At 33.5% G+C, this 63,757-nt stretch overlaps 5 protein-coding genes, 2 long non-coding RNA genes, 1 other non-coding gene and 1 pseudogene across 12 annotated transcripts in view; 2 read left to right on the forward strand and 7 right to left on the reverse strand.

The window, feature by feature from the left end:
- The window catches only part of LOC108193311 (zinc finger protein BALDIBIS), a 3,785-nt gene extending 3,583 nt beyond the window's left edge, over window positions 1-202 (forward strand). The window contains exon 4 of the mRNA XM_017359915.2: window positions 1-202. This exon is cut by the window's left edge and continues 1,091 nt beyond it. Coding sequence (XP_017215404.2) covers window positions 1-74 — 74 coding nt within the window. The 3' untranslated portion in view covers window positions 75-202.
- A 6,235-nt stretch (window positions 203-6,437) lies between these two features.
- LOC135148054 (uncharacterized) lies at window positions 6,438-8,062 on the forward strand. The gene is made up of 3 exons (XR_010285916.1): window positions 6,438-6,551; window positions 6,709-6,850; window positions 7,942-8,062. It is a non-coding gene; the product is annotated as an uncharacterized LOC135148054 (long non-coding RNA).
- A 20-nt stretch (window positions 8,063-8,082) lies between these two features.
- Window positions 8,083-11,400, reverse strand: LOC108193918 (uncharacterized protein At4g15970). The gene is made up of 5 exons (XM_017360771.2): window positions 11,325-11,400; window positions 10,869-11,081; window positions 10,053-10,418; window positions 8,473-8,957; window positions 8,083-8,346 (listed from the first exon to the last, which is right to left on the reverse strand). Exons 1-5 carry the CDS (start codon window positions 11,328-11,330, stop codon window positions 8,274-8,276), a joined length of 1,143 nt encoding a protein of 380 aa, XP_017216260.1. The 5' UTR covers window positions 11,331-11,400; the 3' UTR covers window positions 8,083-8,273.
- Window positions 11,401-15,429: 4,029 nt separating this feature from the next.
- Window positions 15,430-18,558, reverse strand: LOC108195397 (myb family transcription factor MOF1). The gene is made up of 6 exons (XM_017362354.2): window positions 18,056-18,558; window positions 17,857-17,933; window positions 17,737-17,776; window positions 17,208-17,391; window positions 16,755-17,040; window positions 15,430-15,881 (listed from the first exon to the last, which is right to left on the reverse strand). Exons 1-6 carry the CDS (start codon window positions 18,180-18,182, stop codon window positions 15,594-15,596), a joined length of 1,002 nt encoding a protein of 333 aa, XP_017217843.1. The 5' UTR covers window positions 18,183-18,558; the 3' UTR covers window positions 15,430-15,593.
- Window positions 18,559-26,051: 7,493 nt separating this feature from the next.
- Window positions 26,052-30,141, reverse strand: LOC108195528 (cell division control protein 2 homolog). The gene is made up of 9 exons (XM_017362499.2): window positions 30,027-30,141; window positions 29,224-29,286; window positions 28,960-29,141; window positions 28,018-28,138; window positions 27,394-27,567; window positions 26,874-27,037; window positions 26,699-26,786; window positions 26,550-26,603; window positions 26,052-26,459 (listed from the first exon to the last, which is right to left on the reverse strand). The coding sequence occupies exons 2-9, from the start codon at window positions 29,230-29,232 to the stop codon at window positions 26,370-26,372; spliced, it is 882 nt and encodes a 293-aa protein (XP_017217988.1). The 5' UTR covers window positions 29,233-29,286; window positions 30,027-30,141; the 3' UTR covers window positions 26,052-26,369.
- Window positions 30,142-34,380: 4,239 nt separating this feature from the next.
- On the reverse strand, window positions 34,381-39,605 carry LOC108196791 (vacuolar fusion protein CCZ1 homolog B-like; annotated as a pseudogene).
- Window positions 39,606-39,736: 131 nt separating this feature from the next.
- Window positions 39,737-41,171, reverse strand: LOC108196788 (F-box/kelch-repeat protein At3g06240-like). The gene has a single exon (XM_017364224.1). It carries the CDS (start codon window positions 41,112-41,114, stop codon window positions 39,945-39,947), a length of 1,170 nt encoding a protein of 389 aa, XP_017219713.1. The 5' UTR covers window positions 41,115-41,171; the 3' UTR covers window positions 39,737-39,944.
- A 1,554-nt stretch (window positions 41,172-42,725) lies between these two features.
- LOC108194420 (uncharacterized) lies at window positions 42,726-47,293 on the reverse strand. Its single transcript, XR_010285470.1, has 4 exons — window positions 47,194-47,293; window positions 46,650-46,707; window positions 44,434-44,516; window positions 42,726-43,731 (listed from the first exon to the last, which is right to left on the reverse strand). It is a non-coding gene; the product is annotated as an uncharacterized LOC108194420 (transcript).
- Window positions 47,294-50,567: 3,274 nt separating this feature from the next.
- On the reverse strand, window positions 50,568-53,236 carry LOC108196789 (uncharacterized). 5 transcript variants are annotated; one of them, XR_010285467.1, is made up of 6 exons: window positions 52,730-53,236; window positions 52,324-52,415; window positions 52,048-52,110; window positions 51,311-51,900; window positions 51,007-51,177; window positions 50,568-50,900 (listed from the first exon to the last, which is right to left on the reverse strand). It is a non-coding gene; the product is annotated as an uncharacterized LOC108196789 (long non-coding RNA). The 5 variants fall into 5 exon arrangements; XR_010285466.1 differs by having other exon boundaries at window positions 51,311-51,566; window positions 51,672-52,110; XR_010285468.1 differs by having other exon boundaries at window positions 50,568-50,707; window positions 50,808-50,900; window positions 51,311-52,110.
- Between the last annotated feature and the right edge of the window lie 10,521 nt (window positions 53,237-63,757).

A 63,757-nucleotide genomic window follows, 5' to 3' on the forward strand; every position in this document is an offset into this window, starting at 1 on the left:
ATCCTTTGGAACATCAGAAAATGAATTCTTCGCAAGGAAGTCATAACGTTTTCGGAGGTTCTCAGTTGCAGTGACTATTAAAAGACGTTGTTATAGTCAAAGGTAAGGGTAATTAAGTGTAGCGTCAAAACGTTAAGCTTGATACATTTATTATTTCGTTCAGTATCTTATATTATATCTTCAAGAAACATTTTTCCAACACTGTCCGGGTGTCCAATTTTAAGCTTATAGTTTTTTTTTTCTCGTCGATTAGCTGCACGCAGATCCTAGATGGATACACAAGCAATTGATTGTGTATATGCTTAAGCATATATAACGCCCGTGAATTTAATCTGAGACCAACTGGTTGGAGAGGTTTGCAAGTTGCTTCCTTCTTTGGTATGGAAAATTATATGATGACGGGACCTCTCATATTATGTGTTCTCTTTTTTGACTGTTTGATCATTAGTTAAAATAAAAATTATTAATTCTTTTAAAAATCTGAAAATGAATATTGAAGGGGATTAGATATATTTTCTAATAAAATAAGTTTTTTAAGTTGGAAATTATGTGTACTTTATTGTCAAAATTTGATCAATTTGACTCTTCAATCATCAAAACAAGACATATAATATAACCTGAGGGAGTCCTCTATTACCATTACAACTGGGAAGGTATCGAAAAAACTGTTGTAACATAAAATTTTTAAGAGATCTCTGCTATTGATCATAACCGGTTTTCAGTCTAGGTATACATAAAACGAAACAGGAGAGGAATAACAAAGCTAGAACACTGTCTAGCTAGAAGAACAGATCGAGCTAGCCTATCTAGCTAATTATGAAATCATTATGCAGGTGTTTGGCTGGCTTAAGAAACCCGATTTCTGAGTAATTATCAGCTTAGTCGTACTGTTATTTAAAGAAGTTATTAGTCAGAACTTATAAATGACAATATAAGTAGCTGAAAATCCAAATTTCTTTCAGTACTTCATCAAAGAGTGTCGAAATCCCATCCAAAATCTAGTAGATTTTGACGTCATATATCGCAGCTCCGACAGAGACCTAAACAGTGACATGGCAGCTGAGGTGACAATTTAGCAACCATCTAAGTCGCAGAAAAGTAAAAAGAACAAGCCACAATGGACATGGAAAGATAGATTCTTGACCTTTTTACCCTTTAATAATATAAAACAACAGAGAAGCTTGATTGTCGGTCTAGCACAAAACTAAAGTAGTTCACGTTGAAACAGCCGGACCCTCGGCGACTTCAAGAATGTTTACCTAATACTCTAAACGAGAAAGCTGAGAATCTCATGTCCTATACAATAAGTCCATAAGCATATTCCATGTCTATTATAATATTATACTTTTGTATTAATCAACTAAACACGGAGAGAGAATATAATTATTAATACGTAAAAGCAGTGTTGTAAAAAGCGGGGATCAGACTTAATCGATGACGTCACTGAACAAGGATTAATTGGAGATTAATTGAATTAATCGAAGATTATTCGGATTGATCAATGATTAATCAAAGATTTAATCAGTTCGACGAGTTACGGAACAAAGATTAATCGGTGATTAATCGTGATTAGTCACCGACTTTTAAATAAGAGCGTGAAAGACAAAAAACTAGAGTTGCAGATATCAGGGAGACCTTAAGCGACTGATCAATCTTATTTTGCGGTCAAGTTAGGATATAAAATAATAAAATGATAAGATAACAAGAAAGTGTAGAATGAGATCGAATATACATAAAGTTTTTTATTTTATTCATCGGCTGCAAAGAATTTGTCGCTTCACCTAATACCTAATCCTTGCTACTTTTTTTCTTCTTGGTCATTGCTGGCTAGGAGATGTCATCAGTTCTAAATAAATATATATAAAATGCTGATTTTGTGGATCTGTTATGTTGACATTTATACTACTCCCTTTTGTTTTTTGTTTTTTTTAAATTTCGTTTTCTTATCCTTTATGTCAGAGAAGTTGTTCATATCAAATTAATATATTAGTTATAAATTAAACTTTTTAATATATTAAATTAATTATTTTCACATAGTACTCTTTTTTTAATATATATTTATGTGTTAAAAATTCTTCATTGGAAATATATAGTCATTATACTTTTTATATATATATCTAAAGGTAATTTAAAACTGGAAGAAAAAAACATTATGAGATCTTCCCTTTCATTTTAGGTCAACTTAAAGGGAAAATTTGTGAGAGTTTGTGAGCGATTTTATAAAGTTTTTACAGGAAGAGAATTTGTGATTCAAACTGTGTACACGAACAAGACTCTTTTTTTTTATTCAAGTTACTTCATTTCTAACTTTTAATTTTATTCCACCGTTATTTCTTAATCTACCAAGTAAGCCGATTTTAAATCGGTTAATCAAATATTTAGCCAATTAAACTTTTTTAATCGACTTTTCTTGGCCAATTGTTATTATTGAATAGATGATTAATTTAATGCAACTTTAAGACAACTAGATATATACAATTATTCAATTCACGGCGTGTTGATAAGATTTGTACGTAAATCATGTTTCTTGGTGATTTTGGTTTTTAGTCGGGTAAAACTGAATTTAGTACTCAGCAATAAAAATAGTAAGTATTATAAGTTATTTTTTTTGGAACGTCCCAAAAGAAAAATAAAATCACATAAAATGAGACGGAGGGAGTAATTATCAAGTATATGCGACTAATTCATCTACCGTATAAAAGTAGTTGCTTGTTTGAAACATAATGACAACGAAATATTGATATAGGTCTCACATGCAGATCAGAGGCTATAAATTACTCACACAACATCTCACAATCAATCATTATGCATTATTTCCTCCTTTTGGTGTCATGACTACAAAAATTTACTTCTTTAATTGGTGTCACACTGTACAATTTAGGTTCAGTAATTTGCAGCAAGCCCGAGTCGAGTTTATTCGTAAACAACTCGGAAAAATTGTTGAATTCGGTAAGAATGGTGTTGAAATATAAGATATAAGATCCATAAAGGGGCCCTCTAACACCTTAAGGTTTAGAAGAAATGGTTCCCTACATGATATCAGAGCCAGGTTTGCGGAAGGTCTCGGTTTCGATTGAGCCTCTACCACCCCAAATGTTCTCACAATTTAAAAGAGACACGAAGGCAATTTATACCCCAAAGATGGGCGCCCGTGATCCACTCTTCAATCCAAATAATGAGATTTCGAGTTTTAGAGAGAATGGTTCCCTACAAATGGACTACGGGAGAGACTAAAAAACTCATACAAAATCTGTTACTATAAGTTTGGAATTACAACGGTGAAAGTGAAATCTCGGCACCACTGTGCAATATTCGTGACCATAAGCACGGGGTGAGTAGTACGATACGTTAGCTGAATATACAGAAAGACTGAGAGTGAGGGAGAGATTGAAAAGCTGGACCAGTTATACAGTGGAAGAGATCAGAGGCAAAAGATGAAGAAAAGCTTTGGGGTACTGAAACAATTATTAAGAAACTTTCACGTGACAGCTTTGTCGCGATCCTTGTCTTTTTGTCTTCCTTTTCACCCCTACTTTTAGTATCTTTTTAACTTTCAATGCACGTACATTCAATTCGTTGCATGCACTCCCCAAATTATTTACCGAAATCACATCAATTTCTCACATCCTCGCCATTCTTAGCACACAAACGTCTACTCAAATAGTGAACCGACGTGGAACTGGTCTATGCATGTTTGCAATAAGGTAGGGGAGTCGAAGATGGAATCAGGTCGGAACTGATCACGTTTCGATTGAATTCAGTTCTAATAATATTTCAAATCAGCAAACCTTTTTTTTAAGGTATTGATTTTTAGAACCGTGAAAAATATAGATTCCGTTAATATTTCCGAACTAGTTCATTTGATACGATTTAAATTTGGATTGTATCACTTGATGGCATTCGCTTTCATGTGCGTCAATGTCAGTTTTATGTGACATTGTGGGGGCAATATACCCGTGTGATAATTTTAAATTTTTTCGAATTTTTGGAATTTATAATCTCAATATGATTGACATTGCTTTTATATTCAATCAGCTTTTACAGCTGACGTTAATAATTTAGCTTTCGCAAGTAATTTACGAAGAAATAAGTTATATACACACTTTTCTTTTTGAAATATACACATATAAGTATATAATTTTTATAAATTAATATTGTCGGATGATTAAATTATATTAATTTTGTCGAGATTAAATATGTACCGGTGCTCAAAAATATATTATTCAAATATTAATTTATTGTGAATTATTAATTAATCCTGGATATCCTTCGTGTACAAATACAAATTACACAAAAAGTTGGAGTCATGTACTTGTAGCCTTGTAGGCGAAGCCTTTCTGTGTCTAACCTACATCTACGTTCACTTCCTCAAACTAACCTACTTTGTTGAATAGGCTTGTAGCTAGCCCTTCTGCAAGTGTTACACAGAAATGGCAAAACCTAAACATGTTTCAAATCCTCATGATACATAGAGAGATGATTACAAGTTGATGTAAGAATCAGAAAGAATTTGTGTAAAACAAATTATAGCTTCCACTATTAATATACCTGCATTCATTGAACAACGTACTAACATTGCAGGCTTGCAGGGTCAGAAAAATGCCAAAAACAAGATGGATAGTCCAAAGCTGAGGCGAGGATGTACGTAGTTCCCGTGACATGCAAATAATAAAACTCTAGTTAAGATGCTCTACACATCAGTACATCACAAAGTTAAAAAGGTAAACAGTTAAACTAGAAAGACAAGAGAGTAGAGGACAAATTGAACAAATTAAAACATGTGTACTAGTCTTCGTGTATGCGAGGGACCTAAGTAATTTAGTGATGAACAACCCAGTAGACCGACAAGCTCAGTGAAGAATGCTTTCCCAATTTCCAACGAATGATTTGAAAGATAAGAGTTCGTTCTAAAATCCACTTAAATTGTGTCTGTCTTATCAACTCCACATCATTTTCCGATTATCACATATTAGCAAACACAAGAAATCTGCAACTAAATAAACATGTTAATTGATATATATTACATACCTCTTGGATTAAACTATTAAAGGATTGTCAAACACAAACCAAATATGAGCAAGTCCAATACGTAACCTATCTTATTACCTATTATGAGTCCTCGTGATTTAGGGAGAGAAGTTAAAGAAAGGAGGGAGATGAATTTTTTATTCATAAATATTGAATAGGTAATGACCAGAGATTATGGCTAAGAAATTTGGGGATGTCCTGGTGATTAAGGTAATCACTAGGATAGTGTTGGAGTACCATTTTTTTGATATATTAACTAAATATGAGTTTACGAGCACATTTAGGTAACCTATTGGACTTGCTCTAAGAGCATAAACCTTGAGTGTTAGAATTAAAGTACAACATTAGACCATCTCTAATAACCTCTTAAATTAGCTCTTAAAACCAAAAATAAGGAGGATAAGGAAAAATAGAGCTCCAATAGACTCCTAGTGGCTCATAAAAACACTTGAAGCCCCCTCTCTCCTCTCTTTTGAGAGCCACTGCATGGCTCTTAACTTGTTTTCTATAATATAATATTCACTCTCACCCATGTGACTTTGAACTTTTATCGTAATGGAGTTTAAATAATAATAAAATATAATGTTAAGAGTGAGTATAAAGAGCACTATTGGAGTTCAAACTCCTAGTAATGTACTAACTTCCTAGGAGCTTAATATCCAACTAAGAGACTGTTGGAGATGCTATTAATGACTTGAAAGACTTGAAATCTGGATGAATACATCGCTCATTCACTTCTTCTTCTTCTTCTTCTTCTGGAGGAGAGCGAGGGTCGAACCCAGGAACTCGAACGACAGAGGATAAACTTTTAACTACTAAGCTATCCAACCGTACTCGTTCACTTCCTCTTTTGATCATCATCTTCAGGTTTTTAAACATGGGAATTATATATATATATATATATATATATATATATATATATATATATATATATATATATATATATCATTTAATAATATCTGATTAGGTAAAAGAAATATTTTAAATATGAGAATTATATCATTATATATATATGTAGATATATACTATATCTGTGTGTGTGTGTGTGTCTGCGCGCGCGCGTGTGTATGTGTTAAATGACTTAAACATAACTGAACTCGTAGCTAACTTGCAAGTGACTCACTGAACTGAAAAAGTTTGCAATCGACTAATAAAAATCATTAGAACTTGAATTTGAGTGCAAAAGTAAACTTTATTTGCATGTCTGTTAAGCAAGGTCGACTTTTAGCGGAAACCCGTTAATTTATGTCACTTGTAGTGTCATGTGTCGAAAATGACCTAAATTACTAATGACCATAACTCGATCCATCGACATAACCCAATATTTAAAACCCGGCCGGTCCACCGATATAACCCAACCCGGACCAGCCTAACTACAATCGGGTTAAATCATTAATTAACCTGAATCATATAACACCATCATCCTCTGCAATTCGATGAATAACATCGGCAACATTGTGAAAATGAAGAAAAAGCGCCGTGGCAAGGTTAAGAAAGCTAGGTCATCCAGAAAATCACAGCAAGTAATTGATTCATTTCACTTTCAATTTAATTGATTCACTGTAAAGATTAGGATTCAATTAAATCATTCCTTTTCAAGATTAGGGTTCAATAAATCGTTTCCTTTTCAAGATTAGGGTTCGGATTTAATTAAAGAGTTCTCCTTTCTAATTTCTATAGGATGAAGCTATATACACAATGTAAGTGTATTATATATGGTGGTCGTTTCAAACACATCTTCGTCTTTATCTACACCAGTAATACACACAAGAGCTACACTAATATCAACCTAGAGGAATTAAGTAGTGTTGAAGTTTTGAAGGTATGCATACATACTCATCTACCCATATTTGGTTCATTGTATTACAAGCGTAATCGCGATATTCGACTCTTGACTAGTTGAACTATGATTGAATTAATGGTAGAGCTTAGTAAATCTGATTACATTAGTGAGTTGTGTGTTTGTCATGATACTCCACTTGACTGGGATGATGAAAAATGTTAATTTCTCCACTGAAAATGATAATGCTGGTGATATGGATAACAATAAGGAATCTGGCAGGAATGATAGTGACTGCCATAACCGTAGTGATGAAGAGTTTGTAAAAATTTTGAAAACAAGACGTTTAGAAAAAGATAAATTGGATGAGCAAAGAAAGGAACAAGATTTGGAGAGTTTAGAAACTAATAGTGATTTTGATAGTTCATATGAGGTGGGCAGATGATATTAGTAGTGAAGAGTATGATGATAGTGTTTGTTATGCAGCCCCCTGTTCTTAAAAAGGTAAAGGGTGTTGGTGAATTTTTTTATCTCCTAAAATAGATGGAAAAGATATTAAGTGGAAGGTGGGCTAAATATTTTCTTAAATTGCAGGAAGAAATTCGATCAACATAATCGACAGATTTGATTGATTTTGGCGAATTTGTTACTTCCTCTGTCCTCCTGAATTGCATACACAGAGATAACGACACACACGTTTTTATTCAAAATAAAAAAATCTTTTAAAATACGTTATATAACCGTATTTTATAGAAGTATTAAAATGCGTGCCAATACTGAACGTATAGAACTAAATGGAATGCAGGAAGTACATGTTAACTTTTAATTCGAAGATATTTTTGTACCACCGTCAAGGAAGAACGGAAAATATTTGGGGGAAATTATAGTTCGGTAGAAATCATAGAGTAATCACCAAAGAAATTAAGTTTTATGGTGTAGTTAAAAATAATAATAATAAAAGTTATCATATGTTTTGATTTTCTCAATATGATTATCAGCATTGTTTTCCATTTTCGTTAGCTATCTATTTCACTCTGTTTTATTAAAAATACTTTTTCTTTGATATAAATGCCTTTTGCTACTGCTTTGCTACACAGTCAGCCACCCTCATTATAAATTCAATTTGTCGACAGAGCACGGAAGGAAGTTGATCGGAGACGAGGCAATTTGGGTCTGGAGTCAAATTAAAAAAGAGTCAAACTTTTAAGTGAAAATTTTAAATAGCTAGGATTTAATTAATAAATAAGTTGCAAGACAATTGAAGCTAAAGGAAATTTAGCTAAGAGTTGATGATGATAACTGGGTAAAAGTCCAGCAATAAACAATTTCCCATTGCTGAAGAAATCAACTAAGTGAAATTCTGTACGCACTGCCTAATGTTTCACAAGGCAGGACTCATTTACTTCTGTGGCACTAATCATTTTCTATTTAATATGTATATGATTCCTTGACATTGCTATTTAGTCTACTGCAAAGTTTCCTCTGCTTGGCTTGTATCCTCCTCCAAGGTCTGATTGTGGTGGTGAAGAGCTTCAAGACTGTAATTAAACATGAAAACCGAAACAATGTTTGAGAAAAATAAATTTACAAATAATCATTGAATTATCACGAGCTCAATTTTGGAACTTTTGATAGGGAAGTTGGAAGAGCGAGTAGAATGTTACCTGCAATTCTGGGGAACACTCCAAGATGACGTTGATGATATCTTCAAGGTCGGCGGCAAAGACAAAAACTGTCTCCAGTCCTCGAGCATAATTCGGAGATCGTGAATTTTGCTATCTAATCCAATACAACAATTAGCATGCATTGTACAAACTTTGTTCAGGTCTTCACTAGGTTGACAAAATCCACCAAAAAAGGCAGTATCCAAGAACCTCATTTTTAGTCCAATATCGGTGAGGAAGGGGTGCAATTTGATTCGATTGAAGACATCCTGATCATGTAAGCCAGGATATTTTTCTCTCGAGGAGTACCAAAACTTGTAAAACTCTATAGATCGGTTGTTAGACTTAACAAAATTAAACCCTCCGTTGGGACTGTTGCTCTCTATATCTGTTGAATTGCCAGAAAAGTGATCGCAGGCTATCTGGAAATCCATGTCCTTATAAAAGTGTGGAAATGGATCTCTGAACCACATGATATCAGCATCCTGTAAGATGGTAAAGAAAACAGCCATAGGGTATAGATGAGATCCACTTTACAAAGCTGACTACTTAAGCAAGAATATGATACAACTATGACATCTATAAGGAGCGAGACAGAATCTTATGGCTAGGTTGATGAGGTAAATTGCTACATATTTAAATCACAGATTTAAAATCATGACAACACCATGCAGTAGAATATAGATACCTTCACATATATAGAGATAAGAGTAATAAATATATTGGAGCAAATGAAGAGCAAGCAGATAAAGCTTCAGAAATAAATTACGAGGGCTTATGGTGTATGTGTTGGATGTTGAAAATGATAAGAAAGGTCAAGTCTTTTCAGCCTAATCACATTATAATCCTCAAGTCAGGTTTCGTGGTACTAACATGTATTAAAATATTACAGTTCTGGAGGCTTCTACCCGACTATTGTTCATTCAGACTTCAGAGCATTGTGGCGATCAAAATGTTATTTTTAGGCTTAGCCAAGTAGCCAACCCCAAAGAGCAGTTTATCATATCCTAGAGCCCTTGTTTGTTATGGCTAGCAATGTCTTAAATATATTCTTCAGTTCTGATAATTTATAATTCCTTTGCATTTTTCAATTCAAGCAAGATTATCTCCAGCTTGGAAGTTCTAGGCTTCGAAAGGGCTTTTCTAACTAATCTAACTCCAGATACTGCAGAGTACATCCCAATTCCCAAACACTCATCTCCTATCACTTCAACATATGAGATACAAATCATAAAACACTTTTCAAAAATATCATGAAGCATTTTTCTTATTACTGAATCATATAGTGAGGATTATTGCTACTTTGGTAAGTGGAGCAGAACAAGAGTGCTGTTTGAACATCATTAACATATCAAACGGTGAAGAACTGACTGACATAATCCCCTGTTCCACTCAACACTTGATAATGAGCACTTCAAAGATAAATAAATACCTATATATGTAAAATTTTGGCAAGTGCTTAAATTATCAGAAAACTGGAACATCCACAAAAATATCAGGCTCATATGCGTACTAGTAAACGTGATATGTGTTCTATGCAAGACCGGATGCACAAATACATAAAGATCAATAGACATTACCGTGAAAACGAAATTGTATCCAATCTCAAGTACATGGCGAAGGAAATCAATCCTCCTCCACATCATTTTCAAGTAATCATCACTCAAGAAGGCAGCTTCCTGTGAGAAATCAACCCCTTCCGTAGTAAGTGCAAAGCAATGTGAATGCACATCCTTACAACGAGAAAATGCCTTTTTATCTAGCGCTATAACCACCATATGATTCAATAATCTCCGAGTCCCAATACCAATTCTAAAGCTCTCTAAAAAAAGATCAAGAACAGAATTCGGAGTCGTCCAAGCATCATTAGTCGTAGTTAAAATTACTGTATTATCTGGCATAGCAGCATTCTTTAACACTCTCTCGAGCCTCATTTCATCACTGTCCTACACCAATCACACAAAATCAGTACACCAAAAAAGTATCAACTTCTGATTTAAATATAAAAATATCTTAATCACACAATACCAAACTATAATTAAAATATCCACATAAATTTTGTTCACTAGCCTGTGACATTGCAATTAAATATCCTATACAACCGAAATCATATAGTAATTGATAGTAACATATATAAATTGAAGAGCTTAATTTCGTAATTCAGCTGTCGGTCGTTCGACGCACCGACAAAAAATAAAAATAAAATATATTTTTCACAGTCACGATTCGATATCATCAAAAAAATCCGTTGCACGTGTTATAAGCTAGTACATATAATGCCAAGCAAATACTCTGATCAAATGTGCAAAATCCGAGGAAACGAGCCTAGACTACAGTTCCGACTGAACAGCAAACTTAAATAAGACTAATACAAATATTTGTTATAGAGAGCTCACCGGTGGGGGAGAAGCAACACTAGAGACCGAACCGAACCGCGAAGAAGAATCCACAGAGTAAGCTATCGGAAAATCGGCCACGTCAGCAGCTCTAAAGAGAATATAAGCGGAGAGAGACACGCCGACAAAGAAGACAAACCCAATCACGAACCGCCGGAGAGCAGGAGAGGACAAGTAAAATTCCGGCGCCACCATTTCCGATCGTGTTCGAAACTAAAGCAAAAAATAAAATTTAATGAAATAAAAACGTAGTTAGTTAGTTAGGTGGTAATAAAATGAAGTTGAAGCGGTGAATAAAGAGGGAGATTAGAAGAATTGCGTGAGTAGATTAGGAACGTCATGTGTTTTATGTTTCAGATTATGCGGCTTTGTTTCTTCTTCTCGGTTGTTGTTTTTTGACGTTTGAAATATAAACCATTGTGCGTTTTTTGTTGTCTAAATGGTGAGAGTTATTACCGTCATCTAGAGTCCAAGACTCGAGATCTATCCGGTGATGTGTTCATTTAATCATTTTTGGTCTTAAATTGCAGCATTGAAGTCTGTGCCTGGGCTGTTGCTTATTGGGCCCGTTTGGACAATTATTTGGTCGCTTCTAAGTTTTTATGATACAAAAGTACTTCCTCCATCCCATTTTAAGTGTCCTGTTTTGATTTTCAACGGTCAAATTGACCAACTTTTGATTAAGTATAACGAACAAATTCGTTATTATTTTAAAAAACTAAAAATTACATTTTATAGTATATTGTATGAACTTTATAGTGACATAATTTTTTTTTACTTTTAAAAATTATATTATATGTGTAAATCTCAGTCAAAATTTGGTCAATTTGACCATTCAAAAGTCAAACAGGACACTTAAAATGGGATGGAGGGAGTACTATTTTTCTAGTTTTGAAAAGTTAATGGATGTTATATTTTTTACACTCCCGCCGTTTTGAAATACATATCGCTTGACTTTTTTGCACGCAATTCTAAATGTTTTGACCGCATGCTAAAAATCATTATTTTTTTTAAAAAAAAATTTAATAAAAATATGTGATATGTATATATTTTTATTTTAAAATGAAAATTTCAAAAATAATGATTTTTAACATGCGGTCAAAAGACCTAAAAATACGTGGAAAAAAGTCAAGCGACCTATATTTCAAAACAGAGGGAGTATTTATACTATTAGTAGCGGATACTAATAACAAATAAATTCTAATTGATAATATTTCTCAAAAAATATTTTTAAAATTTATTTTAGGCAAAGATTCTAGTTTAAGAACTATATTTAATTAAGGTCTGGGCATGTTAATAGTAATCTATCAAATATGGAGTAGTAGATAGTGTTGTTTTTTATTTCACGCATGATCTAGTTAGAGTAAAAATATCATGAAGTTTCCAAAATTTAAAGATATCTTTTCAACATCTAATAAATTCTAGAGATTTCCAAAACTATACCAATAACTCAATAAGGTCCAAAGTCTTACGTGGGTTTGTAAGCCCAATAAAATTTGGTTCGGAGCAGTGACCCATTATTAACATTTTAATTTTCACGAAGGAGAACGCTCTTCACCTTCTAAAAATATCTGTTGTTATTCTGTCCCGAACTTATTTCTGATTTCATTTTATATAATTCGATTAATAATTCAGTTTTAGAAATTTCAAAAAAAATAATTCAGTTTTATATGATCACCCTCATACAAATTTTAGTATTGATGCAAAATTAGCATCAACACAAAATTAATAACAATTTTTTTTAGGATTCCAATTTTCAACTATACGACGGAATGACACCGTCGGCCCTATTGAAGACATAAATAAAAATCGGTTACTTAACTAAAAATATTTATTCGTAAATGCCATCAAATAGCTCACGAGTGACCAACACAAGACATAAATCAAACACTGACAGGAGCTTGCAAGATGAGATCAACAATCAAGCGACTGAAAAATGTTACAATATTTAACAGGCAGGTGCATGGCGCGGTTAGGCTCCATTCCGAGAGAAGTTTTGAAAGCACACATGCATTGCATGTCGGCGTTTGAAACCGCTGCACAGCACGCGGTGGAAGGCGGAAGAGGATTTATAGCACGGACAGACAGTTTGCAGGATGATAAATCTTCTGCGGTTGCGCCGCAAAAAGATTCGGTATTGAGGCCGTTTATAGTTATTGGTGCTAAGCTCATGGCTGCAATGAAAACTGAAAGTAATATCGCAAACTTTGTGTATGATTTCATTGTTGATTTGAAAATGCAAAGTTTTTTTTCTTCTTTGTTATGTAATGTGGGATCATATATATAAGAGAGAAGTGAGAACGTTCACAGACGATGAGATTATGGGGCCGTTTGGGTGAGATTAAAATAATTGCTTTTTGCTTAAAGTAAAAAAGTGAAATAAAAGCAAGTTAACACTTATAAGTTATTAAACTGTTTGGAAAAGAAGTAGAAGTCGTGAAACAAAAGCTAGTAATCCTAACTTCTTTTAAGTGCTTCTTGACTTTTTACAGTACAAATAAATGCTTTTAATTTATAAATCCAAAAGCCGGGCTTATAAGCGGGTGCCAAACACCACCTATACAAGCACTTATGAGTGATGAGTTGCATGTGGATAAAGGAATATATTGTGCATTCTAGGTTGGCGAGTTTTGCAATTGGCAATATACATATCGGGTTTGGGCAGGCTCGTGGGCTGGTTGGCCATTTGGCCTGGGTGAAGCAATTTGGTCTATTAGCGGAAAATGCATGCATACTTGGTTTTAATTATTACTGACCAGTAATCATTGATTTATAAATGAGGACCGGTCCAGTATTTTAAGTCAATTTGATGATACAGATTACAGACCCACTTGTTTTTTGAGTCAATAATGTTTGTCTCCTCATACTTCATCGGTTTTGAAACAGACAAGTTTTGATTTTTTGACATATTTCTAGTTTTGTATAATTTAAATTATTATTTTAAATTCTTTTAAAGAAAAATATAATTAATATTTTAATTCAAAGAGCTAATTAGAGTTTCTTATCATTAGCTTTGACCCAAAACACACGAGTATTTATAAATTTTTCTTGACTGTCCAAACTTTATAATCCTTTCATTTTGTAACTCGCTTCTCCTTCAAAATTATGGTTAATGTTCTCTATTTGTATTTTTGTGACCTTGTTTGTCTTAACTTATAATTCAGAAATAAGTCATTTATTTATATAAAAATATGTATTTCTTTCCAAGTTCAACCCAAATACTCAAATAAAATATTTTTCTTATTTTTCAGAAATACTTTTTTCCTGAATTATTGTTTATCTGAAGTGTGTTTGGGTGAACTTAAGATGTATAAATTTTCATATTTGTTTATATATAAATGATTTAAATTTAAAAGATAAGGTGAGACAAATCAGTTGAATTCTTTCTAAATCAGCAGAAATCTTCGAATCCAAATGATCTTCCTAAATAGTGACAAAAAGCATCGATTTCAATGTACTTTTGTATACAAAGCATATATGATATACCTGAAGAAAGAAAAATAGGAAGGGAAAGGAAAGAAAGAGTACAGCATGTACCAGAAATATTTGAAGGAGTAGTCTTTTAGATCAAAAAGGAGTTGAATTGAACACTTGAAACAGTACCTACAAGAGTACATGAAAGTAGGTGAATCATAAAAATGCCGTTGAAAGTAGATTTTACTCAATAATATTTCCCCAGCCCTAGGCTATGAGCTAGTTATAAGAAGATGAAGAAGCAAAGTGAGAAGGGTTGGCTAAACATTAGACCTGTGAAAGGCATGAATCATGACCCAGATCAGGAACAGCATTCATTGCTGCCTGCAGTTTGATGGATATATCAGGAAGCAGCTAATAGTGCATGGTCCACTAGTCCAGCTCCAGCCTATAAGTATATCAAAGGAGTAGCTGCTTAACCATCATTCCCATTTGGTCATAAAGTTCCTTGATTCATCTGAGATCTTCTGGGTTTGCTTAAGACCCAAATTCATGCATAAATGGGCTGCCTACGTACACACACATACCGAGACTCGAGAGGCAGTTAAATTTGATAAAAAGATGGTCTTTCTTTGTGCATTCATGTTTGACTTATCAGTTCAGTTCTTTCCTCACTGGATTTATGAATTTACTGCTAGGTTTGGTTTCCTCTCTATACAATGAACACAGGAGAATCGAATATGTGATTTATCGTATACTGGATAAAAACCTAAGCGCCTCATGTAGTTATATTTGAACCTGTTTGGCAGAGCTACTTGAAACTTAACATGACTTATGACTTTACGTGACTTATGTGATAAGCTGATAGTTTAAAATGTCTGACTGAAAAAAATGATTTATGGGTAACTTATGATTTATGGGTAATTTTTATCAAAAAAAATTCAAAAAAATGCACTTAAAAAAGTAACTCAAACTAACTTCTGACTTTAAGCCGACTTTTTATTACACAAACAAACATTTTTCAGTTTAAAGTCAGAAATGATTTAATTAAGCCCGAGCTTTAAGCCCAGGCAAACAGGCTCATTGTCTGTCTGTGTAGGTTTACATGCAATATAAATATTTCTAGTTATGCTAAGCTAAAAGAGAATGACCACATTAAAAGGCTTGTTTTTCTTGGTTGCAACTTACATAAGGTAGAAATCAAGATGGTAAAAATATTCTGGAGTCAGTAGTACATTAACACTACAATCTGAATTATCTAATAGCGGAAACTGGGGATTTAGAAAAAATTATGCTTCCTTCTTCTAATGTTTAGGTGTCACATAGTGCAATAGATAGATTTAAGCTAAGGTTTGGTTTTCCGGAAGAAGTGCCGTGGCAAGAGCTGAAGTCATGCCTACTATATGAAGAAGAAATAGTTTCACTGATCTCGCTCACTGAAGAAACATTGCTTCTCTGAGTGCAGGGATGTTGCAACGAGAGCGATAATGACAATCCACAGCCTCCACCATCCTCAGCCTCATTTTGGTGCTTATCTTCGGAACTTTCAAGCTTGCAGCTTCTTAATGATGAGCATGTTTTATCTTCCTCTTCAGAAACCTGCAACATAATACATTACTTGAAAGTCTTAATTTAGTTACCAGATGCTTATTGAATTTTTGACTGCACTGGAAATGCCCTATAGGTTTTGGCTTGTACTATCATTTTGAAGCATAAAGTGGTTGGCCTACAAAATAATGTGAGCTTCTTCCATATTCTGCAAGTAAACTGATCCAGTGCATTTAAGGGCAATTTTGGGACCCAAGTAATGGCCTCAGCAATAATATAACTGGACCACAATTGCACAAGTTTTTACCACTCAAGTCATCTAACCTATCTTATTATCTAGTACATACATCTTGTAGAATATTCCAGGTATTGAGAATGATTTATGATTTTTACTTGACTTTTGCAAATGTCACATATGATAGATGGAATATATTTTTGAACTGCATTTTTGCACCACTGAGCTATGTAGCAAGAATTTCACAGTGTTTTCATAGAATGTGCTTTCCACTTAGAGTGGATCTCATATCACATAAGATCTGGTGACAATGATATTTATTACCTCAGTAGAAAATTTCAAAATTTATCTCTTTGGTCAGTAAGTAAAATAGATTTAATCAAAGTTGAAGCTACCAAGTAGTATTAGACTATAAGCATCAGAAGCAACAATAGGAGCTAGAAATTAAGTAGTGCTAGGATGCTACAAGCCCACATTTATAAACTTGATATACTGGTAGCAAAAAATGTGAGTATGGATTTTGGTATACACCATCAAAGAAGGAAAGCATGCTATATGACTAGAGTTGAAACACAAAAGGGTTGTGCTACAAAACCAAAATTATGAACATGCTACATTAAAAGCTGCTAAAAAGCAAGAATAACAGTGAAAGTGATATACCTATACATACAAATTTATAAAATGTGTACCTTAAAGAAATCAGATTCTTCCAGCACTGCATTTGCATGGTTTGCAAAGGGACTGATGTTGTTAAAGAGGTCATGTGGCAGAGAGAAAGCTGTGGCCATTGGAGCTGCTTGGCTTCTGTAAAAACTTAATAAACCTTCCTTGTTTACCTCACTTTTTTCTCCAGCCAGCTGCATATAATCATCAAAATAGTACTGATCTCTTGTGAGTAGTGTCTCACTTATTCTTTGGCTGCAATGTTGCAGGCTCTGATCTGCTGAGTTACAACTCATTGCATCAATTCTTGCTCTGAGAAAAGGGAAAACATAATGTGTAAAGCTAATATACAAAAAGAACTTGACAGGTAAAACAAGACCAGAAGACAAAAGAAAGGAGAAGGTGATAAAAGTAAAGATTGCATCTTTTTGTTCTTGGCATAATTTTTTTGATACTTGAGATGTTTAAAATGAGCTCACCTTTTTGTTTGTGGGGCTTTAGGACTCATGAAAAAGATTTGATCTTTAGAATCTGATTCCTCAGTACTGAGGTTTGTTAGCAGCAATGAAGCATACTGATCAGACCCAGTTGCTTCTTGATCAATATAGCCATCATAATGATCCTCAAGAGATTGTTTTCTTCTTTGATGAATCAAACTTTCATCTGTCATTATTTCACAAAGTAAAAAAAAAATATCAAGATTTTTATTTGGTATGATGAGAAATGCCAAAAGTAGAAGATATAAAAGGATAGTGGTTGATGTTTTGGTGATGTATTATGCTGGGGGAACAACTTGAATTAGGAAAACAATACAAACTATAATAAATGAAGTGGTGTATTCTGGGTCATTGCCAAAATATATGTAGAACACAACAGGATAATCAATATTGATCTGAGACTACAATAAGTACCAACCAAGAGTAGAAATCCACTTTCACACTCACCTAATATACACATCATGTCAAAAATGGAGCTAGTCTGGTTAAAAAATTTACAATTTTTGAGTACCTTTGTTGATGCCATCATCACTCTTCATGCTCCTATACATCTGTGTCAAGAAGATAAGAGAGAATGATAAGAACTAGTCTTGCAAAGAAACAGTAGAATGGTTAGTGAAAGATGAAAAACCTGGAGATGGCTTTTGACATGTGAAATAGTGAGTCCTCTTACATCCATCATCTGAAGAACAAGCTTTGGAGTAGCCTCTGTGTAGGAGGTTGAAACAAAGCATGCAGAAACAAGAATCTTAAAGCACTAGAAAAGGCCAGGAGAGTGCATGGAAGAAGAAGAACAGAAAAGAAGAATGATGATGGTTTCATTGACTTACTTTCTTGGCCTCCAAGCCTTTGAATGGCTTGAAGAAAGCAGTGGTGAAGATCAGGAGTCCATCTCAAGCGAGGCACTTTTGACCTTATGTATGGTCTCACCGCACCATTTCTTCCACAAGAACTCATTCTTGATCTCTCTCTCTCTCTCCCCCGTCCCTCTCTCTCTCTCTCTCTCGCCAATGGGGGTGTATAAAGCAACAGTGTGAAATGGGTAGAAAGAGACAAGGAAGAGGGGATATAAAAGAAGAGGAAAAGGAAGGGACGGAGAATAAAGTAGAGAAGGAGTCTGTTAATTCTCTTTGACAAACAGAGAAAGGAGAGGTGTTTTATTTATCTGAAAAAATGATCCACTTTCTCTGTTTGTTGTTGCTATTATCCCCTGCCTATATTCTGAGCACCTGCTGCTTTTCTGCAACACAAATAAATTCGAAACGAGAAAATTTCATCACGAGTTTTCTGATTTTTCTTAATTTTTCGCCAACCGAATCAAGTGCACCAAATATATAAATTTGACCCCTGCCCTCTCTCTCTAGAATCACAAAACGCCAAGCTCCTCATCATCACAGCACAGCCCATCATATATATGCATATGCATTCTATGTACAGTAGTAGTTCATGGATTAATGTTTGACCTTTCGTGGTACAGTCCTAATAATTAAGGTAAGGCCCTTACCGTAAGGGGGCCGCTGGGATGTCAAATTTTATGGAGATCCCGATTCAATTGTATTTTATCGATTTCTTTTGGATTTGGATCTGATTTAATATCTTTTAACATAAAATACATCTATTTACATTATAATAAATTAATATAGTTTATTCTTTAACAGTAATAACATTTTTAAAATAAATTGAGATGTTAATTATATCACAATTATAAAAACTAAATTAAAATTAGTTTTAATTTTAAAAAGATAATTAATATGGTAATTTTTTATTTTAATTGTTTAAGAGATGAATTATAACTCAATAGATAAAAAGTGTGGAAAGTGAAACCAAATACCTAGGATGGGGAAAGGGGTATGAGCAATATTGAATAAATCCATTACTAAAATAAGGAAAACAAAATGATGACTTTTACGAAATAAATCTTATAAAGGGAATGAATGAGACTGATTCTCTTTTCCTTTTCTAATTACCCCTCACCAAACTGTCACTTGTCACTGTATTTAAAAATGACGTAATGTATTTTGGTTGAAAAATATCACATGTGATTTATTAATAACTATATTCAATAATATTTTATTTTTATATACATGTGGCTCGTGTTAATCATAGAAACTCGGTTTTTTTGTTAGAAAATCTGAAAAAGATAATTATGTTTTAGTTAAAAAGATACTCATTCCGTCCCAATTTATTTGTCCTGTTTGACTTTTTATGATCAAATTACTTATTTTATTAACTTTTATGCATAATTATGATGTATAAAATTATTACTGGTTATTTTTTTCATATTAGTGAATAAAAGTATAATTTATATCTTTGCAGAAACAATTTAATAAACCGGAACTATCTTATTTTTTGTAACTTTATTTAGGTGTAAAGGAGGATGGAGGCAATATCAAAAAATATCACAAAATAACATTATAATGCTGTCCAGAGTCGGGGCAGGTAAATTACTTTACCTTTTCATCACACTTTTAACTTCACACACATTTATCGTTAATCTATCAAGAGCATTTCCTCCCTCGCACACCTTTTGTGTGTGTAAAAGTAAGCCGCAGGTGTTAGGTTTCTTAGATAAACAGTAAATTGATTTTAAGATGACAAAACAGTTGTCACCGTACGCCCAAAGTCAGAAAATATATAGTGGTGCAGTTACAGAGTAAAATCTCAAGCACGCAGTCAAGAAAAGAAGAAGGAATTTGCTGTAATTATAGGGTTTATTCATGTGTATAAATATAAAAGATATACTACTCCACTTGAATGACCATTAGGTAATAGTAGCTTCTAGTTTCATCTCATTTGACCATAGAGGTATTGGCTACACTGAGGATAGCGCACTTATTTGATCCAATAGGTCCTCCTGCAAATGAGACAGCAGGCTGCAGCTATATATATGGATTCTATTGCTTCATCATCACATATCAAATGACAAATATATATAAGATCATTTATAATATGCTGTAACGTAGAGAACCATTCCATCAAAAACTTTAAGATGTTAGAGGAAGCCCCTTTATGGATCTTATACTTATATTTATCACTCTCCTTCACTCGAAATTCCATTTTTTGGGTTGAAGAGTGGATCACAGGCGCCCATCTTTGGGGTATAAATTGACTTCGTGTCCATTTTAAATTATGAGAATATTGGGGGTGGCGGGGGCTCGAACCCGAGACCTCCCGCAAACCTGGCTCTGATACCATGTAGAGAACCATTCCATCTAAAACCTTAAGGTGTTAGAGGAGACCTCTCTATGGATCTTATACTTATATTTATCACAATTAAGTCCAGGCCATGCACAAGACGATTTGGATTAACTTAAAACAATGACTTCTCATTTAAAATAAAAAAATAGAATAGATTTGAGAAGTAAATTAATAATTATAAGTTATTAAAGTGTTTGAGAAGAAAGTAGAAGTTGTAAGGAAAATCTAGCATTTTCTATTTTCAACCTCTTTATCACGACTTCTTGAAACTAATTCTTAAATCTTTACACAAACAGTTAAGAAAAGCAGAAGTAAAAATCATATCATCATAAAGTATATTTGATCTTCTTTAATATATATTTTGCAGTTTTCAAAAATTATAAAAAATTATTTTTAAACATAAATAGAATAAACAAGACTCGAACTTTGGATTACAAGAAGAGGAGGTAGACAGAGGTCATTGATAATTTATTAAATTTTGTCCAACTCATAGTATACACTTTTGTTTGAGAACTGTAAATGCCAACTAAAACATCACTTAGCCCACTCTACGGACTTTAATACCATATAGAACACTAGGTGATGGGGATGAAGGGAGGTTACAGAAGAGGTTAGCTAGGATTATGTAGGATCGAGTTGGAGATAATAACCAGGTAAGTAATATTTTTCAAAAAAAAAACCAGGTAAGTAATAAATATAGGCAGAGAGAGAAACAACTGAAACCACTGACTGATGAAGAAGATGGCAGAGTGGAATGATGGGAATTTACTGTAGTGAAGATGGGTATGGAATGATGCAGTACGAGTATTTCAAATACTCCTTTTGCCTTCTAATCGGTCCAAATCCTTTAAACACAATTTGCTGACATAATGACATTAATACCCCTAGATTAGTTGAGCATGCATGAGCATGGCTCAACCAAATACACAGATTTAGGTATCACCGGTGTAATTCAGCTCGGCCAAGTTGAGTTTTGAGTTGTGCACAAGTTGAGTTGCTGTTAATTGAGTCGGGTGAGCCAGCTCGTTCAACAATCGAGCCAAAAGCTGTCAAAACTCCACGCGTTTAATTTTACAATAGACTCGTTTAATTTTACGAGTTGGTTGAGCCGTCTTGTTTAAATTTACGTTTAATTGAGTCTAAATCTTTATGCAAACTCGACTATCTTAATTTCACGAATCAAATCGAACCGATTCGTTTAATTATTTGAGACAGAACTCCTATTCAAATTCAACTCGTTTAACTAAACGAGTGGAATTCGAGTCGGAAGTGCCTAGCTTCTCAAGGCGAATCACAGCTAAATCCTATCCCATCAAAACATAATAACAAGATAATGCAGCGTAGTTGACTTGAAGATCTCCAGGTACGACAAGTGATTATAAGTAGTGTTACAGAAATCGGAAATCGGACCTAATCGGTTGAGCTACCAGGATTAATCGGAAATCAGAAGGATTAATCGGAGTGAAAATCGGACGTATTTTAATATTAAAATATTATTTAATATTTAGTTATCAATATATTAGCTATTTAATTACTAATATATTTACTATATTCATAAATTCTATAATTATTCATATTTAAAGTATTATGATATTTTAATTCTAATAATTTATCATATATACTTAGTATAAGAAATATTTTTAAGAATTAATCGGATTTCAAAATCGGAGTGCATGGCCGACCTTGCTAGGAGAGAGAGAGTGTTGTATTACTCCATTCGTCCCCTCCATTTCTATAAAATTTTCTTTTTGGGACGTTTCACTCGATTATATACATTTCAAAAATTGTAAAATTTTACAATATGAAATTTTTTAATTACACCTATTATTTTCTTCCAATACACGTATTTTATACCAAGGGTGTACACGGGATGGTGAAACCGACCAACCCGATCAAAATCGACCATATTTCGTCCAATCCAATCCGAAATTTTTTAACCTAATTAGTAATTGGACTGAAATAGTATTAACCCGATTTGGTTGGGCTGGACATAAGTTTCGGGTTTTATAAACCGATCCAACCCAACCCGATCGAAAAATATGAGAACATATTAAATTTATCCATCCAGATTAAAATTACATTTAATCAATAAATTACATTTTCTTATTTTTAATCACTAAATTACATTTTCTTTTTAACCCCTCTACCTCTCCTCATACGTGTATCATTCAACGCGACGGAGTGACTAGTGAGTAACTCTGAAATTCTTTATGTGAACAAAGAAGATTCTTCGAGCTCTAATACTGAGAAGGAAACAATGGACATATGAAAAGAATGATGTATAAAGAGAGAGCCTCTATTTGACACCACATTTTAGCTACTTTTACCTAATCGCACCACTAGCATGCATACACGTACCTGCATGTATTATTATGTTTACACAACAGTCACTGAAATGCGAATCGAAATCTGGGGTTTTTAAATTCGTGCAGTGAATCTTTTCTTTTTGCTGATAGGTTAAATACGCCTGTCTTGTGTAAATATAACTTCAAGTATGATCAGTCTTATCAAACTCTGGTATTTTTCGCAAAATTAATGTATAGATTGGTGCATCTTCACTGCTCGAAGTTAGTAATTGCAGTGTTAATTAGAGTTAAAGTAGAACTCTCGTCAGGTTTTGAAATCCTATGCGTTTGGTTCACTTTTCAACCGAGTAACCAACTACGTACTCTAATAGTTTAACTATATTTGTCAGTAATCTGATTGCTTGTTTGGTCAACTTTTAGTTCCATTTCAGAACTCAGGTTATTTCGAAATTTTATAACTTGAATTTTTTTCTTGAAATTTACGGTTTTAAAAAGCGTTGATCTTTAAAATTTATTAAATATTTTTAATTGATTTTAAAGATGATTATGTAACAAAATTACTTGGAGAGTGAGAGTGATTGTTACAGCGGTCCTTGTTTTGGACTTCTGGTCCGCGGATATCTTTAGTGTTTTAACAGCTTTTTCTTGTGTTGTGTTTGTGCCGATGGATCTTTTTGTTGCTGTCTTTCTTAATACATGCTGACGGTTATTTTTCATTTATTTGAAATATTTTGATTGATATAGATTTTTATGTATGTAGGAAGGCGTCACTATTAATGAGACGGAGAATCAATTGAAATTTATCGGTTAAACAAAAAATAATTATTAGCATGTATCGATGGATAGACACTAGAAAATCCGTTTTTCTTATATACAACCCCGTGTCTTTCCAGCTAGCTAGTCTCAACTACTGGTGAGAAGACTAGACTATTAAGGACCGGTGTGCTGTGGTAGCTAGTCTCAACTACTAGTGAGAAGACTAGGCTATTAGTGACGGGTGTGCTGTGATCCTAAAATTAAAAAATGATATGTTACGGGAAAATCTGTCACATCTCCTGCGGAAAACCAGCTATATCCGATCTTGGTTGGCTTCATAGTCGATTACGTGGATGATCGTCACATTAGAATTTGAAATCCATGATATTCAAATATTATTATAAAATTAAAAATATTATAAATTATCTTATTTAAAATGAAACGTACATTACCCAACACAATTTATATTTCTCTTCTTTCAAAGTTGCAAGTTGTATAGCAGGAAAATCCTGATTAAATATAGTTCAGAAGTCGATCTGGGTTGAAATCCGGAGTGTGCAGGTGACACGAAACGGAAGATTCAAGACTCGTGTGGACGTAAATCTTGTCAATATTTCGTGTAAATGCATACAATATATTTCTACTAGCTAGCAAAATGGGAACAGTATATGTGAAATGTCTTCTCCACATGCTAATGATTTACTCCTTTGCGAAGGAACAGATTGATAACTGAAGAAACTAAAGGTCGCCAATATTGACTCCTGCACATAAAACCTTGAGAAGAAAGAATCTAAGATAATATAATTAAACAATCATTGGAATTAATGTTTATTAATTTTCGAATAACTCCGCGTGTTTTGTATAGCTGTGTTGGACTTTTAGAACGTATCATTCTCGACTATACATCCTTTTCAAACCTATTCGAAACGTGCTTGTGTGGTCATTAGGGTTTCTGTGGATAATTAAATATGATTAACAAGCTTCTTAGTGAACATGCATGCAATTAGCATATTTCAAATGCATGCATTTTATAATATTCAAGTCAGCAATGACATGTTATATGTTGTCTCAGTATAGTGCAAATTTGTATCAATCACCTCACATGTCAAATTTGTATTTTTTTTGCCATCCGTGAGCCCATAACTTGATATATACTCACTAATATTTGACGAATTTTCGATTGCGAAAGTTGTGAATTCAAGAAATTAATTTGTGTAGATCTGACTTTTAAGCATGGCAGTTGCGCGACTTATGGAGTTTGTACTTGTGTCTGATAAGATGAGAGAATAGACAATAGTTGGTGCTTTATTTATAAACTTGAACCTAACAATTATGTCGATATCAGATTAAATCTTGTGTTTATAGCTGGCTCTAATTTTTCGGCTTATTCTTCTCCTCCTATGAAAATAAAAGAACATAATTGGATAACCAGTGATGGGTGTGACTCGAAGTTGTTTTGGCCGCTTTATAGCATTTGTGTAACGAATTTACAATATATTTGTGATAGAATTTGATAAGTTGAAAATCTCAAATTTTTTCAAATTTATTTTTATTTTTGAAATTTGATTTACAAATATGTAGAGGAACACTTTAAAAGATGATTTATAATAATTTATCATTATATTAATAATTTTTATACTTAAGAAGTTGTAAACATCAAAAAATTTATCAAAACACATAAAATAAAAATTAAGTGATAAACACTTTTTAAAATTACGCCAAACATTTTCAAATATTTTTTTACATTTTATGTGCTAAGTGTGTATGCATGTTATTATAATTTTAATTAGACTGACATAAAGGTTTATCGCTTGGTCTTCCCTCATTTCTATATAATTTTTTTCATTAGTTGACATATCTTTTAAAGTTTATAATATATAAATTTATAATTAATATTTTAACTTTTTTTAAATAAAAACATATCAATTAAATTTTTACTGAATTTTTTTTTAATTTATAAAAATATTAAGATACGTCGCCGGACTCTGATTCAAACATGTATAATTGAGCAGGGGTATAATTTCGCAAAGCGACAAATCTAAGTTGGATCCAACCTTGATTCTGTAAAGGAAATCAGAAAGGTCAAAGGTTTGACAGCTTTGCTTCTGGGAGTGGTTGTATTTCTCACTGACATTTGTCTTTTGCTCTTAATCTGTGAGTAATCACTTGCAAGTCTTCGATTACCGGAGGTGTAACGTGTCATATCCAGATAAGGTGTATACATAAAATACTCTATATAATCTTCTTGGGCTTCCTAATTTAAATTACAAAAACATTCGAAAATTGTAGTTAGGTAGGATTTTAAGAATAATGTATGAATTTCTTACCTTAGAACATTGACTCATTGATGGACCCATAATCTACTCCAGATCCCACATAATTTACTTTTACAGTCTGTAAAATATACATACAGTCCCGGTTAAAAATAGACAAGTCACTCAAGTTATGTAAATTTTTCTGCCTACAGTCCGACGAACAATCTTATGACATGAATGAACTTCTTTAAAAGCTTGAATTGCCGAGAAGCTTATTTCAAATCCTGATTCCGCCACTCTCTACATATTTTAACAACCAATACTTTCATTCAGTTTATCTGTTTATGAACTCAACAAACTGTAAACTTGTGTCCAAGAAGAGAAATAACCAGACTACCAAATACAATGATTTATACAAGCTTTACTCCAGCTAGCTTGAACAACAGTATGAATTCACAACCTAAATGTATGGACAGTGATCTCGTTGGTAAACACAATTACGACAAATCACGTAAATGATGGTAATGACAAGCAGCAGCAGCAACATAGTTCTACTCCTCTGTACCTAAATGTATTCACAGTGATCTCTTTGGTAAACATTAGAAAAGACAGATTTGATTCTTAGAACGTCATGTCCGAGGTTGAATACCATCAAAGTACTCATGCGCAAGAGCTTCAGCAGCTGTTATTCTTTCACTAGGATTCCACCGCAGCATTCTCTAAAAACAATAAGCATAATGCCGTTACTTACAATTCAAGATCTTCAATTTTATGGATATGAAGAGGATTCGTAATTTACAAAAACTTACAGATAAAAGATTGATTCCTGCTGGTTCAAGACCTGGAGCTATTTCAGCAAAATCCTGAAGCACGAAAGGAAGATGATCAGAAGTTGGTTCTTTTAACTTTAATGCTACAACAAGGCAACCGAAAATAAGCATGCAGAATCCTGCGTTACCTTAGGAGGAAACTGTTGTCGCATTACGTTAGGTGGAAACATTGCAGTCACTCCAGGCCAAATTTGTTCGTCCGGTGTGCCAATAGTTCTTCATGCAAATAGGTCAATTAAAATTCGAAACACAAGGATGATTATCATTTATGTTGACAATTCATTATGTATTAAATGTATTCACCTGGCAATCTTTGCCAACAATATCGAAGACGAAAAGCCCGCAAACAGATCTTGATGGGTCACGATTTCAACAAACATACAACCGACAGCCCAAATATCAATAGGAGTGGAGTATTGAGCAGAGCCAAGCAAGGCTTCTGGAGCCATATGATTCAAGTTTCCAACCTAAAAGATATTATCAGCCATATGACAAATAAGACTCAGGAGCAAAGTCAGGATTAAATTGGTAAAGGAAGAACAAGAGTACTAATATATACTCGGATTGCGCTTGCATATAAAATCCAAATTACAAATTTATGTTGGTTTGGGTACAATAAAACAAGGTTGCAAAAGGTGCTGCCAAAGTTGTTAAAATTATCTGAAATTTCAACCTGGACCATATTATATGACTTTATTTGTGCATGACATCCAAAAGATTAAACTGTAAATCAGGAGTGAAGAAATCCAATCACAAACATACCTCCAATGAAATAACTATCTGGCATTAGATTTAATATATTAAACTGGGAAGTGATATATACCTGTTTTGTAAGTGGTCCGAGAGGAGTATCTATTGTCCTGGATAATCCAAAGTCCGCAAGTTTCACAATTTTATCTTGACTATTAATTAGCAAGTTTTCAAGCTTTAAATCTCGATGAATGATTCTGTTTCTGTGACAGTATTGGACTCCAGATAAGATATCATGCAAAAGCCTCTGTGAGTAAAAAAGTTATAGAGGTTATCAGTTAGGATGTAAGAGTCGTGATTAAACAAGATTTAATGTTGGCAAGTAGAGAAATTGCATCTAGACCTTTAAACCTTTGATATAAAAATGAATAGAATATGTATACCAAGCTACCTGAGAGGAGATCATTTTCCCAGTTTAGATGACTGAACACTACTTACATATTAAAAGAGCTTTTCATTTGCAGTCACATAAAATTCAAACAGAATAGGAAGAAAGATTACAATTATATATCACTGCAAAAAGGTGTTTATATATGTGAAAAAAAGATTCAAGGAACCTTGTGGAAAATATACAAACTGGCAGGGTGATCAGCAATAACTAAAGTACAGTATACGAGAAAAAACACAATGTTAACGTAGATAAACTTTTGAATGTTACAAATGATCCGATAAAAGTTTTTGGATCATTAGTGCTTACTTTTATGAAGTGAGGATCCCGAGTATTTGCAGGGTCTGATAATATGAATTTCTGCAGATCATAATCAGCATACTCAAGGACGAGGGAGACTTTGTTGTTAGCGGTCAGCACCTCCAGCAATCTGTTACATTGTAGTTCTTGGCACAATTTATACAGGCAATTTCATAAAAAAACCATATCTGGTTTTGCATAAAATGTCAGGTGTAAATGAAGTTCATCTAATTTACCAATTATTAGATGTATATAATTAATCATGTTCATTAGCTAGAACCACTTTGTGAACCTATTTGGTGGGAATTCTATCAAAACAGGAGCATGCAAAACAAAAACGAAGGTGAATGGAAGGGGATCGTGACATCAAAGACTTACAGCAGTATAAACAGGAATGAAAAGAATCATTAGACTGCTTATGCCTATGTACATTGTTTTCAAGAGTGGTTTTGATTACATGTTTTATAAGGATATACTAACTGATTTACAGTTAATAACTTTCCCAAGATTTTTCCGCATTTAAACAAAATTGAATCATAGCCAATAATTAGGGATAGTTAGCTGAAGCTGGCCAGCAGTCTGGGTAAAATCAATTACCTTAAAAACAACTGTAGCCACAAAATATTTATAATGATATACGAATGCATTGATGCAGGACACGCGGAGAGGTAAAACAACAGAAAACAAGAGTTAAGTTACACAGACAAACTATTATTAAATCAGAAGAGAAACTTAAACAAACAACTGAATTGCAATAAATAGCCCAGGTTTGAAATTGGTTCACATATCATAGTAATTGAGGATGCTGAGCATTCAAGAAAAAGCATATAAAGTTATGAAATCAGAGCAGCATAATAATGTTTTGATTACATTCTCATGGACCACGATTGTAGACTTCAATATGTTTCACAAAAGCGAATAACAGGCAAAAGAGGACTGAGGGAGTATTACTTGACAATGTTCGGGTGATCCATCTGCTTGAGAAGATTAGTCTCCCTCATGACTGAGCGCGGGACACCTTCATAATCATAGAATAAGATGGTTTTTATTGCTACTATCTCGCCATTTACTGACTTGCGACATTTGTGAACCGTGCCATAGGAACCTTCTCCGATCTTCTTAAGATATTCGTACTGCAGCCAAGTCACCAACATGACCAACGGAAAGATAATGGATCAAAGATGCAGGATATACTCATAATATATAGTCATGTACCTCATCCATCTGATGAAGAAAATCAACTAAATTGCTTTATTCAAAAACTTTATAATCCTGGCACTGGAAAAACAAGCCCATATCAGCATTCTCTAAATAGATTAAACATGTATCAGTAACAAAACCCAAAAGATTAAAAGAACGAGCAATGTTTATGTCGTAAAACATAATCAATGTAACAATGTAAAACAGCAATATGGTCTAGATACCAGCACATCAGATTGTCAATAGTATACAACATACAGAGAAATAAAATCGATTCTAGTGATCTTGAGCAATAGGTCCAAAAACACATGTGAATAATTTAAAGTCATCACCTCAAGCAGGAATTTAATTCTCCATTACAAAGTAACATTACAGATTACAAATGGGGAGTAATAAAACAAGACTGAAATTTTAATCTCATCATTATAATGTAAAGAAGCTTCAAGAAAAATAAGAGGGTCGAATAAATAGAGAGCGGGGATGAAATTCTTGAACAGATGTACATACTTCTTCAATCTTGAGCAAGAAGCCAAGAACAAAAGTGTGTAAATGTAAAGATTACAATAGAATATATGCAGACATGTTTTTGTGTGTGATTATGCAAGAACATAAATGGGCGGGAGTGGGAGAGAGAGAGAGAGAGAGAGAGGGAGGGAGGGAGAGGGAGGGGGGAGAGAGAGAGAGAGAGAGGGAGGGAGAGCGAGAGAGAGAGAGAGAGCGAGGGAGGGAGGGAGGGAGGGAGAGAGAGAGAGAGAGAGAGAGAGAGGGGGAGAGAGAGAGAGAGAAGGAGGGAGAGAGAGGGAGGGACGGAGAGAGACCTTTGCTTATTACCACCACTGCAACCTCCTCTGTGTACTGTGCATTGTGCTCTGTCTTTCTTGATTTCGTATCTTCAGAACTTCAATAACAGATAAAACGACGTCTATTTATTCTTGTCAAACTAAAAAGTGGGTATCAAAAAAAAGGCTAGATCGTCATCACTCATCAGCGTCCATGGATGGCTGGGACCCAATTAAGCCAACGGCTCAGATTAACTGAAGTGGGCGGGGAAAAAGCACTCGAAATCGAAACAGCAACAAACAAATACTCCAAACAATTTAACAGGAAAAAAAAAACTCGAAACAAGCTACAAACAAATATTGAGCCAAAAACGTTCCCGCTAATTAAAAACTTTGCTACCAAATACTTTTCACCTCTGAGCCTAAAACGATTGTTTTCGATTTGGATTTTAGCGTATTAATAATAAGACCTAATATCGAATTAATTACTTTATTCATCAGTTTTAGCTGGATATCAAATTAATTACTAAAACTATAAAAATATACGTGGAAATATGTATGTTTGGAAATACAAGCAGTCTTTTATTGAATTCTTCATTTTTTTTTTATGTTTTCACAATTAATTTGATATTTAACTCATAATAACAATAGAGTATAAGAACTTAAATAAATTTTGATTATATCTGAAGATTATTGAAATTGAAATTAAAATTTTTGATGATGGATTAAGAATAATCCCTTAAAATCTCATATGTGGAAGAAATTTATAAAAATATATAATACACCGCATCATAAATAAAGTACGGATAAACTTATAAATTTCACATAATTTATTTTTATATTGAAGTGATGTATTCTCTTCATTCCAAATTTTTTCGTATTTGATTTTTTTTTGATTAGATTAATCAAATTTTGATCAAATATTGCAAATAAAATATAAAAAGAGATGTAATAAAATTTATATTACTAGAATGTACATTTTATCTGCTTTAATATGAATTTTTCAAATTCTGTAAAGTATAAGAAAACAAAAGAAAATGGAAGTCAAAGTTGTCCAATTTGACTATCAAATAGTATCACATATTATTTTTAAAAATATAGCTATTTAAGCGCACTATCTTGCGTGTTCAACAATTTTACATCGTTCAATTTAGTCGATGAATTTTAACCAACCTCGTTAGTGATGCTCTTGAACAAATTTTACACAATATTCTATCTGTCAAATTCAGACCATCCCACTAGAATATTTTTTAAAATAACACTAAAATATCATTAAAAAATGCAGAAGTAACTACTATTCCTCTGTCCATCTGGTGTTTATCCGATCACTATTTGGCACGCACTTTGATGCTTTTATAAAATATGGTTCTATAATTTATTTTTTAAGATTTTTTATTTTGAATAAAAATTTAATATTTAAAAAAAAATTCAAAAAAAATTCAAAAAATAAGTTATATATTTTAGAGGAGTATTAAAGTGTGTGCGCTTCTCTTACTTAATACAACCGTTCCGGGGGAGTAGTTATTTAGCTGCTTTGCTCCTCAACAGCAGGACTTTGTCAACACAACTCGTTTAGCATTAAAACTAGATGGCAACTTGCAAGTGCTCTTAATCATTGGCACATGCTATTGCGTGAGCTCGTGGGTTTACCGAGTGCGCACCCGAAGGGTAGCGGCTGCGGGTTCCTACGTTAAAAAAAAAAGAACATGAATGTTTAAAGTCAACTTCAAGTACCATGACTCGTACATACTCGGTACTAAGATACAGTAACAAAAGCAGACATTCTCATACACTAATCGTCTAATCCTGGAAAAATCTGCTGGGCTTTGGTTGTCCGATAATCTCCACTGTTTGTCTAAACTAAACAATTATTTGATTCACTATAGTCTTGAAACCAAAATTGAGCCTCGATTTATTGCAAACATTACTAGAGTCTTACAGAGTTACAGTAAATGCAAAATCAAAAATGAACTCAAGCACTCCTGTTGCATATGATCAGGAGGCACGGGAGAACACGTGCCCCCCTTAATTTTTTTTTTTTTACATTTTTTTATCATTCTAAATTTTACAAAATTATAGAAGTGCCCCCCAAAATTTGAAAATATATAGTTGTTTTCCGAAAACTTGCTTGATGCCTCTGTAAGATTTTGTGTCTAGATCAGCCCCTGCATATGATCATCATAGTTCATGACAAACTCTCGATGAACTTCTGGAACATGACGAAACCAACATTTTAAAAATATTCCGCAGAACTTGGCCTCTCTCTGGAATCCACCTTCGCGCTACTCCAGCGCCTCCGCGACGCTGTGGCAAAGCAGATTGCACTGAGTATTTATAAGCCATTCTCACTTTTTTAATTCGGTGAACGAAATTTTGAAAATTGAAATGGCTATAATTTGATGATACATTGATATTGCCGACCTATGGTTATATATGTGTGTGTTCGGACCGCGTAGAGAAAGTTAAACGAGGGAGAAACGCGTGCTTGGTGTGCCTTTTTTTGTGTTACATGAATGCACATACGAGTTTTTGTAGTTTGTACTAGGAATATGGGCTTATTTAAACAGCGAACTCAGGTTTGATACGAGAAGAGACTCATTCTTGTCATTTCTTGTTGTTACAAAACAGTGTTTGTACAGTCTGAACCGGTCAGTGCAGTGCACTAGTTAAACTTTAGTTATTGTGGACTCGAAACTTAAGTTCGGACACGCTTTACCGCTTTTTTTGCTGTATCCCCGAATTATTTGTCGAGCCAAGATAGAATTTACTGGTCGTTTGGTTCGAGGAGTGGTATCGGGTTGAAATGAGGAATCGGGTTAAGCTGGTATGAGTTTGAGGTATCATATCTGATATCATGTGTTTGGTTGAGTGCTGGAATCAATATATACAATTTTTATAAAAAATAAGTTATTAATATATATTAATTAAAAATATTAATAAAATTATTATTGTCATATATTTTTGCATCATTGATTTAATTTTGTATCAAACATTAATATTTCATTACTTAAAGAGAGGGAAAAAAATTAAAAATGAATATAGCTCATACCTCCATCTCATACCCACCTCCCTACTTGGGTATCAAAAACCCATACCTTGGCGGTTTAAGGTATGGATTTCAGATTTTGTTTTGCTCAACCAAACACCTGGTACGGGTTTGGAATAGACAAACCTCATACCTCATTCCAGAAACCCGCGAACCAAACGACCCCTAAATCTTCCAAGTTCTAACAGTTTTTTTCGTCGAGATGTGGCTAATACGTATTCTTAAATCAATAAATTTAATTTCTTTTTAAACAACAAAAAATATAGTAACACATAAATTATAGACCAATCATATTTGTTTTATAACTTTAGTCTTTAAAAGAGGTTAACAAATCTCCGGTGAAATAATGATTGAACTTTTATTTATTTTTAACAAAATCAAAGGTTACACGTAATTTTAGACCTAATCATATTAATTCTTTCACAACTAAATTTTAGAATAATCCTATTTATTCTGTTACTTTGTTTTATAAAGATTCTAACCACTCAAAGAGTCAGTCATACGCAAATTAAATACTTGAATTAATTTTTGATAAATCACTTGGTGAATTTTAATTTATTTTTAATCAATTGAATGTGATAACTAAATTTTAGAAATTTGGGACACCTAACATCACTGTTTTAATTAATAAATTAAGAGCAACTTGTCTAAAATCTCAAAGTGATAAGTAGTCGCTAACCTCAAGACTAAAGTTGTTGATAAAGCACACCGGATATACGCGAAGAACCTGCAATTAGCATAATAGAAGAGTCTGCGGCAACCGTTTCACATGCACCACACTCAAACGTGGCACATAGTGTAGTGAATTGTTTTGGTGACTCCGATGTTGAATTGTTCTTCCTTGAGGTGTAACAGCACATCTGAGGCACAGATAGAATTCACAAAGATCAAACTGGTAACCGCGGAAATATTGCTGGATACCGCTGTTGCAAACTGAACAATTTTCCCCGGAGATTCGATGTGATACTGGAATAAGATTAAGTGGATGTTTGTGACTTGGGTGCATAAATCTGGAGTCTATTGATTGTCCGTATATCGGTCAGTTTCATGGTACTGTTTTCTCCGACTCGGGGCCGGATGGATGCCTATTCTCATGGAGTACATGGAGGCTTGAAGTCTTCAAAATCTGGTGAAAATCAATGGTACATTGTCTGAGAAGATGATAGCCAAAGTAGCACGAAGAATACTGACGGGGCTTGATTATCTACACAATACTACACACATAGTTCACTGTGATATAAAGCCTGCCAATCTGCTTGTGAATCACAGCATGGAAGTTAAGATCGCGGATTTTGGAGTTAGCAGGATAATTGATTTAGCAAGTGATGAGAGCCACGGGTCCAATGCTAGTTTCATAACCCTGCATTTACTTCGAAAGAATTTATAATAGAAGTTCTTCAGTAGAATATTCTAATAGCACTTGGTACAATAATGGTGTGGAGGATCAAAATTCTTATAATTGCACAAGACTAAAAAGAAATACAACAGACAAACCTTATTGAATCCTATTGTAAAGATGTACAGCCTGGATACATGATACAGGTGCTAGAATATACTTGCTCCTATTCAAAAGAAAAAGCCCCATTACAGTACCTGCATAACTAAAGATGGTAGAACAGATTAATGATGTATACAATTAAAAGCTTGATTATATGAGTAATGACAATACTAAAAACATTCCACGAGTCCATAACTAAATACTGACAAACATGAGGAAAACTTCTTACTTGTTACTGAACTTCTCAACAGCATCAGAAGCGTAGAGAAGTGTTTCGTTGGCTTTTTCAAGAACCATATAAAGTTCCTTGCCCCTTGTTACCCGAGCAATCACCCAAGCATTATTTTTTTGCTCCAATGCATATTTCTAATTCTTTCTCAAGGTCAGGGCTGTCCCATTTGGCTCTGCCTTTCTCCAAATCAACCTCTTCCTGAAGTCTACTCGCAGCAACTAAAGATTCCTGTAATAATGGAGCTATTGTCCAATTAAACTCCACAAAAATGATTTGATTCCAAGGGTTAATAATAAAAAAATAGTCTTTGGTCATTTAACTAAGAGAAAATAACATCTACCAAATTAATCAACGTGAGCACTAAGGCTGTGTTCACTTGGATGGAATGTAATGAGGGGAGAATGGAATGAAAATTATATAGAAATTTTATGGAGAAAGAGAAAGTATGAGCTAATAGTGACTAAATATGAATGAGTTCAATTTTTTGTGATAAAGATTGTAAAGAAATATGATGTAGAGATGGAATGAGCATTCCTTCCAAAACATGTGGGATAGAATTCTAGTTAAAATAGTAGGAATGGAATGATTGAAGGAATGAAAATTGTATACATTTTCTTTGATCAACACCATTTTTGAGTACAAAATTCATTCCATTCTCCCTCCATTCCATTCACTCCAAGTGAACACAACCTAAGCGCATTGCACAAAAAGTAAAAACATATAAATTACTCTTTCACATGTACAAAACCTATGATTTCACAGAGAAGCCCTCAATGCTAACTGAAGCCTGAATTACAGACATTAGACTAGTCCAAAAATTTATTATCACATAAATTAAGGAAAACATGCTGACCTTTGTTAGGGTTGTCACTTTTCCAGGTGGAGAAGCCCTAGATGTGCTTCTATCACCATCAACCAGCAAGTACGATAACCACCGACATGATATGCGTTCTCACCCGCCCATCCTTTTGATAGTTTCTCTTCAACTTTAAATATCTTTGCTGATGCCTATTTAATGGACAAGAATAATCATTGAAGATATGCATCAATCACTCACTTGTTTGAATATTAAAGTCAGTGGATTTTGAGAGCAAATTATGGCATCAGCGTACAGCTACCGGATGTTAGGACTTTAAAACCATATATTTTCACAATAAATGTAACCTAACAAAAATCAATTCAGTCATGTCAAGGAGAGATATTATAGATGCACACTTTAGTTAAACAACTGACATTTTCAAGAACTTGCTGCTTCACCATGGAGATACCTTGCTCTCCATCCATAATAAACATCAGAGGTATGAGTAAGATCAAAGTAAGGCTTTTATGCTGGTAAGCTAAGATATACATCTTCTCCTCTAGTCCTCTGTTTGCTGAAGCCATACTGCTGGCGTGCTATGAACCATATTATTAACATAAGAACTCCGTATCTCAGTTAAAGAAAACCGTCCTTTCCCTTGCCCACTTGTTAGGCTGTAGCGGTCTTGTTATATCATGGTTATTATCTCCAGCAGGATGGGAATCACGAGAACCATGAGATTGATCCAAACCTGAACCAGCATTGGCCAGCATAGATACTGCACCAGTAGTATGAGAAGCAGCTTTTCCTTTACGCAGATAGGACCAGGTACTTGATCCAGATGAGAAGGCAGGAGACAACCGTAGTATCGCATAAGTATAGAGGTTCACAGTATCATCCTGACAATTTATAGGGACGATTAGTTAAGTGGTCAATTAGTGTTATATGCAAATATAATTAGTCAAATCCACTATGACTACAAATTATCATCTGGTTACCATATATCTTCAGATTTCAGAACTATAACAAATAATACACAAACAAGCAAAACTTTGTTGAACTATCACTCAACTGATTAGAAATTAAAAAAAAAAAAATCAGTACAGAGGAAACGTAAGGTATCACATAACATTAACAAAATAAGAAAAGAAACAGGCAGTGAATTTAATCATACAGGAGAAAGAGTTGTAGACACCAGCAAGTCCTGAAATAAGATGAGTGGCAAGATGCACTCCCCAAACACGACTCTAAGAGTCTGACAAGCGACTGCACAAACAAGTAGAATCAGCTTAGAAACAAGAAACTTATTTCTACTATACACTAGTAAATCAAACAGTGCTTTACACAAAACAAAAGCCAATGATTCTCGAGCCTCTGAGGGTCTTGCAAGTAGAGAGGTGTCCACCAAAGTCAACACAGCATTAACACATGAAACGTGTTCAGAAATATAGGCAGGAGTGTTTAATGAATCACTATATCTAAAGTTGAAACGGGGCATGCTTAATAAAATGCAGACAAACTCAACATGAAGAAAAAAAACATATAGAAGACAACCTGAACCTCCATTGCAGCCTCACGGCTAACGGTCAGCATTTGTACAGTTCCCCGCTCCTTCAATGTATTACGGAAGTTGGGTAACTGGATTTTTTTCCCAATAAGAAAATCTGCCTCAAATAGAAGAATTATACATAAGGTGTGAGATAGAGCAACTCTTATATTTCACTAGTAGCAAAAATCCATTGATGATCGCGTGTGAAATGCTGGCAATTAGGGACTTCAAATAAAATATTTTTAACACTATAGGATTCTGAAAACTTGGACTTTTAAATAATCTACACATCTTAGAATATAGTGCCTTTCCATCTAAGTAATCCATGACGAAAGAGTACAAAAGCTTTCGTACAAGTCCACCACTTGGTTCTTTATCAAGTAATGCTCTTGTAGATCCATGAAACATCATAAACAGAGAATGCACTTCTTTAAGAATCCTACGGAATTCGCCAGATCGCTTCTGTCTCTTTACTTTTCTCAACAATCAAAAACAAAATAGAGGACTAATAATGATCACTACAGATGTCAACAATCCACAAAATTTCAGTAATTTCTAATTATTCACTGATTCATATAACATAAACAGATAATGATCAAGTGAACATCTAAAAGTCAGAAACCAGTAGCAGGAGCATACAAATTTCTGTTAAGCATCTTTTAGACCATAGTCAGCTTCTAAACTATCATACCTTTAGATGATTTATGTGCACACTTGCAATTATATTGTTTAAAGGGAAACATCATACCAGTACTATCCAAATATCTGGTTCTGCCTCGTAAAAAACGTGAGAATGCATTTCAGCTTCTATAACCTCACAAGCTGCTTCTGGAGAGATTTTTCTGCATACAACTAACTCAAGTCAACAAACACGAAAGAGAAAGACTACCAATGTAGGAGCATACATGCTGAAGGAATCAAAAAATAATCTAATTTCTTTCTCCTAATTTCTAAGTGATCTGATCTATGGCATAATTGTTTAGAAAAAACAGAAACGCATCACATAAATTCTATCCACATTTATTGGGTCGTAGGGTGGTTGCAGCAAGAGTATGAGGTAACAAGATTAAAGATATAACATCGGCATCACTAAACCTAAAGGGTGGATACTGACCTTGTGAATGTTATAAGCCCCTCACTGAGCCCTATAACAGAAAGTTGTGCTGAAAACAGCATATCAGCTGGATAGAAAAATAATATTTTGTCCAGCTCCTCTCCTTCATGTTGTCCGCGCCTCAAATAATGAAACATTTTTGGTGTGACCGATTGGGAAAGTAATATGTGCTTATCGCAATGCCTCTATAAGCAATTATTAGATACTTTTCACTGTGGCAACACATTTTTTTTAAAAGAAAAAAACTCCTAATCTTATGACTTACTAGAAAGTAAACCTATTTAGCACTCGCCTCAAAAAGGCAAACGTTACATGCTTTACAACAGGACATAAACAAAATATTCAACCAAGGCCAAGATACCTAGTAGTACATAACTTCGCGAATTTGGAGAATCGCAGAGCAAGCACACAACGCAATACAGGGAGGGCCCAAAATACCACATTCATGGGAGAATACAAGACATGTAGAATAGAGAACCCAAGACATTTTTTCTATAATATGCTTTGCTCTCTATAGGTTTATAAATTTAAATAATGTGGGACAAACTGCAAGTCACTGATTCATGATTCACAAGTCCTTTGATCATTTAATCTTTTAAAATTGTGATATTCTAACATAGTATGCATTGATATGCAGAGACCGCAAGTAGCTTAGTCGTATTGAGGATAACATATCAGGAATGCAACAATATATTTGTGATTATTTCCTAGTAAGCAATAACGCAATTCTCAGCTACAGTAACACAATACTAAAACCAATACTTATCACTCTGACAGACACTAAACTAATTCCCAATCTCGCATCGAGAATGTAAACATTATCAGCTTTAAAAACTGCACTTATTAAACTTATATTATGTTCTAGAGTACATAAGCTCACCATTAGATTAAAAAATGTTCAATTAAACTCAATAAATAGAAATATGGCCCAAATACATGTCTCTGAAACTATAATTTTACATCTGTTGGAAATATTGCTGGATACTGCAAACTGAACAATTTTCCCTGGAGATTCGATCTGATACTGGAACAAGATTAAGTGGATGTTCGCGACTTGGGTGCATAAATCTGACAAAAAATTCTACACACCTTTTGTGGAGATGGACATAGGCGCATAAAATATCGCAATTTTCTGCACAAGTGTAGTCAGATGTTGTACATATGATTGCTTGTTTGCAGTGATGCAGATGTTTAAAATATAAATTCATCTAAACATTACTACTTAGTTAGCAGCTTGGAGAGTTTAAAAAATAAATGGATGCTTAGCACAAGCATGTTAATAGTAGACTCATATTGATTGACTAGTTGAATTTACATGTGGGAATCTTTCTGTTTTACTGAGATGGCGCTGCAACCTGAAGTATAATAAGTATTTGTATCACAGACTTGGGTGAATTTTAGCATAGCAGTTATGGAGCAACCATAATATGCAGCAACCAGACCACACCTAACCCTTCATTTACAAAAATATTTGAACAAGGATTCATGAACATTTTAATAATCTTGAGAAGTTGAGGATAAAGTGATAATATATTTGAACAAAAGTAGCAAAATATCAAGTATCAGAACAAACAAAGCAGAGTATGGAAATAGAAAAGAGGATTGCAAACCACAAGTACAAAGGCTTTGTAACAAAGCAGTTGTGGTGACATGCTCTAAATTGTTTAAAGTTTAGCTAAACATTGATTAAACACTTACAGAGGTTATAAAAGCAAATGATTAATATTTAAGTCCATTGTATAATCCCTGAGGAACTCTGGAATACTGAACACTTGCACGTCGAGTTCGGGTTGTTGAATAAAAAACCGACTTCATTCCCTGTATGAAAGCCAAACTAGGAGTATATCTGAAGCAGCTTATTCTCCAATCACTTGTAGTTGCAGAAGATGTATTAAGGAGCATATAATTAATCTTATCCGTTTTGCGATCATAACAGCAAAACTTACCACGATCATCAAACACAATCTCACCACCAGAAAACCCCTGTACCACCACAAACCAACCATTAAATGGTCCAATAGTGTACATCTTACTCCAAACACAACATCCCTCGTCCCCGTCCAAAGAAAATAGACTGAGCATACGCTTAGAAAAAGGATCGTTGTCATACACATACACTACCGAAGTAAGACAATCATTCATATCCACAAATTTAGAACCACGTACTCTATGTTCACAAACAAATTCAGGCAACAACTTGAACTCGTTACGTCCAGCATCAAACTTCACAGCAGTCGCCATCATATGCCTATCTTTCGTGTATCTACAAAATGCCCAGTAAGGACAATCCTTTACAATAGTCACGGAACTCGTTGAGTAGGCTCCTCTAATATTATCAAACACATTATCAGGAGCAGATATTTCAATCCAATTATCAGAATTAGAGTGGTAAACCATAGCAAACCTTAGATCCTCTGACAAAATGACAAGCTTGTAATTATCACTCACAGGATCAAAACCGAATCCTATGTCATAGGCTCGATCAGCAAAGCGAGCCTCTGCGAAAGTTTCCTTGGATTGATGTGTTGCAGGGTTCCATAACGATAACATATTGCGACCAGTAAGACAAACAAGGCCACGAACAGAACCAACCACATCAAGAATATGCGCAGAATCCAGTGCAACTATTTCTTCGTAGCGGGAAAGAATAACGACTTTGGTGTTCCTTGTAGCAACGAGACAGTCATTATGATTTTGAGTGGTGCTGTGAGTCAAGTGTTGGTTTATAAATCGGGGTTCGGAGAAAAGAGATAGCCATGATTTGGATACAGATTTGAAACGTACCAGAGATCTGACCGGGAGTCGTGTGAGTATTTCCCGGCGGATCAGCTCTTCTGGCAGATCGGCCGCTGTAGTCTTCTTCCTTTTCGGTGTCCCACCCATTCCCATTGCGTTACGAGAGGTGCCGTTGGAATAGGGAATAGGGTTTGAAATCAATTGGACCGGTAGACCGCACCAAGAAAGGTAATTGCATATCGCATCCTCTAATTACGTTCAAAAACAATATTGTATCCGTATTTTGAGAAACTCAGCTCGCATTCTTTATTTTTATTGTTCAAGCCCGAGATGCACTCCTGCTGTTAACCTTCGTTAAATCACTATACATATAATTGCAATTTGGATCCTCTAACTTACGTTCAAAAACGATATAACACTCATATTTTTGAAAACACAAATAACACCACCTATTTTTACATTTCAAGAAACGATACGCACCTCTTCTGTTGAATTCCGCTAACTTCCGTTAAAATACTCCTCCTTCTCAATTTACATGTCCATTTTGCTTTTTGAAAAGTCAAATTGACTAATTTTTGACCAACTGTTAAAAAATATTTATTTATTATTTTAGGAAATAGAAAGTTACATATTAAAATATATTAGATTTTGTTTAAAAAAAAATATCAGCAAAAAGTAAATCTAGTCTACTTTAATTGAGGTAAATAATAGGGGGTCCGAATTGCAATTACCTCTATTGTTTGCGAAATTCGGACCCTCTATTATTTGCGAAAACAATAGACTAGATTTACTTTTTGATGATATTTTTTTTAAAATTTTTGCTTAATTAAGTTATCCCCAAGTCAAAATGATTTTACATGTTGAATGATTTTAAATTTTTAGTAACATATGTATTAAGTACTTAAAATAGACACTATTATAAATATAAAAAATAAACACTATGTAATATTTATTATAAATAATACATAAATTTATATATTGATTAAAATATATAAATTTTAATTATTTTGTTTGGAAAAATTGATCAAAAAAAATTTAAAAAATATCATCAAAAATTAAATCTAGTCTATTTTAATATGTAATTTCTATTTTCTAAAATAATAAATACATATTTTCAAATAGTTTGTCAAAAATTAGTCAATTTGACTCCTCAAAAAGCAAAAGGGACATTTAAATTGAGACGGAGGAGTATTTTAACGGAAGTTAACGAAATTCAACGGAGGGTGTGCGTATCGAACGTAAGTTAGGGGGTCCGAATTGCAATTACATGTATAGTGACTTAACGGAGTGCACAGAGTTAACAGAAGTTAACGATAGAGGGTGCATCTCGAGCTTGAACACTAAATATAAGTGGTGCGAGTTGAGTTTCTCAAAGTATGGATACAATATCATTTTTGAACAATAGTTAGGGGGTGCGATATGCAATTACCTCTGGTAATAAAACAGAGAACCAAGAAACAGTCGAAGCTTATAAATCCAGTTTCTGAGTTTATGAGCAAGAAACAACTAATTCATTATGTAAAAAATCTAAAATGCCAATTTTCAATGTATAACTCTAAATATGAAAAGTTAAATTTCTGATTTCATTCAAATTTTTTATTTTACAAATATTATAAATGACCACTTTAAAAGATTATATTTTATAATAACTTATTGTTATATTAATAATTTTTATATACAATAGTATAAATCGTAAACATCAAAAAAATTATTCGAAATTTCAAACACATAAGAATAAAGGTTACTTCTCCCTTATAATTAACCTCTTGTTTATATGACAAGGAGTCAATTTGAAAAATACTTAATTCTAACTTGGTATCAATTTTTTTGTCCAGAATCTCAGACATTACCCACTCAACTGAGGTACTTGTTGTCTCTGTTGCAGCTACAAACATATCCTGCACCAAGTTTTTACACATAAGTCTCACAAGTGGATCAGAATCAATGGTTAACAAGTAGATCTCAGAATCGCGGGCTACAAGTTATGTGATATGAGAGGCTCTCGTGAACTGTGATTCGAGGTTTTGGATGATTTGTGTTGTAAGTCTTCCCGACACTGAAATGATTAGGCGGCGTGCCATAAGAGTTGGACCGTCCTACTCTTGCTTCTTTCATTTAGGAAAGAGGAAACAGAGGCAGGCGATGAGGATCAGAGGAGAGTCTTTCAGCTCTTTTGAACATCACCAACAATAATAGGCCTGAATTCTACCATCCATGGCTCATCACTCATAGTGTTCTTCTAGGCACCTCGAAGAACAATGGATGGGCAAAAGCTTCTGAAAGCATATCAGAAGTCCGCAAGTATAGGACCCAGAGTTGGTCTGATAAGCCTCATCTTTTTAAACAGACAACAATTCCGAAGCCAAAGCAGTGGGATGTCATTAATCAAAAAAAGGAACATCAAAAGGAATTTTTTGATTATCCAAACGATCATTTCTGGCAAGAGCGGTGTTTCTTTTAAACTCTTGCTGCACTAGATAAATAAATGAATAGGTTGCCTTTACATCCTACCAAATTCTGGCTTTTTTGACATCACACGCATTTCCGAAAAAGAGTACTCCATGGCCCATGCAAGAGGAAAAGTGACCAACATATACACAAGGATAACACTAAAAGCTCGGTAAAATTTACAGTAATGAAGCAGAATCAGCAAATATTAAATTTACAATTTCCATTCCTGACCTTGCTATTTTCGATGGGACTGTCTGTGTCTGGTAATAAGGAGCTGATCATTTCTAGAATCCCAGAACCTGTTAATTTCATATTTTTTCTGCACAAGTGTAGTCAGATGTTGTGCATATGATTGCTTGTTTGCAGTGATGCAGATGTTTAAAATATAAACTCATCTAAACATTACTGTACTTAGTTAACAGTCTGGAGAGTTTAAAAAGTCAATGGATGCTTAGCACAAGCATGTTATTAATAGTAGACTCATATTGATTGACCAGTGGAATTTACATGTGGGAATCTTTTTGTTTTACTGGGGATGAGACCTGAAGTATAATATTTGTATCACTGGGTAGACTTGGGTAAATTTTAGTATAGCAGTTATGGAGCAACCATAATATGCAGCAACCAGACCGCACCTAACTCTTCATTTACAAAAGTATGTGAACAAGGATTCATGAATATTTCAAATTCTTGAGAAGGCAAGGACAAAGTAATAATATATTTGAACGAAACTAGCAAAATATCACGGTTAGCACCTCGGTTTCAATCAATTGGTGTATATCCTTTCAAAAGTGCAGAACTTGTAGGTCCCTAGCTTATAGACTCTAATCTATTGCGCCTTGGCTTGCCAAGGCGCCTTGTACTCCTTTAATCCAAATTAATAGTACTATATATACATTTGGCAAAAAAACAAATATCTATACGTGTCATTTACCAGCCCCACTCGATCTGAATTACTTCTGTTTATAAATACATATTTAATAGGTAGAATTAGTGCATAAACTGCATATAAAGTCTTTACCTGTAAAGGACCATTTAGGCTCAGTTGGAGACTCCACGAGTGAAGAATTCGCACCAGCAACACAGGTTCGCTTGTATATATCACTGCATTAATAAAATGAATAGGTCATTAAACCTATAAAAAAAAAATGTGCGCACCTGTCACTTTTGTAGTTCTATCTTCTGAAAAGTTGAGCTTTTAGATACTTGTATGTCTCAAAAAACAAGAAGTAGAGGTAGAACATTAGTTTCAATAGATTATTAAAACCTTCTCTTTATTTTTCAATGAAAACACATCTTAGTACACACAAAACAGGAAGAAGAAAGCTTAAGAAGTACAAACCAATTCATTTCTATTAAGTCAACAAGGAAAGTATAAGGTTCGCAATTTTTTTGTAAAATTTAGCTTGTAGTTATATATATAGATACTTCACTCATTACCTTATCCACCATTAACAGTGGAAAGGCCTTGCAAAACATAACCAGATTGAATGTCATCAGGAAGGTACTTCTTAGACAGTGAAAGATTGTGAGGCGATAGCTCAAAGAAATGTACTTAAACTTGACAGTGATAACTATTGCAAAAAAAAAACACAAACCCAAGCAATCATGAATATCATAAGAAAAGTTTATTAAAAAAAAGGAAAGAAACACATACAATCTCATGCCAAATTAACGCATGTGTGTCTAACGCCGTGGCATTATGCCTAAAAATAACTATCTATCATAACAACACAACATTACCCCTCTCCCTCTCCCTCTCCCTCTCTCTCTCTCTCTCTCCCCCTCTCCCTCCATATTCTTGAACAGTAGAACGCACAGAGAAACCTTTTGGTGTAACATCAATGGCTTCTTCACCCACCTTCTCTGCTTCTCTAACAATCGCTGATCTCCTAAAACCCATTAAAAATCACTAACAAATTTAATGCAAACTTAATATATACATAAATGTTTTTATTTAGCAAAAAAATAACAAGTACCCAGATTCAGATGGTCGAGATTCGAGCCAAAGAAGATTAGCATTTGACCCAAGAGTGAAACCTCCCAAGGTTTTGCCAGAAGCCAAAACTAAATCAGATGTGATGGGTGAAGCCCATGAACCATATGGAGCTGTAAGTATATGTTGCTGTAAAGCTGAAGCCATTTTTAGTTTGAGTCACTACTAGTGTAGTACTATTAAGCGTTCACGAAAATGACAAGTTATTTTTTGTCAACTATGAAGTCTTATGATAAATTGTAATACTGTGTAAGTTGTAATGTACATTGTCTAAACCATTAATTAATGATTGCTTAAGAACAATGCCAACACTCTAATCCTTAATCAACACATCTAGCATCAAAACTCATGGTAATTTATACTACACTTGTAACGAACTCAGCGAATACGAGACTTTGAACAAAGGCAAAAATATCAATCCTAAAGATTGCTTTCTGAGGCTTGTTTCCTCACTAGACCCTGTTCGCAACATTTCCAACAATTTTGGTGAGGTCTGAAATCTGATCTGTTTAAGACTAATATAGGCAAAAGCACGATTAGCAACTAATTTGTACTCCCTCCGTCCCTATTTATCTGTCCACTTTGGAAGTAAAAATTTGTCCCTATTTATCTGTCCATTTATACTTTCAAAACTAATTTAATGATAGTTTTTCAAATATATCTTCATAATTTCAATTTTCAAGGCTTGACTTATTTAAAACTTGGTTGAATTCATGTTTTCAAGACATAAAGTAGGGGTATTCCATCATTTTCAAGATATTAATTAGAGGTATTTAATGAAAAAGTTCATACAATCAAGGACACCTTGGTATGTGTTTTTTTTTCCAAAATGGACAGATAAAAAGGGACGGAGGGAGTAACAAACAAGAGTCTGCAACTGCAGAAAACTAATACTCGGCCTTTCATTAACAATAACACTGGATGTACAAAATATAAAGAAATCACTGAAATTGCAGATAAAGAGATCAGAGTCCTATATTATCATAGTTACGTATGACTAACTAGTTATCATGTCATAATATACCAATTCTTCAAATATAACTACCAGAAAATCGACATTAGATAGGTCCGCACTGGCATAGAACATTACATGTTTATTCATGTCTCAAACTTTATTTTAAAAGTCAAAATCTAGAATCCTCCAACGCTCAAAATGCAGCAAGCTGTTTTAAAACATAACCTTCCATAAAGTCCAACAACTGGGATTTTACATAAGCTTGTAAACAAAATGAACAACTCACTGCTCATCTATTCCACAATCGGCATTGACCCACCAGCAGCTACAATTTGTTGCTCCAGCTGCATATAAAAAAGAATATCATATTCTAAGTAAAGAAGCAATAAGTAAATTACATGACAAGAAAAAGAGAATTCATTTTGAACGATGATGCTATAATTGTTCCATTCGCTAAAACCTATAAGTTACTTGAAAAGTATTCAATTTAGAATTCAGAAAAAGGTCATCAAGTTTCAATAGTATTGTAACATCAATTTCGACTACTCCCGAGTTCAACTTTCTCACGACTAGCTTGAATTTTAGCCACAAAACTCATGCTCATATCGTCTAACAACCATGTTTGAAATTAAAAGACTCATCATGTCTCTAACTCACACTTTCCGATCCGGGAGCCTCTCATCAAGTATTGTATAAAAAGTATATTTAATTAAACGATTAATTCCAAACCCCAAAATGTAAATTATTTATTATTATTTTTTTGGAGGAAAAATGTGAATTTTATTAGTATATAGACAACAAAATGAAATATACTAATGAGTGTGCTTTACCGTGAGCAATGTTTGCAACTTGCCCTTCACAAGGTAGTATTCATCTTTCAATTGCTGCAAACATCTCAAACACCTGGTTTGTTTCAAACCTTTTAGTCATTGCTCATCATCATAATAAACAAAGTAGGGCTGAAATACTATTGACAATAGGATAACTAAATCATAAAATTAATTGCTAATTATTTTGCTGATTCACAACATCTTAAAAGAAATGTAGTGATATCTATATACTCCCTCCGTCCCCTTTTACATGTCCCCAATTGACTTTTGACCGGTCAAATAGACCAAATTTTGACTAAACATTACAAATTATCTATTCATTATTTTCGAAATCTGAAAGTTGCATATTAAAATACATTAAATATACTTTCTAGTGATGTAATTTTTATTACTTTTTGAATTATATGATATATGTAAAATCTCAGTCAAAATATAGTCAATTTGACTAGTCAAAATTCAAAAGGGGACATGTAAAAGGGGACGGAGGGAGTACATATCATTACAACTCAAAATTAATTGCCATTATCAGGTGTAATTGCAACCTTCCTTGAGAATCACAAATTTACTAGTATTTAAAAGACTTTAATATGTTCCAACTTCTAAAGAATGTAAAAGAAAATAGATTTGAAAAATCACGATCATTTATTAGCCTAAAAGTCAGCTTGTATGCAAAGATGTACTCCCTCCATTCCACTATATTAGTCGTTTTGTTATTTTGCACACATATTAAGAAGTGAAGCTATGACCTGTTTTTGTAATTAATACAACTTAGATTTCATGTTACTGCTTACGGGAATTGTCAACATTAAATTCTCTCTTTTACTTTTCTTTTACTCTCATCCATTTTCCCCTCTGTAAACTCTCCAACAATAATTTTTCTTCCCTCCAATAAAATTATATTCCCTCCACAAAATTAAAATTTTGGTTCTATGTGTTATTTTGATATTATTTCCTATTCTATATAGTGAAGGATAAATATGTTTATGAATTACATTTTTTTTTTGATGAGTAACATAAATTATACTTTTGACTTAAATATTTAATCATGAAGAAACTCCCCGTTACTTATTTAAAGTTAATTATTATTCATATATAATCACTCTAAAATTTTGAGAAAAGGTTAAAACTATATTTTTTATACAATTTCTTGGATTTAAGAAAGTTAATTTTCTTTCATATATAATCACTTTCTTATATTTAAACAAGTTACATTTGAAAGTTGAGTTTCATTCATATATACTTAATCATTTTTAAATAATATACTTTGAAGTTCTCAAGATTTTGAGAAAAGGTAAAATCTATTTTATATTCTGTATTTATATATGATCGTTCTAATATAATCTAGTTAATTTGAAATTAATTACAATTTATATTTACTATAAATATGATCAAATCAAGTTATATATCGTCATCTTTAGTTGATGTTGTTGCAAGAATTTGTTTAATATTGGCCTTGTAAAGATCCTGGGTTTATTATATTAATGAATTTGCCTGCTTAACAAAAAATATTATATTCTCTAAGTTTTGAAAAAAGGTTAAATCTATATTTTAAATAATTTCTTGTATTTAAAAAATTAACTTTTATTCATATATAACCACTCTTAAGTAATTTAGTTTGAATATACATGTGTGTGTGGAAAGTGTGATATATTCTCACAATCAAAGAAACAATATTTAAAAAAAATTATCAAATTAATTAAGTGATATATCACCGTATTCATTTAATATTGTTACAAGAATTTATTTTATATCCTCAAAGTTTGAAAAAAAATCCTATTCCTATTATTTAAAAAAATAAATTGTTGTATTTAGTTATATTTCAAAATCAAATTAAGTACTACATAAATGAGCACTATAAAAAATAAGAATGAAATAAAGTATTTTAAAAAAAGAAAAAGAAATAGAGTGGGTGAGCATATGAGTTTATACGGAACAAAGAAGGAGATAAAAGAGTGCAGGTGGGTGACATTAAAGAAAGTAGCATGACAATTAAATTTTTTTATAACAAGTCAACATAAGCCATTAATGATAAGCAGGTGAGTAAAACTAGGTATTGAGAATACAAAAACGACTAATATAATGGAATTTAAAACTAGTCAAAAAACGTCTAATATAGTGGAATGGAGGGAGTACTAAATCAGTCATTGGCGGCTTTGTTTTTCTTTAATTATTTATAAATATCAAGTGCCTGCAGACTTGATCACCGTAGATCTGACCCAGAATTGAAGTTTAGCACTTAAATATCAATAATAGTACTATATTAGTAATCAAATATCTATAATAATGTAATTTCTTTTCTATTAGTTGAACCAAGTGTGGATACTATTTCTATTTGTGTATAACTTATTAATTTAATTTGACATAAAAGTATAATATGAACTTTAATCTCTCACAAAATACTATAACGTAACTAACTCAGAGTACAAGATATTATTATATAACAGAAGTTTTATATAAAAAAAATTTGTACTAAGAAAATAAACTTACATTATACAATATAACATGTATGTTATTTAATTCAGCATATAATGCTATATTACATAACGCACAACATATATTACATAACATAACACAGAACGAAAATAAGATCCCTGACAAATCGATGATAGAAAAACAGTTGACTAAATATTCAAATTTATTCAATCATGATTGGAGACCGGCTTCTGATTTCGGACACCAATATTATTAGAACTAGGGAAAAAAACGCGCTTCGCGCGAGTTTAAAAATCATAAAATATAACACCTTAAAAGATTGCATGAATTATACCTTTGATATCTTTTATTGTGTTTAAAAAGTGTAAGAGTGAATCAAACATATAGCTATATTTTAATTTAATTGATTTTCTATAATAGATAAGGACGACACCTCGAATAATTTTAAAAAGAAGGAAAACATATAATACATAAATATTAGAGTGGGCACCCCTCAAATAATTACAAACCAAAAACCTCTTTTAAAACCAAGCTCCAGAGAAAAGCAACTACACAAAATCTGAATCACATTTAAAACAAAGAAAGTGCAACTCCACTTGAGCAAAAACAAAGAAGAGCAACCGCAGGGTGTTTGAGATTTCCCAGACTTGAAACCACGCTTCGAGAATTCCCATTAATATCCATGGCCATTCCTAACACCACTTCCCTACTACACCAAACTGACAGCAAAACAACTAAGATCACAACTACTCCAAAAAAAGAGCCTAGTGCACCTGATTCTCCTGAAAGTACTTTCTTTCACAGTCTGATGTATGATACCAACTGTCAGAAAAGTTGTAGTTAACATTCACATCTCTTCCACAACCAACTGCAGCCATAAAAAATGGAGATCAGAACCTTATTCACTGATAAGGAGGCATATGAAACAGATTTGCTGACAAGAAGGCATATGAAACACATACATGCATGCACATATATTCTATTTCTCTTTAAGAACCTGAACATCATTAACTTCGCATCGATCACCAATGGGTGCACTACAAATAATAAGATGATCCCTTCGAACATCCTCTTGCATGTGCTTCCAAACACAAAAGAAACTGGGAGCTCAGAAGGACGAAGAACTGGATGCCGGAAACTTTTATTATAAGACACCAGATAATGAATATAATTAGGCTTACAAGGATGTTAAATATTTTGTAGAATTTATTGACAGTTTCTTTCGTATCAATCAAGGACGATACCAAGACTCTTCGCTCCTTGAATGTATATACCTGTAGAGAGAGTTCACGGAAGAGCACGATAAAAGCTCAACTTAAGATAAATTGGTGCAGTAACTTAAAAAAGGAGGAAATTGTATCAGCCGGCATTACGACATACACTAAAATAATAATTGTCTTTGCAGTCCATACGAATCGATATATTATCATCCAATTGTTCAGTTGTTTCATGCTAATTCCTTTCCGTCCACTTGCTCCTTTGAAGTGAATTATTATCATCAATGCTTCGTCGTCTCTCATAAATTGCATCAAGTCGTCCTGGTATATGTGTCTGCCACAAAAATGAGAAGTATTAAAATATGAAATATATAAATAACTGTAATAAAACAACACCATGTTTAAAGTTTTTCTAAGATCTGCTGTTTGAATAAGAAATCACACAAAACATGCTTATGATCTTGTACCAAAAAGAGCGGAAAAAGCTTATTTTGAGTCTGGCTTAGCCACATTGAAAGAAATCTTGTCAGCTGCATTTTTAGCTTGAGTCTCACTCTTTATTCTATACTGCAGTCTTATTCGCACTTATTTGCTCATCTATTGACAGATTTCCTTTTCAGTATCCTATATCTTATGCTACGTCGCACAGAATGGAGGGTCACACAACTTCCAGTAATTTATATTGTAAAGTTAAGCTGTTGGGGAAGTCAACAGGAAAAAATCCTGCCAAAAGGGAAAGGGGTATTAACCATATCGTATGAAAAAAGAACAGGAAGGAAAATATTCACATCTTGTTTGAAACATGGCAATGTAAATGCAGACACTCACTTTACCAACAAAATACGAAGTTGGCTATTTAGGGGTCTCCAACTGCCTTGATAGAAATAATTGTATTCTACATGAACGGTAAAAAAACTCATAGTCAGATTTCAAAGATATATATATATACTAAAACCTTTAAGATTCCGTCTTCCTACTACAACAACACAGTTGGCAATGACCTACAGGCTAAATTTCTTTATCATGGTGCAACACGAATGCTGAAGTCTTCAAAAACCTAAAAGAAATGCTCAGTTGCATACATCACATTCAATAATATAATTCATATGCATAACTTCCCACAAGTTCGGAAAAGTACAGATAAAAAAGTGGTTCTATAAAAACTAAAGATATCTTGTCTGTTTCTACTTTGCACAATACAAACCTTAGTGCTCTAGCTATCTTTTTATCCTCCTCAATTGGATCTGTTTTTGAAGCGGGAGCAAACCTGGCACAAAGTTGAAACCATCAGAAAATTAAGTTTACAAGCAAAAAAAAAGGCCAAATTAGCCAACTTCATAGCAAAAATGAGTGTAACAGTCCATGTTATAAGCTACCCTGATTGTATGGCAGAAAAGGCAAATGATAAAATATTAACAATGCTACAAACCAAGACACCAACTCCAACCATATTTGAGACATAGTTTAGAGAATAAGTTACCATGGAAGAAGAAGAGTAAATATATTTACACAAGTTTTTTGTGTCATTAATAGATCATCGGTCCTCTGTCTCCCTTCTTTCATTCATTCCAACTGGAAAATCAATCAGAGCTAAACATCAACAAAACTAATCAAATATATAATAACATATAATAAAATCAGGGGGTTGGAAGTAGATAAAAAGATAATAACCAATCACAAGCCCAGCAGAAAATCCAACTCCAAATCCACTAAACCAATAAACCAAACTAAGCGAAGAATGTGATATTTCACAAACAAGCTGAAGTTTAGATTGCAAACAATTCATATATACTAACTTCTCTCAGGCAACTTGCCGAACAGGTGATAGTTGCCAAAGCTTCGTACATATAGACACGGGTTAGTTAATTTACAGGCGAGAAGCGTACCTTGAAAAAACGAAGAGAGAGCGGCTGCAGAGAGAAGAGCGCTTTCTATTTCTGTTGTCTCTATCAGCCTCCTTCGGCAGGCGAGGGTACTATATTTCAGGCGCCCGGAAATGGCAGGACGACCTTCGATTGGTGCAAGAGCATCATGGTGCTATTGGGTGGCCTGATCAGCATCATTTGAGAACTTGCTCGCAGTAATTGTAGCTAGTTATATATGATTACTAAAAGAGGCGAAATTTAACCAGGGATAGTAAAGAGACATTTACCCTTTCATTAGCCCTTTACGTTTATCAGCTCTGAGAAAAGGATTTATTTATTAATATTAAAGTCTAGAAATCTAAGCTGAAGGATGAGAAAATTGAGCGTAGGATTTTGTAAAAAGCTAGGAAATCACAGAATCTGATTAGAGGAGTTTGAGACATGCCACGTAAGCTTTGGAAGAACCTCCTTTATATAAATATAATATAATAAAGAAGATAAAGAAGATGGTAATCATAAATTTGATTACATCAGGGCCTGTCCTGAAACATATGTTTGTCAAATCGACTTCAAAAATTTAGTGGGGTATTATGGCTCACTAATACCTATGTAGCTCTGCCATAGTGCATAGCAACAATAGTAACATTTTTGCGGAAACTAATATTAGACCATCTCCAATCTTGTCTCTATCTTTATCTTCAAACCAACCCTTCAAACTTTATTCTTCTCCAACCAATCCTTCAAACTTTACTTTAAACTCAATTTAATACAATAAAATATAGAAAGATAGATACATATATATGTTGTGTGAGAGTTGGTCAAATAGTAATGAACATAAAGTTGTACAGTATTCCTTCAAATTTGAAGATAAAATGTTGATATCTTCAAATATGAAGATAAAGCCAGCATGCGTTGGAGTTGTTTTGATTGCTTTAACTTCAAAAATATGAAGATAAAGTCATCCGTTGGAGATGGCCTTATAAACTCTATATATGAGTTTATGAAATTCATGTGCAGTACAAGTTTAATACTCCCTCCGTCCCTTTTTATCCGTCCATTTTGGGAAAAAAACACATATCAAGGAATAATTGATTGTATGAACTTTTTTATTAAATACCTCTAATTAATATCTTGAAAATGGTGGAATACCCCTACTTTGTGTCTTGAAAACATGAATTCAACCAAGTTTTAAATAAATAAAGTCTTGAAAATTGAAATTATGGAGATATATTTGAAAAATTATCATTAAATTAGTTTTAAAAGTATAAATGGACAGATAAATAGAGACAAATTTTTACTTCTAAAGTGGACAGATAAATAGGGACGGAGGGAGTATTTTATTCGAAAGAACCATTCAGTCAGAGTGAAAAGAAAGACTAACCCATCCAAGTCCTTAGCATAGTAACAAGACCTGAAAGTAACACAAACATTCTGCACTCTCTGAGTACCAAAGCTGTTTGAAAAACAAAAAAAGTTAATCAAAATTTTAAGTTATATATTGTAATAAACAATGCAATTAAGTGTGTTTAAGTAGGTTGCAATTACATGTTGACAGAAGCAGTCTTAGTATCACACAAATTAATAAACAATGAAATGCACATAGATGTGAATACACATAACGATTGATTTATTGTAAATATGGGTTTCAATAGAAAGAGTTTGATATTGTGATCTATTTTACATGATTTTCAATGTCTTGGCTGTATAAAAATAAACCCAAAAATAGATGGCCAATATGTTTCTCAGTCAGGCCAATAAGTTAAGTACACTACTAACACAAAATGAAATGAGAATGAGAATATAGGAGGATACCTTAAGCTAGATTCGTAGATATCGAGGGCGGAGTGATGAACTTGCGCATAATCAACATCCGTTTGGTTACTGTTTAATCAAACAAAAGCAAATAAGATTTAAAAGAAGAACATATGATAGTCCAGATCCCTGGACTATGTATGCTGGGACCAGTTAAATAACCTACACCTACAGTTTAAATGTCCTAAAACTTTGTTAAGTTATTTTAATCCTCCAGCGGCCAAGAACCTATACGTTCCCTGCATACATATGCTAGGGACATGGACTCGTAATAATAAATTCAAACTACCATCCCTTAACTTACAGAGCAGTGTCTAAAGTATGCAAAAGCCTCTCTGAATCATCAAAGTAAAGGGTAAGTACTTCCCTAACAAATTGTGGGTGATTCTCATCTTGCAGCTTCTGAATATTTAGGAATTGTTTTTCCAATAGCCCCTATATTCCGGACAAAACAACGTTAACATGCCATGTTTTTTAGTTTGCTAGAAATAAAAAATTAGAAAAATAATCTTGCCTCGCGGTAAAGAGATGACAAGTAATCAACATACTGTTGCTGCAATTGATTCATCGCTTCCATGGCTTCCCTGCTTTTCCTCGAGTTTTCTGCTTGCGTTTATGTTGGTTTATATAACAATCTGTCCGGGAATAAGTTGATCACTGTTCACAAATATTTTCTGATTTGGTTTGATTGAGGAGTGTATATTGGGATTTTCATGAAGTTTTCCCCTAATTTTCTCCTAAACTTGACAAGTGAATAATTTAAATATAACAACATTGATATTCATTCATAAATTTCCTTAAATATTTATTTTAATTACAGTTCATAAACATTTTTTGATTTGATTGAAGAATATATAGGGATTTCCATGATGCTGCTAATTTTCATTCAGGCTCCATAATTTTCATGATTTTAATTAGCAACGTCTATGCCAATTGCCAACCTAAGACAGAAGGAGGTATGGGATTTAGGCATCTTCATGATTTTAATATGTCTGTATTGGGTAAACAGGGATGGAGGTTGTTAACAAAACCGGAGAATCTGGTGGCTAAGGTTTACAAAGCTAGGTATTATCCTAATTGCAGTTTCTTGTCTGCAACTCTGGGGGTAGTCCAAGTTATGTTTGGCGATGCGTTTTGGAGTCTCAAAGTGTTATTAAATTAGGGATAGCTTGTAGAGTTGGTTTAGGTTCTACGACGATCAATGTTCTGAAGGATCCGTGGTTACCAGACATGCAAAACCCATACATTTTGTCTAATAATATTGCACTGGAAGGGGCTATTGTGTCGTCTCTTTTTGTTACAGGTGATAACAGATGGGATGTGGACATGCTTTACGACTTGTTTGATGAGAGGGAGGTTAATTTGATTCTGTCAATCCCTGTTAACCAATTTGATAATGATGTCTGGTACTGGAGGAAGGAGAGGCTTGGCCAATATTCTGTCAAATCTGCATACTTGTTGATTCAACAGCAGAAAAATATCCAGACTAATGAAGTTCTCTCAAGAAGTTGGAAGCGTTTATGGGCTCTAAAAATTCCTCCAAAAGTTAAACATCTTATGTGGCGCGCGGTAACAGGGTGTCTCCTACAAAGTCACAGCTGCGACAAAAGCATGTTAATGTTAATGTCCTCTGTCCTTTGTGGTAATTAGGAGCCAGAAACAATCTCCCATGCCCTTTTAGATTGCTCGTTCGCTAAGGAGTGGCAATGATACAGACCCTTTTGACTCTTTTGTTGCTTGGTTTACTTATGTTGTTGACAGCTGGGAAGTGGAGTTAAGGCGGAGGGCAGCCATGTTATGTTGGTCGATTTGAAAGTGCAGAGATGATCTCTTGTGGAATCAGCGTAGTTCAGAGGTGGTGGAAGTGGTAGTGTCGTCAAAGGTGGTCCTTAATTGATGGCAGAAAAAGCTGTGGACTAATCAAGCCTACGGAGCTTACCCCACACCAGCTTGCAAACCACAGGACCAGAAAATACACCACCGAGTCCAAGAACAACATTAATGGAGCTGATATATTCTTCCCAGCCCTTTCCGAATAAGCTCTTGGAAATGGAGAGATGACTCATCCCCATCATATTATAAAAGGAGAAAGCAAGAGCAAGATCAAGTTAAGTCCAAACAATAGCCAAAAATCTTCTGGTGATGGCTGTGATACGCTACGGCATCTTAGCAAGTTTTCATCCGCCGGGGACCGCGCAAGTTGCCTGATGTTACTTACCACTATATTATGATAACCATGATCACTGATAATCTGATATTATCTTGATGCAGGCTGCAACGACATCTTGCTGTGACTCTAAAGACACATCCAGGCGACGAGTATTGATGATGCGTGTTAAGCTATATGTTAACTGTGCATGATCTCTTTTATGAAGGACTGTTGAAAACACGATATGTTTTGATCAGATTTATTTTGCTTAACCACTATATACATATGTCATATGTGACCGTGTAAACAAACAATCTTTGTACATGAAAAGGCTACACTATGTATTTGATAAATGAGTACGGCTACAACCCTTCTTTCTTTTACACAAAACAGAGCTTCAGCCCTCACTCAATTTTCTATATGTATATTCTACTAGTACAAATTTATAGGCTTAACAGAGTACCTTGACATCATGCATTACATAATCTGTTATTTATTACAAGTCTAAGATATCATTTCAAGTTGGGTTATAATTATCACCTTCCCATATATTAAGAAGAGTTAGTTACACTTTGTAACCCTTAGTTTTACTCCAAACGCAGTTTAATATCTGAACTTTAAAATATGGCAATATGCATCTTAAACTTAACATTCTCGTGCAAGTTATAACCCCTAGTCACTATTCCGTCCAAATCTGCCGTTAATTTTAACTGTTTGAGAGGTAACAATGTGTATATTAATTAGTTTCTAACAGCTATTTTACCCCATGTGATCCTTCAAAGTTTATGTATTATATTTTGAAATTATTTCTTAACACACAAGACGATGTAAAAAAATTAAAATATTTTTAAAATATGTAATTATTTTAAAATTTTAAAATAAGTTACATCGTTTATTTAAAAATAAATAAATTTTCAGATTCTAAATCTTGATACATATTTTTAAAATTATTTTAAAATTTTTTACATTGTTGTGTGTGTTCAGAAATAATTTCAAAATATAATACATAATTTTTGAGAGGTCACACACGGTAAAGTAGATGTTAGAAACTGATATACACACAGTTACCTCTCAAATAGTTAAAGTTAACGGTAGATTTGGACGGAATAGTGACTAGGGGTTACAATTTGCACGAGAATGTTAAGTTTAGAGTGCATATTGCCACGTTTTAAAGTTCAGGTGCTAAACTGCGTTTGGAGCAAACTTAGGGGTTACAAAGGCTTTAGTTTACTACATGCATGCATAACCTTTTGTTCACATTGTATATCCTCTTGAAAACAGTAAAACTTTTATGTCAATATTTGAAACACATCACCTTCTTGCTCTGGAAGCCAAGGATACCAAGAGCTTTATCTTCGTTATTAATCCTATGCATCAACCCTTACATATTTTTAGTTATGTTTGTTGGGCCTCAGCCCATATAGAGGACAACCCATTAAGCATACAAGCCCAAAATAGGAAGTCAAGAAGAGCACACACAAGGCACGTGACCAAGACAGTATATTAGCAGAGGCTCAGCAACAGAAAAGGGGGAGAAAATCTGGAATAGCAACACATATCTATACATACATTATAAACAAAGATTAAAGTCCAGCAATGTTAGTTAAAGCTGTATATCGACGTCATTTTGTGTCGAATTGTTCTCGCATTACATTTTGTAGTTCAACTAATTAATCTCTTCTTATACACACGTATCCACGTCTTTCACTTTAGTTATGGTGGTTTTTTCTGTTTATGACGGGAACATTCTTTATTATGCATTTAATTTGTTATTATTATTTTCACTATTTATGACACGAACACTTTGGAGACGTGAGCTCGGGATGTCACGGTAGAAACAGATTGCCTGATGGTGGTGCAAGCGTTAAGAAACTCAGGGATACTTCCTTCCAATTTTGGAAAATTGAAGAATGCATGGCTCTTTTATCGCCCCTAGGTGATAGAAATGTGATTGTTAAGTTTGTTAGACGGTCTACAAATATGGTAGCACATTTCTCATCGAAGTCTACAGGGGTTGAGTGATAATCCATGTTTTGAAGAACGATTTGATTGATGAATGAAATCATTTTCATTCATGAAGATTATTTATCGTATATTTTATATATATAATGTTATCGTGAAGATTAAATTAGGTTTACAATATTATTTTTTATTAATTAAAATAGATTTTTAAATAATTAATAAATGTTTTTGATTTATATTTGACTTTTTGATATGTATACTAGTATATAAAATAATTATAATTATAATTGATCTAAAATTTAAATTTTTTGTATTTTAGATTAAAATTTAGTTTGATAAGATTTTTATACGAAATAAATATATATAATATTGATTTTTGCAAAACTGAAATATATGTATAAACAATAATAAAATTAAAACGAATGTGTACGAGTAATATTTGTCAGTCCACTGTATTCCTACTACTACGGTAATTCAAAAAATAAAAATGTCGTTGCCAAAACTTTGATGAAAATACATTCATGTCCATGTATTTTTGGTTGTGTTGGTGAGAGCTAACAGACCTTATTGAGTTATTGTCCAACATACATTGCATACACGCCGTGTATTTTAACTCATCAAAATATTCAACACCAATCTAAAAATAGATAACAAAGACGGTCAGGAATAATAATTATTGAACTAATATGAGCTAGTAAATGATTTAATAAACCATTATATATTGAACATCATTCACACTTGGTTCTTCACAAATTTTCTCTTCTCATATATTATATTCACATGGCAAACAATTCTGGTGTGAGTAAAAGGGCTCTGATTGTACATTATACCCCATGTTCAAGGCTGATTAGCAAGCGAATAGCACAAACATGCGATTATCAGGCTGCAATCGCTTCTAATGGGCAGGAGGCCCTAAGTTTGTACGAGGCATTGAGGTAATAATTTGTCAAAAAATAATTTGTTTTTCATATCTAAGGGTCAAAAATAATTTGTTTTTATATGTAAGGCTACTATGAAAATAAGGGAGAAGGATGCTGATTGTTTGATAATCGGGGCAACTGCCAGCGAAGATGTGATAAGGCTTTGAAGCCTGTAGAATTATGTTACAAGTGCCAGTTGGATAGTCACACTTAAATTTAAAATTTAAAATAATCATGTTAAATTATAAGTATAATCATGTTAAATTTAAAATAATTTCAAAATCGAAAAAGATAGTTTTAAAACTTTCTCCCAATATATTTGAAACTAATTAAAACTTCCTTCCAAATTTCGAAATATAATTTTAAAATTTTCTTCCAATGTATTGAACTAAAAAGTAATAGGTCAAAGTTACCGATTCACTTCCTTCCAAATTTTGAAATCAGAAAAGATAAAAAGTAATTTTGTGACTTGAATAAATGTCCCAAGTCACAAAACTACTGATGCACTTTAGTATTATATATAATTTTGTGACTTGGTGAATAGGATCGATTAAAGTACTCAACAAACCTACAAAGATCTATATCCTTGACTTAAATCACTTTAATTTATTAGAGGATTATACTGACCAGAAATTAATTAAGTAATAGTTTTATTTAGATAAAGATTGTTACTGTACCACCTCTAAAAAAATAGATAACACAGATGTTCAGGTATAGTAATAACTTGGCTAAAACTCATACACTGAACTAAAATAACTCGGCTAAAAACTAAAGAAAATAGCCCCAACCACACTTGCGAATCAAACTCCTGGACTCAGAAGAGAACTCGAACATCGACTCGGCAAAAAAAAACAACGCAGCGGGACTAATTCAGTAACTTAGCACAAATGCATGACTCGATACACTGACCCGTTATACAACAAACTCAACTAAAGAAATGAAAACTGAAAGGACACAACTCGGTTTACGCACACAGTAGCAAAACTCAGTCACGACACTCGATTATAACTCAAACACAAACCTACAGACTTGATTAAACACCAACCCAGCAAAAAAAATATTTCGACTCAGCCTACACACTTGTAGCTAATCAAAATGACTCGGGGCTGACTCTGTAAACAAACTCATTTGCATGTAATATATATAAATCCACCTAATGTTATAATTTTATAAGTTGATAGTAGATAAGATTATGACTATAATATATAATCTTAGCTATGATAATATGATGCAGCTGATGCGTACAATGTTATGTTATTTATCTTTGTAAGATATTATGTCCATGTTTTTAAATTTTAATATATGATGATCGGTGCTTTAGTAATTAATTTGTGTGATAAAAATTTCAATTTAATCACAGAAATTGGTTGATGTTGTTGTAAAGTTGAGTTAATTGTTTTCGCTCAGTGGTTTTATGAAAGACCAAGAATCCTCTAACATACTTTTACAAATCCTAGTTATATATATATTAAATTGTTCTTTATACAGTTAATTTGATTATTATTTTGTTACTATTTTGCTTTCTGGCTGCTATAAGTATATGAATTATAGTGCATACGAGTGATTTAATAGCAACGTGATGTTCATAACCATTGACTTAAATATTTTTAAGAAAAATAAACAATGGAGGATACTATATATTAAAAAAAATACAATATTCATTCTCATTATCACTTCGTATTTCTTCTCATTATCCACTACGAATTTTCGGTTTATACACCTCAGTCATAGACCCATGACTTTTATAGATGTCATCAATTCCACTAAATTTGATAAATCTAAAAATATATCAATCTTGCAATCATTTACAAATGTATTCATAGAATTTATCATACTACAAAATTAGCGTCTAATTAGGCAATTATAAACAATCTTCAAGAAACACTCAAGAGGTATATTTGCTAAAAAAGAAGGCAATCTTTATTAACATTCGGAAGCAATTCTCAAAACTGACAAATTCTCCAAATCAAAGAAGATAAAAAAGTAAATGAATCAAATAGCAACAAAACCAAAAAGAAAAAAATTTACCTTGACCACAGAAATAAATGAATAACTTGATTTCATATTTTCTCAAAAGAATTGCTATATTATTTTGATGAAACGACCACTCTTCCGACCTCTTCCTTGATTGTAATGTCAAAATATGGTGGCTTTATAAGAAGAGTTACGAATAACAGATCCACGAGGACTCGCACTTGTGTAGCTTCGTGTTAATTAAGATCTATGAATCAATAAGACCTGCTCTAGTTGTTTCTTCATTCGAAGAGGTCAGGTAAACAAAAAGGATCGGGTTTTAGATCATGGTATTTTTGTTATTTCATATTTGAGAGGGTTAAATCAGTTTTAACATTTTAGAAAAAGTATTTAATGGTGTAAATCAATGGTACATGAATCATAAAAAGATTATTAATATATCTAATTTGCAGATATAATTATATGGTTTTATTTTATAAGATGTAGAACTGCTAAGTTACCTGAAATTTCTCAAGGGATTCCGAAACACCTTGTTTCGATGAGTCGATCAGCATTATGCCGTCCCAAAGCATTAACTTAACATAGCATCCTGAAGGACAATATCATAACCTAAGGGGAGTTCATTTTTTACAACACCATAAAAATATAAAATTATCATGTGGGTAAGATAAATTCTTTTGCTTCAATAGTATGCACTGAATCAAGGTTTGCATGACCACATTTCTGGTATTATGCAACCTATTAAGGTATAGTGATATATGTGGGATTTAAAATAAAGTTCAAAACTGTGACTTTGATAGTTGGTTATGATTAGAGGCATAATATTGATGCTATTATTAAGGTGGTCATCCCCTCCCTCACTCTATTATTCATGGAAGTTGGAATATATATAATAGTAAGGCCTATTACATGTATTAATACACGGTTTTATACATGTAACAAAGAATCCCTAGAATTTCAATAATTGCATACCTTCAGCACTTCCTCTACAATTCACAAGATCACCTCCATTACCTTTAGCAGAGGCAACTCTTGGATAGTGATGATTGGAGATATCTTCTACCAAAATTTGAAAAACAATTCTCATAAAAGATGATAGGGGAATCAGTGAGTTTATGGGGAAAAATATATCATAATAAATACCTCTATAACTCTCAACTCCTGACCTGCCCACCCCATCCCTTGGGAACGTCTGCATCGAACATTCTCTAAAAAGATACACACCAGAAATCCTCCCAACAGAAATCGGTCGAGTGCCGTTGTTTATCTTTTACATTCGAGGATTGGCTCACGTTTTGTATCTTTCACAAATCTTCCACAAAGCGGTTTCTTCTTATTTAGAAGGAACATCATGCCGTGTTGCTGATCATTAATCTGAATTTATATTTATTATTGATTTAGCATCAATTTTTGGGCAGTAAATATAAAGTTATAATGTGTATATATTTAAAAAGGGTTTGTCTAGTGTGTGCCCATAGGGGGCACATGCTAAGCGCGGAAATTTTTTCATTGAGATCATTTTGATTGGTGTATTTGCAGGGGGGTCCACCATTATTAAGAAGTAGGAGCCAATCAAAATGATCTAAATATAAAAATTTCTACGCTTAGCATGTACCTATGGGCACACCATAGAAAAATTGATTTAAAATATTATCAATGCTTCACTGATAATTAAGAAAATGGCATTACAATATTACAATATTAAATAATAAAAAGATGGTAGCACAATTTGTAACGATATTGAGGACTAACGGTATTTGTTATTCCTCACAACATAACTCCTTGGCGTGGCGTACGAAGTTACAAGGTTTACATTCGAGAATTGGTTGTCCTCTTGTATCTCTCCTGCAACTTCCACAAGGCGGGCGTTTCTTCTTATTTAAAAGGAATGTCATGGAGTGCTCATGAGCCTTAATCTTGACATTGGTGGCACCGAACTTAACATTGGAATAAAGATGATAGGGATCGATGCAGCCCGGACGAAGGTGAAGTGATAAATCACAAATTTTACAGTGATGAAACCAAGCATTTGTATCGATAACTTCAGAGCAACATTCACATTCAAAGTCATGAGGATGATCTTCTACATCGTTCTCAACTGAAAAGACCAAATGGAGAGGGTGAGGATCCCATTTATTAATTGTACTCAGGGGCGGAACCAAGGGGGGCTAGCCCCGGCGCCAGCCCCGGCTGAGAAAAAAATAATGAATATAATTTATTTATTTTTAGTTT

The sequence above is a fragment of the Daucus carota genome, chromosome 7 (genome assembly GCF_001625215.2).
Source record: "Daucus carota subsp. sativus chromosome 7, DH1 v3.0, whole genome shotgun sequence".
Classification (NCBI taxonomy): Eukaryota; Viridiplantae; Streptophyta; class Magnoliopsida; order Apiales; family Apiaceae; genus Daucus; species Daucus carota.

Coding starts and splice junctions, on each gene's coding strand:
- LOC108193918 (XM_017360771.2), bottom strand. Junction 10,419..10,868: donor GTGTTGCTTCTCCCCCACCG/GTGAGCTCTCTA, acceptor TGATTGGTGTAG/GACAGTGATGAAATGAGGCT. Junction 8,958..10,052: donor GATACAATTTCGTTTTCACG/GTAATGTCTATT, acceptor ACCATCTTACAG/GATGCTGATATCATGTGGTT.
- LOC108195397 (XM_017362354.2), bottom strand. CDS start 18,182: ATGAGTTCTTGTGGAAGAAATGGTGCGGTGAGACCATACATAAGGTCA. Junction 17,934..18,055: donor AAGGCTTGGAGGCCAAGAAA/GTAAGTCAATGA, acceptor CCTCCTACACAG/AGGCTACTCCAAAGCTTGTT. Junction 15,882..16,754: donor AAGAATCTGATTTCTTTAAG/GTACACATTTTA, acceptor ATTATGTTGCAG/GTTTCTGAAGAGGAAGATAA.
- LOC108195528 (XM_017362499.2), bottom strand. Junction 27,038..27,393: donor TCGGACCACTTACAAAACAG/GTATATATCACT, acceptor AATATCTTTTAG/GTTGGAAACTTGAATCATAT. Junction 26,787..26,873: donor TTGTTGGCAAAGATTGCCAG/GTGAATACATTT, acceptor ATTTGCATGAAG/AACTATTGGCACACCGGACG.
- LOC108196788 (XM_017364224.1), bottom strand. CDS start 41,114: ATGGGAATGGGTGGGACACCGAAAAGGAAGAAGACTACAGCGGCCGAT.